At 42.0% G+C, this 72089-nt stretch overlaps 2 long non-coding RNA genes across 2 annotated transcripts; one reads left to right on the top strand and one right to left on the bottom strand.

Annotated features, from left to right (window-relative positions):
- Positions 1–18275: 18275 nt before the first annotated feature.
- On the bottom strand, positions 18276–23432 carry LOC138750037 (uncharacterized). Its single transcript, XR_011349030.1, has 3 exons — positions 23320–23432; positions 21555–21742; positions 18276–18363 (listed from the first exon to the last, which is right to left on the bottom strand). It is a non-coding gene; the product is annotated as an uncharacterized lncRNA (long non-coding RNA).
- Positions 23433–24054: 622 nt separating this feature from the next.
- Positions 24055–27333, top strand: LOC138749629 (uncharacterized). The gene is made up of 2 exons (XR_011348785.1): positions 24055–24136; positions 26658–27333. It is a non-coding gene; the product is annotated as an uncharacterized lncRNA (long non-coding RNA).
- The last annotated feature ends 44756 nt before the right edge of the window (positions 27334–72089 follow it).

The raw sequence follows: 72089 nt of genomic DNA, 5'->3' as shown, positions 1-72089 counted from the left end.
TTGGCAGATAGTCTCCCGGGAATCCACATCTGGCTTTTGTTCAGTCCCAAGAATGATTGTTTATATGAATGCAACTTCAAACAGAAGTATTACTCTTAAGCTTCATGGCTTTGAACCCTTGTAACTGACATACAGTTCAATTAGATTCATGTTAGTTGTCTGAGCTCACGATGAGAGCCACTCCACTGATAGGAATGGTGTAATTGAATGCCTTCAGAATGTCACTTCGTTGATAGGAGATGATGCACAAAAACATAGAATTAACAGCACTGAAATTTCAAGCCCTGTGTGTCACTGGCAGGGTCTGTTTCACAAGAACCTTCCCGTATCTTATGCTGAGACCACCTCCTATTCCCTTTTACCCTGCGCAATTATTTGACTTCTCTTTCAATGCACCAATGCTAATCACTTCAGGCGATTCACGTGACAGCGCCCTATATTTTTACCCCCGGCTCTTGGAAGGAAGTATGCCCTAAATTGGATCACACTGAAAAATGTAACCTAGAATCATGATCTTTTAGGGACATGCGTCAAAGACTCCACACATGTCTCTTGATAAGGGCTGCGTGACTCAGGCAGAGCCAATTCGGTGAATGTGCTCATTAATGCATATTTACTTCATGCAATTTCAGTAATCCTTTACACCAGCTAAATGTAACAGCTGGCGTTGGAAGTCATGTCTGTAAAAATTTAAAGAAGTGCTCTTTGACTGCAGTTACCAATGGAAGATATTGCACAACTTTTAAAAGTTTTACAGCAGGACGGAGTCACGTGATGGAGTAGTGGCCAGTAGGAAAATCCCAGCCCTCTCCAGAAAAGAAGGAAAAAAGTAAAGAAAAAGCAAAGCCCCAGAAACACAAACCACAACAAATAAAAAAATAAAGGTGTGGAGGAAATGGCACCAAAGACAGAAAAGCCAAAAATGGGAAGAAAAGAAAGAAAGACGCCGGAAGAGAAAGGTGAAGGCCTTACCTGTACGAAGAAGCAGGGACCCACCGTGGAAAGAGGAGCCCACTCCCTGAGGTCAGTGGAAACCCCGCAGGGTCGCGACCCACTGAACGCAGGATGACAAAGATGGCTCACGGAGCCAAACAGTGGTGCGCATCACGCAAGTCAAAGACAACACCAATGAGGGGGGGGACCAGCTGTGGAGTTAGACCCGACAGCAGGGCTCCCAGCGGGAAGATATAGAAAATAATGGGAACGGGAGGGAGGAGAATGAAAAAAGGAAATCAGAGACACAGCAGATGACCAGCACAGAGGAAGAGGACCAACATCAAGACACCATTAATAAAAAAAACACCCAGCAAACTGAGATAAACAGCCCAACAAGAAAGTCAGAAGAAACAGAGATACAAGGAAGAGAGGTAAAGGACACAGGTCCTAGAGCGGACACAGGGGAAGAAAAGGGAGAACATCAAGCTCTGCACAGAGAAATAGAAGATAAAGGGAATGGACTGTATATAGATAAAAATAATTTTTGAAGAATATATGGAAGACACGAGAATTTAATGAAATAAAAAGAAGAATAAAAGGTACAGAAGAAAAAGTGAGTAGATTAGAGGTGGTCATGGCAGAAATAGGGAAAAGAGTAGACAAGGTGGAGGATCGAGAAACAGCTGTAGAAATGGAAGTGGACGACTTAAAAAGGAAATTGGAAGAATCTGATAAAAAAGTTGAAGAAACACAGGAGTTGTTAGCTCAGAAGATGGAAAACTATAAAAGGAGAAACAATATAAAGATAGTGGGCCTTAAGGAAGATGAAGAAGGCAAAGATATGAAAGAATTTATAAAATAATGGATCCCCAGGGTCCTAGGAATGCCAGAAATACAGGAAGGAATGGAAATAGAAAGGGCACACAGAACATTAGCCCCAAAACCACAGCCACAACAAAATCCAAGATCCATTCTAGTAAAATTCCTGAGATATACGACAAGAGAAAATATATTGGAGAAGGCAAAGAAAAAAGTGAGAGAAGACAAAAAGCCACTGGAATACAAAGGTCAAAATTTTTTTTTCTACCCAGACATAAGTTTTGAGCTCCTGAAGAAGAGGAAGGAGTTTAACGCAGCAAAATCAATCAGGGACTTTATTGCTCCAGGATTAAATGTTATGAGGATCCTATGAAAGAAAGGCTATAAATTTATGTTAAGATATCCAGCAGTGCTTAAAAGAGTTATCCTGGGGCAGCAAAGCAGACTGTTCTCGGATCCGGAGAAAGCAAGAGAATTTGCAGAATGCCTGTAAAACAGAGAGAGATGAAGAGATGAAACAAGAACAAGAATGACGATAAACTTCATATAAAGAAGAAAAATAATGTATAAGTAAGAACTAAGAAGGGGAAGAAAGGAAGTAAGGGGGGAATTAAGAGGGTGAGCTTTGTTATATGTGAAGATAAAAGTCTTTTCTGGAGGGGGTGGGTGGGAGAGCATAACAGTCACTGCGAAATCAATTGACGCTTGCGAGTGGGTTCGCAATCCAAATGGAGAGGGGAGTTGTGGTTGCCCGACAAGGGGCAACTCAGAGAGGGGTGGGGACATTTGGGGTTAAGGGAATTTTAGATGTGGGAATAGTGGAAATATTTTATGTTTTAGAAGTGTTGTCTCACAGTGTGTTCAAAAAAGGAAAACAGAAATGGATAAGAAGGAAAGGTGGTGATGAGGAAGCGGAAAGGAAAGGTAAACAAAGTATGAAATGGCCATGTTGAACTATATGTCTATATAGTTGACTATATATATATATGACTATATATATGACTATATAGACTATATGACTATACATAACCAAATTAAAAGGAAGAGGCTATTAAATTTACTGAAGAAAAAATTGATATAGCATTCGTGCAGGAAACACATCTAACTGAAGTGGAACACAAGAAATTAAGGGGAGACTGGGTAGGGCACGTAACGGCAGCATCATATAATTCAAAAGCCAGAGAAGTAGCTATATTAATCAATAAAAATGTACCAATCAAAATCAGTACCTGATAAAGTGTCAGATATATTCAGAATTTTGGAATTTGGTCAATATATATGCACCTAATGAAGAAGATCAAAAATTTATGCAAGATATTTTTTTGAAGATTGCAGGGGAATATATTGATAGGAGGGGACATTAACCTTAATTTGGACTCAAAGATGGATAAAATTGGAAAAAAGACTAGCAGAAAGAACAAAGTAACTAAATTTATGGTCAAATCAATGCAGGAAATGCAACTTTTGGATATATGGAGGAGACAACACCCAAAAGAGAAGGAATACTCATATTATTCGAGTAAACATAAAACATACTCAAGGATTGACCTGTTCCTGTTGTCAGCCCACATCCAAGGGAGAGTTAGGAAAATGGAATATAAAGCTAGATTGTTATCGGATCACTCACCCCTGTTATTAGCAATAGAGTTGGAGGACATCCCACCGAGAACGTATAGATGGAGATTAAACTCCATGCTACTTAAAAGATAGGATTTTAAAGAATTAATTGAGCGACAAATTAAAATGTACTTTGAAATAAATACGGAATCAGTGAAAAATAAATTTATACTATGGGATGCAATGAAAGCCTTCATCAGAGGGCAGATAATAAGTTATGTAACTAAGATGAAGAAGGACTACAATCGGGAAATAGAACAGCTGGAAAGGGAAATAGTAAATACAAAAAAAGAACTAACAATAAAGGAAGATACAACAAAAATAAGAGAATTGGCGGACAAAAAAATAAAATATGAAACACTACAAACATACAAGGTGGAGAAGAACATAATGAAGACAAAACAGAAGTATTATGAGCTAGGAGAAAAAACGCACAAAATACTAGCTTGGCAGCTTAAGACAGAACAAACTAAAAGAATGGTATTGGCATCAAGGAAAAAGGACAAACAAATTACATATAACCCAATGGAGATCAATGAAAACTTCAAGGAATTCTACGTGTAACTATATCGAACTGAGAACGAGGGAAAGAAGACAAAACAGATGAGTTTCTAGCTAAAATTGAACTACCGAAATTGCAAGAAGAGCAAAATAAATTAATAAAATCATTTGAAATAGAGGAAATACAGGATATATTAAAAAAAACTACCGAACAATAAAATGCCAGGAGAGGACGGACTCCCAATAGAATTCTATAAAACATTTAAAGACTTATTAATTCCTCCTCTCCTGGAAGTAATGAACCAGATTGAAGAAACACAAAGCATGCCAGATTCATGCAAAACAGCAATAATTACAGTAATACCAAAGACAGGGAAAGATCCACTAACACCAGCATTGTACAGACCAATATCTCTACTCAACACAGATTATAAGATAATAGCTAAACTATTAGCAAACAGATTGGCCGACTGTGTACCAAAAATAGTAAAACTCGATCAAACTGGATTTATTAAGAAAAGACGAACAACGGACAATATCTGTAAGTTCATTAACTTAATCCATGCAGTACAAGGAAACAAGATGCCAAGAGAGTAGAATGGAACTATTTATTCAAAGTATTACAGAGGTTCAACCTACCAGAGAAATATATCAATTGGATTAAAGCATTATATAAGGGGCCATTGGCGAAGGTGACAGTAAATGGATATATATCAAACCAATTTAAATTAAGCAGATCAACTAGGCAGGGATGTCCACTATCTCCCTCACTGTTCGAGTTAGCTATAGAACCAGTGGCAAAACCGATAATAACAGAAAATAAAATAAGAGGGATAAAAATAAAAGAGAAGGAATATGAAGTCAGTCTATAACAGAACCAGAAATATCAATAAAAGAATTACATAAGAAATTGAAGGAATATGGAGAAATATCAGGGTACAAGATCAACACAAATAAAAGTGAAGTGATGCCAATGAGTAATGCGGATTTCACAAAGTTTAAGAAAGAATCACCATTTAGATGGCAAACACAAGCAATCCGATACCTAGGTATTCAACTAGATAATAATCTAGGCCATCTATTCAAACTAAATTATCAGCCATTAATGAAGAAATTACAAGACGACTTAGAACATTGGAAAGATTTACCACTAACACTGATAGGAAGGGTAAATTGCATTAAAATGAATATCTTCCCAAGGATACAATACCTATTCCAATCGTTACCAATTCATCTAACAGAGAAATTCTTCAAGGAGCTAAAGAAAATAATAAGGCAATTCTTATGGAAAGGGGGGAAACCGAGGATAGCGCTAGATAAATTAACAGAATGGTACAAACAAGGGGGTTTACAGCTACCAAACTTTAAGAATTATTATAGAGCAGCACAATTAAGATACCTATCATATTTTTATCAAACAAGGGAAAAGCAAATTGGACCAGATTAGAGCTAGATAAAATAGGGGAGAAGATACCTGAACATATACTATATAAGTGGGATGAAAAGCTGATGCAACATGGGAATTCACCAGTACTGCACCATCTGCTCAATATTTGGAAGAAGATTCACGTAGAAAGGAATTAAACAAATTATCAACTACCAAAATTAATATTGACGCAAAATCAACTAATCCCTTTCACAATAGATAACCTTTCCTTTAGAGAATGGGAGAGAAAAGAGATCAAAAGAATAGAAAATTGTTTTTCGTGAAATAAATTATTATCTTTTGAACAAATGAAGGACAAATATGGTATAACTCATGGTACAATGTTTGCATACCACCAACTGAAAACCTACTTGAAGGACAAATTGGGAGGCAGGCTGAGGTTACCAGAAGGAAGCAATTTTGAATATGTGATTACAGACACAATGATAATTAAAAGATTTATAACAAACATGTACATCAAACTGCAAGAGAAAGAGAACGAGGAAACAAGCTGTAAACCCAAACAAAAATGGGAACAAGATCTAAACATAAAGATAAAGAATGAAACATGGGAAAAGCTATGCTCTGGAATTATAAGAAATACAATAAACACGAGGTTACACATGATACAATATAATTGGTTACACAGGCCCCAAAAGTTAAATAAATGGGACCCAACAGTATCAGATAGATGTTTTCGCTGTAAGATGGAAACGGGAACAACAGTACATGCAATTTGGGCATGTGAGAAAGTGGAAAAATTTTGGGAAGATCTAAACCAGGTATTAAATAAAATCACAAAAAGCAACATACCAAAAAACCCAGAGATCTTTCTTCTAAGTAATATAAGAAGTAAAGAATTTGGATTTGATTTGGATGGAGCACAAAAAAGATTTATTATGATAGCCTTAGCTGAAGCAAAAAAATGTATTATGTCAACCTGGACATTAGCCTGAGAATACAGCAATGGTACATAGAAATGAATAAATGTATTCCATTGGAAAAAATAACATATAATTTAAAAAATAACATCACAGTATTCAAACAAATTTGGGAACCATACACGGAACACAACAGAGAAGTCCCTCCGCGGACCTCCACCCCCTAAAATGACAGAAGGAGAAGAAGACAAAATGAACTGACCCAGTGTGTAAAAGTGGATGACACAAATTTCTTGTTTATTTTCATTGTGTGATGACATTGTTTAATGGGTTTAATGTATCATATAGGTTGAACGTTGAGTGGGTGGGGAGGGGGGGTGAAGGAGGGAGGGGGGGTGAAGGAGGGAGGGAAGGGAGGGGGGAAAAGGGGAAAAAATGACACTATATATTCAAGAGGGAAATGTTTGTGTGTATCTTGGTCAGTATGGTTCATAGTGTGAAAAATAAAAAAAAATTTAAAAAAGCTTTACAGCAGTCACTCCCATCTGAGTTTGGGATGAGGCACCCTGATTTTCACATATCGCTGTCCTTGTGTGTGTTAAAATGGTGGAGAAGCGGTAAGAATCCAGGAGCCAAGGGCATTGGAAGATTTTCCCAGAATCCTGTGTGAAATGTTACGGAGGACTGGGGAATTCTGACCTTGTAAAAGATGACATTGACCACTTTTTACTAACTCATAAGTGGTGGTCACTGCTCAAGTACACAGACCCAAAGAGGTGCCGTGGATGTGAGTTTGCAGTGCAGATGGAGACTCAGACTGCTGCCATCATGTTTCTGGATTCTGTATTCAAAGAGCGTGGAATGTCAAGAAAATATGATCCCTTGTCTACATTCATAAAGAACTTAAACTTGATTTGAAAATCTCATGAATCCCAACATCTGGATATTGGAATTTTGCTTTATGATAGGACTTCCTGATCAAACTTCTTCTCCCTAACATATTTGACCTGGTATTGTCTAGTTCTGAAGAAGGTCCAGAAGTATGTTAATGAAGGCTTTGACTAATTTTTGAAAAAATAATATAACCATATAACCATTACAGTACGGAAACAGGCCATCTCGGCCCCTCTAGTCCGCACTGATTTAAGAGAACTCCACTACTCCCACCTACCCGCTCCATGTCCATAACCCTCCAATCCCCTCACATCCATGCACTCATCCAACCTGCTCTTAAATATCGGCCCCTCTAGTCCACACCGATTTAAGTGAACTCCACTAGTCCCACCTACCCACGCCCTGTCCATAACCCTCCAGTCCCCTCACATCCATGCACTCACCCAACCTTCTCTTAAATGACAAAATTGACCCTGCTGCAACCACCTCTTCCGGAAGGTCATTCCACTCAGCCACCACTCTCTGAGTGAAGAAGTTTCCCCTCATGTTACTTTTAAACTTCTGCCCCCAAACCCTTAACTTATGATCCCACGTTCCAATCTCACCTACCCTCAAGGGGAAGAGCCTATTCACATCTACTCTGTCTATCCCCCTCATAATTTTATATACCTCTATCAAATTCCTCCCTCAAACTTCTACGCACCAATGAATAATGCCAACCTTTAATCTAGGCTTCAGTATTTTTACCTCAGGTCTAGTTTTCAACCCCACGGACCACAACAAACTCTCTTCTTGGTTCTGAGTTTGTGCTGCTTAGACCAAAACTCCTTGGAATTGTTCATAAAAGGTGCAAACATGCTGTCTTGTTTGACTAGGCAGATGTTAATTCAGTATGACAGTACAAATCACTGCATGTTTCTGGAATGTGCAGAACTGTTCGATTCAACTTAACAACTGGAATAAAGTCCTATGATGCAATTGTCAACTCCCCCAATTATAACCTATTGTTCCAGAGATGATGGTTTCCCTTACTTGTAAAGGCACAGAAGGAAGCCACTTAACTCATCGAATCCATGGCACCTCTCAGTAGAGCCATTCCATTTATCCACTCAAATGTCTGTCAACTTTCCTTTGGATCTTTCTCACATTTATCTCCACCTATCTGTGACAGAATATAGATATGTTTTTGGGAGATACATTGGGAAAGGTTTTTTTTTAGTGTAGGTCACATACAAACACTTTTAAACAGATCTTATTTAAAATACTGGAGCTCTGCTCATGCTAGACATGTCAGGGCCAACAGTCTTTGCAAAAGCTTTGGAGAGTGCCCAAGATAGCTCAGCCTGGTCAAAGCCCTTGTGGTTCATGCAAGAGGAGATGACTGGCTGTCTAATGTTTCATTTGAAATAAGAGAAACAAAAAGGAACTTGGTGGTGACCTGAAAGAAAGAGGTTATCTTCTGGAGAACCTTGAGGGGGCAGGTTTCTTCAGCAAGCCACTGAAGTGGCTGGTTATAAGGAATCAGTTGTGGATGTCAGCGTACAATGAATCTCTCTCTGAAAACCGACAAGAACCTTCCTGAGCGGTAACCATTTACCTTTCAAGCACCAAAGCTTGGTGAACTTTATAAATGTTAAATTGTGTGCACAGTATAAGAATTGCCTGCAATCAGCAAACTTGGAGGAATGAGAAGTGAGATTGGACTGTGAATCAAAGAATTTTTCTGAACCTATATCTTTGGCTTGGCTTCGCGGACGAAGATTTATGGAGGGGGTAAAAAAGTCCACGTCAGCTGCAGGCTCGTTTGTGGCTGACCAGTCCGATGCGGGACAGGCAGACACGATTGCAGCGGTTGCAAGGGAAAATTGGTTGGTTGGGGTTGGGTGTTGGGTTTTTCCTCCTTTGCCTTTTGTCAGTGAGGTGGGCTCTGCGGTCTTCTTCAAAGGAGGCTGCTGCCCGCCAAACTGTGAGGCGCCAAGATGCACGGTTTGAGGCATTATCAGCCCACTGGCGGTGGTCAATGTGGCAGGCACCAAGAGATTTCTTTAGGCAGTCCTTGTACCTTTTCTTTGGTGCACCTCTGTCACGGTGGCCAGTGGAGAGCTCGCCATATAATACGATCTTGGGAAGGCGATGGTCCTCCATTCTGGAGACGTGACCCATCCAGCGCAGCTGGATCTTCAGCAGCGTGGACTCGATGCTGTCGACCTCTGCCATCTCGAGTACCTCGACGTTAGGGGTGTGAGCGCTCCAATGGATGTTGAGGATGGAGCGGAGACAACGCTGGTGGAAGCGTTCTAGGAGCCGTAGGTGGTGCCGGTAGAGGACCTATATACACACATTACATACATACTTAGAATTAGAAGGGGGTTAAGTAAGGTTAGTTAAGTCAATAATGAAAAGTTATTCTGTTTTCATGTTTAAAGATAATTAAAAGCAACTTTTGTTTAAGTAACTTGTCTTGGTGAACATCTATTGCTGCTGGGTTTTGTTTTTCTGGTGGGCTACTATATATTTGTGGGTCTGTGTTAAGGATTCCGTCCCACCCCACAAGTGGAATCACATTTATGTCTATATTAAACCCTTAAACAATTCTAAAGGGCTTTTCATTAGCTTTTTTCTTTCCAAAAGTAACTTAGAATTGCACTTCTACATTTGGAGAATGATCCTTAGTAACTTTTATATCAATTTAAAACAAGCTTTAAATTATATTAAACATTGGCTCTACCTCCTTGGTGACAAAGTGTGCTAAGGATGGAAGATTGACTAGCACAAATAATAAGGTTGTATTAAAAAAAAAGTGCAGGGAATCCAGACCAGCTGAGTTGAGTACGGCAGAATGTTTAGTCATTTCTCGCAGCAATCCCAAATTTCATATCACTCCTTATATAATCCATTGTTAACTTAAAACAAAATAAATCAGGTTCTGAAATGCTTCCTTAGTATCCAATGATCTTAACATTAGTCCGCTGACATCTCCTTCACTACCTGTCTGTTCTCTCTGTGTACCACTGTTGGATGACTGACACCTTGTTCAACAATGCACTGTTATCTCGGTTGATTGACAACGGCTCGGTGGAACTGAGAGAGAGAGAGAGAGAGAGAAAAAAAGTGATGGACTGCAACAGTCTTTAATGTTTTCCAAGAGATCAATGTGTTCTGACAAGGTGTCTATATAGAGAACATAGACCTCCTTTCATTTTCTCAGGTCCTGCAAATTTCTCGCACTTTTGGATTCCCAGCATTTGCTGCATATTTTTGATCTATGGCTTTATCAAAGGGTTCGGATTCTGCTGTTTGCATCAACTTAAGTGAAGTATGAAATAAAAAATTAAAAAAATTTAAAAAAAACTTAAGTGAAGTATGCTTAAAGTTTCAGGGCATTATATTACAGCGATGAGAAGGGGGTAAACAGCAGGGCAAGTACTTCATCCATTCTGACCAAAGTGTTCCTGTTTAAAAAAGATAACTCCTTTGATTAGAATGGTATTGAAAGTTTACTTCATGCTACAATGAATATTTATAAACACTGCATCCATTCACACTTCTGTGCTTTCAATTATCGCTCACAATGCCACACCTTCATTCAATCCCCAGAATCTTCACCCCATAACCAAAACCCCGTTATCATTAACATCCCAAAAACACCAACATCAAAACCATCCTCCCATGGTCAACAGCCCATGATCACCAACCCTCCTAACCAGCAGCCTCCATAATTATCAACAAGCCTCATATTAATCAAAGCCCCTCAATCATCAATCAGCTTAATCAACACCCCCATAATTATAAAAAAATACACATTTTCATCAACATCCTCTCACACCACTCACCCGTTCCTTTGTCCCTTTGCAGCCAAAACTACTTTCAGCCAACCTAAAGGTGTAATGCACTGTGATTCAAGGAGATGGTGGAAATCAGAGTTAAAAAGTCACTGAACCTGGGGGTGAACTAACACCAAGACTTTCTGATAGGGCATGACAAGTTGGATACAGAGAGTATATTTCCTCAAGACGAGGAATCTAATCTCGTAATAAGGGATAGACCATCTAGGACGGACGTAAAAATAAATCTCTTCAAATTTTTCAGAGTTTCTAGATGCAGTAAAACCCCTGTTATCTGGAATTCAAACAACCAGCAGTCTCAAGCAACTGGCAAAAAAAAAAGCAATATTGAAGTGTAAAATATGACACGTCTTTCCATTAGATTAACAATCGCGCAACGCACAACCTCAAGTAAAATGAAAATCCACTTATCTGGCATCTGCCAATCACCGTCGGATATTGGGGGTCCTACTATATTGAAGAAATGAAGGGATATGTGGAGAGTAAAGGAAAATCAACCACGATCTTGAGGTGCGAATGGTGGAACTGGTTCGAAATCCCAAGTGTAAGTGAAGGAGAGAAATGTAAACAAAGAAAGAAATGTAAAGGAGCTGTGCAAGGCAGAAGAAAAAAATATTCTGTAATCAATAACGTGCAAAGTAAGAGCCATTAAATGAGTCTGTTGTTTATGAAACTGATGGTGGAGGGGATAACCAATGTTCCTGAACCTGGTGGTGCGAGTCTTGTGGTACCTAAACCTCTTTTCTGATGGCAGCAGTGAGAACAGAGCACGTCCTTGGTGGTGTGGATCCTTGCTGATTGCTGCTGCTCTCTGATGATAGTCTCATTTGTACAAAACAATGTTTATTTACTTATTCTTGTAGCTAAAATACTTGTCCTGAATACGTATTGTTTGTCTGTATGTCTGGTTGTTTTTCTACGTGTTTTGCCCTGAGGATCGGCAAATGCTGTTTCGTCGGGTTGTACTTGTGGAATCAGATGACAATAAACTTGACAGTGTTCCACATGGAGTTTCTTGATGGTGGGGAGAGTTTTGGATGTGATATTCTGGGCTGTGTCCACCACCTTCACAGGGCTTTCTGCTCAGAGGTATTGATTCCTCCATAACTGGGAGTGGAACAGCCAGTTAACAAACTTTCCACCACACATCTGTAAAAATTTGCCAGTGTTTCCAATGTCATATTGAACCTCCGCAAACTCCTTAGGATGTAGAGGTGCTTTCTTTGCAATGACTTTAGAATGTTGGGTTCAGGAAAGGGGTCCACTAAGATAGTGACTCTTAGGCATTTAAATTTGCTCACCCTCTTCACTGGATTGTCGACCATTGGCTCTCCTTTCCTAAAGTCTACAATCAACTCCTTGGATTTGGTGACATCGAGTTATTGTTAGTACACCATTCAGCTCATATTTCCATCAAAACCCAAGATCCTAGCAGTTACCTACACACTAGGGGTTAAGTTAACCTGGAGACCCACACATCTTTGAGTCTTAAAGAAGGGATGTTGAACCTAAATGTTCACTGCCAATTTCTCTCCACAGGTGCCGCCTGACCCGCTGAGTTCTTCCAGCAGTAGGGTTCGCGCTCCAGATTTGAGTATCTGCAAGGCCCTTGTGCCTGCAGTGAACCTGGATTGCTAGTGGTATGAGGCAGTGTTCTATGAGCCACTCCACTGCGCTGCCAACATCTTTTGTTAATGAGAGTGTCTATTTGGTTGTTGGTGTGTGTGCTTCTGTAGATGGCATTACATGGTAGAACAAGATAGCAGGCAGGCAGCTCATTAAATCACTTTTTTTTTCATTTATGTTTTGCTGAACACTCTGCTCTTGTTAGAAGCTCACATTTCACTACCCTTGCCTCTTATGTCTATGAATACCAACACACAGTAATATGATCAGAGACTCATTGTCAATGGGCAGATGATGGAGCAAAATAGAAAACAAATCAATGCCTTCAGATTATAACTGTTCAGGAATATCATTATACAGCAAATGCCCAGTAGTCATCACCTTATTTCATGATTTCTATTTCCACAGATGAAACCACCATACGTCAAAATTCAACAAGCTATCATTTTGAATCGCCAGTAATGGAAATTTGAAGACAAAGCTGGTTCTTTTTTTCCTCTTGCCTTTGCCTTTATAACTTGAATAAATGATTTATGGGACATGGTTATATCCACTGATTTTTTTTTATTCTTTGCCCATAGATACCACTGGTGTTTGTTACTCAATCTCAGCCTGAGATGTTGGAATGTACATCTTCTTTAAGCAAGGTAAAGATCGACTGCCTGGAAGTTCATCCCTGGCCAGTTAGTTGACAGCAAGTCAGAGAAAGTAGGAAGAGGCACTTTGGGAAGAGTATACAAAGACACGGCTAAAGAAGAACAGTGGCGAGGAGAGATTTAAAAAGACAAACGGGCTTTGCAGTTTACGAGTGGTAGGATTGTATCTCTCGTACAATAATATGATAAAGGAAACATATCAATGGGGTTTACATTAGAATGGATGAAAGTAGAAGCTGACAAAACGGCGTTCTCTGGTCCTCAGTGCCAAACATGCAGACACTCAATCAGACCTTTGACCGAAAATGTTAACTCTTCACAGATGCCATCAGGGCCTGCTGAGTGCATCGTGCAAACTTTCATTTCTTCTGTGATTTCCTATGCAAGTTGGTTCTTTGGCCTTTTTCTACTTTCACTATCAATCTATCTCCTCTGCCTCAGTAGTTCTGGGAGGTGGAGTGACCTCCAAAGTGTTGCAAAAAAGTCATTTTTCTGAGTTGTAGTTTTGATTGCCAGATCTTTATATTCAGACATAAGTTTAAAGTAATTTAATTTTCCATTTCCATTCTAACTCTAATTCAATTCCCTGCTGCAAATATATTCCTGATATTGCTACAGAAAAAAGAGTAAACATATTTAAGCATTACCGTCTAATTCAGTGGTTCTCAACCTTTTTTCTTTCCACTCACAGACCACTTTAAGTATTCCCTATGCCATCGGTGCTCTGTGATTTGTAAGGGATTGCTTAAAGTGGTATGTGGGTGGGGAAAAAACGATTTGAAAACCACTGTTTTAGTCGTAGCTAATTGACTCGTTATGTGCACCGTTTCATAACTCCAAAGGAAATGGGCCAATGACAAGTTTTCTCAAGCAAAATATTTCAGTAACAATTGGGCCTAGAGCAGTGATTCTCAGCCTTCCCTTCCCACTCACACACCACCTTAAGCAATCCCTTACTAATCACAGAGCACCTATGGCATAGGGATTACTTAAAGTGGGATGTGAGTGGAAAGAGAAAGGTTGAGAACCACTGGTCTAATTGGTTCAGGCTACATTTGACATTTTGTACATATTTACAATCTCCAATACTTTGGTAATGCATTTCTAGGTTTGAGAAATGACTGTTCTAAATGCAGCGAGATTATCTAAAGACGAGGTTGCCTAAAAAAAAGAATGATATCAATTTGGAGATTCTTTGAAAGAAGAGAGGACCCATCTGAAAGAAAGAGGCAAACAGTCTGAAATGTCTAAGAGATAGTTTAAATTGTTGGAGATTCCCACAGCAGTAAGAAATTAAAAACACATCTCTAAATCGAGAAAGATATTTGCAGATGATTAGTTGAGTTCATAGACTTGCAGTTATTATAATGCAGTAGATAATAGATTGCCTGCTGCAGAATGCTGCACTAATCATTTCCTGTTTTCCTTATTCAACCTTTAATAAATATATTTGTTTAATGGATTGGAACTGGAAATGAGCTTTGAAGCTGAAATGTTGATTTGCTAATTGAATTTGAGAAAAATCCCTTGATCAGCAGAAGGCTTTGTTCTCTGTGTGTGTTATCAAACATTTACCAACATCTCAAGCCTATAATTGATCACGTTAAATGTATCGGTGTAGGGATGAGCGCAAATTACAAGAACCAATATAGAATCAGAACTACAATTCATTGTCATGAACATGTCATGAAGTTCGTTGTTTTGTAGCAGCGTCACAGTGCAAACAATTATTTCTATAAAGCCATATTTATTATTTATATAAAGCCATATTTATTATTTATATAAAGCCATATTTATTATTTCTATAAAGCCATATTTATTATTTCTATACATTGGCACCTCCAAGCCAGACAGTGATGTAACCAGACAGAAGGCACTCCATGGTACACTGTAAAAGTTTTCGAGACTACAGATCACAGAAAGAGTCTATGAAAGGCAGAAAAGGCTCAGTAACTTAAAAGAGAAGCTAGATGAGGTTGGGTGTGGAAATTATCAGCATGCAAGCCAACCATTTTAAATGTTTAAATTACTAGAACAGCAATCCAGAGGCTTGTTTCAAAGTTATTGAGATGTGGGTTCAAATCTTACCAAGGCACGTGGGGAAATGAAATTCATTTTCTGAAGTGGCCAAGTAAATAAAGCCAGTCTCAGTAATGGTGACCTCAAAAACCATTAGATTCATGTAAATATTTCTAATTCACTCAAGTCTTTTGCAGAGAAAAATGAACACTCTTTCCTGGCCTGGCCTACGTGCAACTCCAGCCCCACACAGAAACGTCATCGTCTGCGAATAGCAATCTGGAATGATCCAACGAGCCACACATTTGACCACATTGTAATTAAAATAAACACAGGACAGCAGAAGTCCCAGAAGTTGGCTCATCACCTTCTCAGATTCATTTCCATAAGGACAATGAGTTGGATCCTTGCCAGAACTGCCTATCGTCCATCGATAATGAGTCCATGCAGCAAAATTCTTACTTGCTGCAGCCAAACAGGAAATGCACATTAAGAAAAACTACAAACCAACTATAATAATATAGTTAATTGAACTGAAAGAAATAATAAATAAAGAAATAGATAAATTTCCTTGTGGAAAAAGAATGACTTAACAACAGTTCTGACAGCCTTTTACATTGATTAATAGAATTGGAAAAATCTATAATGTAGATTTTTTGGGGGCCTCGAGTATTATCTATGTCCACATTATTTCTGGTTCGATAATCAGACACACACTTCTAGCTCAGTGGCTATAGCTGTTCAACATCTCTGTGTGAAAAAGATGCACCTCAGATCCTTTTAAACCCATCTCATTTCACCTGAAATCTCATTTTAGACTAGTCTACCCTGAGAAAAAAGTTTATAACTTGACCTTAGCGAGGCCCACGATTTTATACACCTCACCAAGGTCATCCTTCGGCCTCCCATGCTCCAGGGAGAAAAGTCCCAGCCTACCGAGCCTCTTCTTATAGGTCAGGCCCTCCAGTCCTGGCAACGTCCCTGTGAATTTTCCCTGCCCATTGACATCACTTTGTTATACCATGCTACTCGACCAGTAGGCAGCGTGGTTTGCTTAGCAGTCAGTGCAACACTTTCACAATGCCAGCAATCGGGACCCGGGGTTCGAATCCCACGCTGAGTCTGTATTCTCCCCGTGCCTGCGTGGGTTTACTCCCACCGTTCACAACGTACCAGGGGTTGTAGGTCAATTGGGTGTAATTGGGCAGTACAGGCTCGTGGGCCAAAATGCCGTATGTCTAAATCTAAATAAAATCTAAATTATCATCTGCATTCTTGAGAAGGAGTAGAACATTCCCACTCTTTGCTTTTTGTCTCTTACTGCCAACCCCATTGCTCTGACACTGTTGGCCAACTTCCAGTGTGAGAAGACCTTCTGGAAATCCAAATGCACCTCATCCATTGGATCACTCTTATTAATTCCAAATAATTATAACTTCAAAGAATTCCATTAGATCAGTCAAACATAATTTTACTTTTATAAATTTGTCAAGGACATTGCAAATTCCCAAATTTTTCCTACCACTGAGTCTAGGTGAACAGTTCAATAGTTCTCTACTTTCTCTCTTAAATGGTGGGATCATTGTTTAGTTGCTTTTAGTGCACAGGAACCATTTCAGAATTTATGGAATTTTGAAAGATTACACAAACTAAGGTGACAGTCCTTGTAAATTGCAAGATTAAGTGATTGAAGTTTTTTACGATCACATTGTGTCAACAAAGTAATTATTACCAAGGAGTGTAGCCTGAATGATTAAGGCCAAACCTTGCAGGCATATTGAGAAATGCTCCAATAGGCCACCAGCAGCATAAATTTTGGACTTTCGCTGGAGGAGGTGTAAACATGGGGGAGATGAATAAGAACAGAGAAACCACTGCATCTGCTGGAAATCAAAAATATAAGAGTAGTGTGTATAGCAGGAGGAAGGAGACATGGTGGTGCAAGGTCACAAGATCACTGATTGGACATCTGGGGAGGGAGGTATCAATGTGACAAATTCGAGATGTACTGTGAACTGACCCTGAGCCCTAAACAGATAAGGATATTCTGCTACGAACCAATATCCTAATGATTACAGAACTTGGTGCTTGAAGGGTTAAAGTGATTTTGGAACAGAGTCAGCAAGAATTTGAAAAACTTAAGGAAACAAGTGCATGTGTGGAAAAGGAGTTGACATGGCCATGCAATATTAAAACAATGTAGGGAGTTCATGCAAAAAAAAAAGTATGAAAATATGTCTTGCAGAATGAACATGAGGATCAATTCCAGAGAATAACTATTACAGAATATCACGAGTCAGGTATTTGGAGAAAAACTCAAGTCGAACCCCAGTTAGGTTCACTGTATAAAATTCAAATACAAGTAGTGAGTTATGGAAGTTCAGAAACGAACTAGAATTGTGCAACCAAAGAGTTAATGAGGTGAAACACGAACGCCTGCAGATGCTGTGATTGTAGTAAAAAACAAACAGAAATGCTGGAGCAACTCAGCTGCTCTCTCAGCATCCACAGCAGGTAAAGATACATAACCGATGTTTCAGGCTCGAGTCCTTCCTCAGGGTATAAACAAAGAACAGGAAGGTATCAGGATAAAGACTGAAGGCTGGCAGGCGGAGGAGTCCAGACAAACAAGAGTTGTTAATAGGATATGATAAGAGGAGAGGTGAGATTTGATTTGGCTCTGTGAAAGGAAACAGAGGGAAAGGGAGAGAGAGAGAGAGAGAGAGAGAGAGACGGTGCTGGGGGAAAGGTGACAGGGGAAGAGGGTGGGTGGTGGGTGTTTAATGGAAACTGGAGAAGATGACATTAATGCCATCTGGTGATTAAATTTAGTACATCTTGTTTGAAACTTCACAGTGAATCTTTGCATTGTCTGAACTCATCATATTCAATAAAGTACAGTTATTGGCAAAGATATTGTATGGTGTGTTTTGTCAGGTGCTGAGTATAATCTGTCAGCAAGAGAATGCTGGAATGCTCAGCAGGTCAGGTGGCATCTGTGGAGTGAGAAAAACTGAATGAAATGATTTCTGAACTGGCCTTTACCTTCCTCCTTGAACCGAGGTCCAACAAGTTCTTCTCCATCTCCTGGCTCAGCTCATTCTACCTCTTGGTAGTGTCTTCTCAAATATGTTTTCTTCTTCCTGCGGGCAAATCAGAATGACCGCTTATTGGCAGTGCAAAAAACTGCACTCAATGTACACATGTAAGTAAATAAAGAAATGTAAACAAACTGAATATGCAATACAGAGAGGGGAAAAAAAAAAATAAAATGCAAAAGCAAGAGACCCTAAATAAGTCCCTGATTGAGTTTGTCATTGAGGAGTCTGTCTGATGGTGGAAATGTAGCACTGTTTTGAACTTTGTAAGCCATGCCTTGCGACACCTGTACCTCTTTCCTAATGGCAGCAGTGAGAACAGAGACGATTGCTACTGCTCTCTGATAGCAGCATTCCCTGTAGTTGTTCTCAATGGCGGGGAGTGTTTTGCCTGTGATTCCCTGGGCTGTGTCCACTACCTTTCCCAGGGCTTTACGCTCAGGAGTGTTGTTATTCCCCAGACGAGACTGCGAAGCGTGGTGGAAAAAATTTGCCAGGGTTTCTGGTGTCGCACCCAAACTCCGCCAACTCCTGAGGAGACAAGTGCAGTCAAAAGTGAATAATCCCTGTGATATAATATCAGCTTTCCTTTGCTGGTTAGCGAGGATTTGACACCAACTTGACCATTCTTCAGAGGAGATGAGTTTGGCAAAAAAGATAGACAATAAGAGAAATTCCTAGTCTTTTAGTACAGCACAGCACAGTGTTTGGACTCTTTGGGCACAATGTTGTGTCGACCTATATAAACCTACTCCTGACCTTTTGCTTCCTTGCAACTCATAGCCCTCCATATTGTTAAGCTTCACTCAATCACTGTTCATACCATTTGATATAAAGAAATAAAAGCAGGTACTGGATACACCAAAAGCTATGAGACCTGATAACATTCCATTGATGGATTTGCATCTGCAATCAATCTGATCTGGTACAACTACAACCACTTGGCGCTCAACCCATAGCCTGGAGAACTGTCCACGTAAGTCCTGGCTGCAGAAACCACAGCAAATGCAGTTCGACCATTCACCCAATGTTCAATCAACAGCAATGATAACCTTGAACTCAATGTCACCAAAACCAAGGAGCTGATTGTTGACTTCAGGAACGGAAAACCAGAGGGGCACGATCCAGTGATCATTGGGAGATCAGAGAGGGGAAGCAAATTTAAGTTCTTGGGGGGGGGGAGGATCTTTCCTGGACCCAACACACTAATGGCATCGTGAAGAAAGCACGTCAGCGCCTCTACTTCTTCAGGAGTTTGCGAAAGTTTGGTATATCGGAAACCCTGGTAAATTTCCAGATTGTGCAGAAGCCTGTTAAACATGGTAAGGCACAATTACGATAATGCAGGGCATCGTAAAAGCAGCGGTACAGCAAGTATAATCAGCATAATGGACGGAATGGAGCCAGAAAAACTGGGAGAATGAGTGACGTTATTGCAGGAAGCAGTTTGGGAAGGTGTCGTCAAGATAGGTGTGATAAGTTGTGAGCTTGCAACGATAGTTCACCTATCCCATGAGATCTAAGTCTAAAAGGCAGGAAGCTAAAGGGAAGAATGATCATGGGAGAAATTGCGTGGAAGTTGTCAGCAATGAATACACTCTTGAAAGAGGCAATGAATGGGCCTGAGTAAGACAGAATCAAGAACTGTTCCATGTATCCCATGGATATGGATGAGCTTCCAGACCCAGTGTTGTATGTGATGCCATGTATGTACTCTGTCAATAAATCTGAAATCTGGCTGCACCAACTTTAACACCAATAAGTTAATCCAAGTTTCAAGATTAATGTTACCGCTGTGAACTGTTGGATTCAATTTATTGTGATGTGATCATTTTCTACCTAGCTCCAATGTTCACGCTCCACAGCATGGGAAGATACCAAAAGAAATAAAAAATAAATGCTTGAAAGAACAAATGGCACTGATGAATATTGCAGCTCCATGTCGCTTGGTTATTGTTAACAGGGTGAGCAGTGCCACAGGGAGAATGGAAAAAAATTGTTTGCATGTTCAGTCATTTCTCCACCAGCTCCTTCATGTGGCTGAAGATGTCTTGGTTCATTTCAGTTTAGAGAGTGAAGAAGTGTCCCAGAGGATTTCTCAATCTATTTAGATGCGAGAAATGTCCAGCTACCTGAACAGACATCACTGAAGCCAGCGGGCACCTTCCTCTGTCCAATATATCAGCATCGTCTGCATTCCAATTCTAATCACAGCTGGTTCAGTCACTCAACATTTACAACATGACAAATTGCCTTTATATAATACCCTTTATAGACTATAATGGACTAACCTGTTTCACAGGAAGAATTATTGCAGTCATGTTACATAGAAAGTTTTATGTTTGTCCTGGAGAACCTGTGACCTCTTGTAAATTAAGGAATGCGCAGAAAAGGGGAACAGAATGTAGATTCTCCAGGACAAACATAAAGCTTTCAATGTTTAATTTAACCACCATGGACCTGTATACATTGTTCTTTTCCAGGAAGGTGGAGGAAATACTTCTCTCTTCTAAAAGCTTGCTCCATCCTGTCATTTTGTTCGGATGCCTGTCGACATTTTTTCATTCCTTGATGAGGGGCTCAAGCCCGAAATGCTGGTAAATTTATAAAGGACACTGCTTGACCTGCTGAGTTTCTCCAGCGTGGTGTTTTTACTTCAGCCATCGTGACTGCAGTCTTCCGTGTTTTACTCGATCCAGCCAGTTTTAATCTCTGCTCTGGCAAGATGTGGGAAAAGCCCAGCACCATATGGACCAATAAAAAGTTATCCCCAGAGTTTTTCCCTCTCCCCCCACCAATCCCACCCAACACTGTCCACAAAGCTTTTAATCCGTTAAAAATAAATAACCATCTCTGGAACCCGAGAGGGAATCTGGTTGCAATTTATTCAGAGGGATTGGATAACATCGTAAGCCATGAGAATGTTGTTTGAGCTGTGTCAATGGAATCTACAGTTTAAATTATAGCCTTCCATGAACTTTCTGTGATCCATAATTCTTTTAATAATATATATTATAAGCCTCGATACAGTGAAGCCTCACCAGTGACAAGTAGATCTGGAATTGCAATGACTTGAAAAGTGATTAAACAGTCATCATAGTGAAATAAAATGGCTATGTGTTCAGAATATATAGGTGTTTAGAGTCTGTGGTATATATTTAACTGGAATAAGGCAGTGGATTCAGTGCATTTATAGCCCGTTATTCCATTGACGGAAAAAATTTACATTCTCTTACGTCCACATCTCTGCAGTTTTCATGTCCATCAAAGCATGAAGCAGTTTCTTGGATCAGCTCCACGTAGGACACTGTAAAGGGTTTCTGTGTTTAACAATTAAGATGGACAACTTGGCACAATTTGTTTTCCGCCCTTGCTCATTCTTGTTGTCGTACTTCAATATACTCCTGCACTGTAGTGCCATGTCCTGTACAAAGAGAAAATTAAATTATTCACATTCTTCTAAAAGTCATTGCAGTAATGCAGAGTTAATTAACTGCTTTCATATCAAATTTCTCCACCCTTCAATCTTAATTATTTTGTCAAATGGTCACTTATCTCAAGGCTGCTTGTGAATCTCGCCATGCACAGTTTGGCTGCTGCCTTGTCCCATCTCAATGGCCCCACTCTGTGGAAAACAGGCCTTCTTCTCCAGTCACTCCTCAAAACTGAAGCGCTCCATCTCAAGGCAATATCCTGGTGAATCTCCACCTATGCCACCCACCCCCCGCCCCGCCAGTGCAATCAGCGATTGTGACTGCTTGCGGTCCTCAAGATGAGGACTGACCAATGCCCCAACCATGCACCACCTCTCTTAGCACTTACCAATGGAGAAAATGCAGCACGTGCCCTTTTACCTCCACCCTCCCCACCATTCCCAAACACTCCCTCCCCTTGGAAGTCTTTTTGCAATTGACTATTCTTTATTCACTGATTTTTGACATTACAGTGGCCATATGGCAATTGGTTAATTTCTCTGATTAATAATGTAGTCTGCAAGCCTGATTCAGAATTTCCGATAGTCTGTATCTTTAGTTTGCCATCCCATTCCCATTCTGACTTCTCAGACTGTTCTGTTGAAGCCGAATAGGATAACACTTTGTCCTTCAATTGGGCAATTTTACAGACTTCCTCATCACTGATTTCATCCATTTCAGCCTGGAGGATCAGGAAATCGTGGGACAGCTCTGTATTGAAGGGCATTCAGGCCAACAACTCTGTGGCTGATCTTTCACAGGATTACCCAGTTAGTCCTCGTTCCTGTTCCTTCGCCATATCCCTGAGATTGTTTCTGTAATTGGCCACTATTGAATCTGTATCCGCCATCTTACCTGGCCATTGACAGCTTAAAAATGTTTCACTTCCTATCACCTCCAGTTCTTTAGTCAATTATCTACAATTATTGACCCTACAGCTACAAGGCAATTCCATTATATCCCATACATGCTTAAGATATGCATCACCTACCCTTTGACTGCTTCCCTTCCCACCAAATACAGATTGACCGAACACTTTGTGAAGCATGTGTTCACGTCCCATTGGCAAGCCTGAGCTTCCAGCTGGCTGCCACCTTAATTCTCCTTCCGACTTCCAATTTGACCCGATTGCCCACTGCTACGAAGAGGTCCAACACGGGTTTGAGGAACAACAATTCATCTTCCGGCTGGGCACGTGCCAGCATTCTGGACTCAATATCAGGCTCACCAACTTTGGGTAGATCACCCTTTCTCTGACCGTGCGGCAGGCTATTTCTGACAGTTACCCACCTGTATTGTTCGGCTTGGTTCTTCTCTCACTGGTCTTGCCCATCGCCCGGCTTTCAGCAATTGATAATGCAGATAAAGAAGCATAATCTGCTTCTAACTGCTGCATTAAATCATTTGGTCTCACTCTATCAGAAATCATTCCACCCACTCCTCCTCCACCTTCTGTGTAACTGAGAATTAATTTATCTTCTCTCTTTCGGAGTTTCAAAGTTTTTTCTTTCCTTGGGTACAGGCTCACCTGTTAATTCTCTGATAGCAAATCTTTTCCTCATCACTGGCCTCAGGAGAATGGTACCTGCTTCTTTATCATTTACTTCATCCTGGATCCATTGTTTCAAATCAATTCCTTGGAGAGCTCTTCAAAATGCACACAAAATAATAGTAGATTTGAGTTAATGTTTCACTTAGACATATGCTTTTTTAATTTCTTTGCGCTATGTTCTTAAAGCCCTGGATTCCCTTTAATTTATTAGCAACCTTAATAACATGTCAGGTTACCTTCAAAGATGTCTTTACGTGCACCCCTGAACTTGCTACAATTGCCTTTCATATTAATGCTAACCTACACTTTATTTCTTCTCCCTTTTGTTCTTTATCCACCCTCTCATCGTCTGCTTCTGAACTGCATTACATTGGCAATGATTTCCATTTCTACCAGGTTATCACTCTAAAATTTTGTCGTTTTTTTCTTCTCCACTGGGCTTTAGGTCAGCTTTCACTTTCGACAGTCAGTAGCAAGATCAAGTAGAGGGTTCATGAGAAAGAGCTTTATTTGCCCAAATTGCAGTTCAAGAGCAGGGAGGTTCAAGGAAGGAGATGCAGTTTGCCAAAGACTGTCAAAAGGAAGCATGATATAAGATGTAGTTAGTGCTGGGTGGTCAAATTGGGAGCACAGCTGGCCAAGAAGATATACTCAGCTGACAAGGAGATATAGTTAGAAGGTCAGTGCTTCTGAAGATTTTGTAGTGAAGCTCAAAAGTCTGTGGATGCTGAGAATCTGGTCAAAACACGCAGAACTGCTGGAGGTACAACCAGTCTCGCAGCGTCCGTAGGAGGTAAAGATACTGTATATTGCTGATGTTTCAGGTCTGAGCCCTTTTTCAAAGTGTAAGCAAAAAGCAGGCAGGCACCTTAATTAAAGACGAGAGAGAAAGGGGAAGGATGGAAGTGGGAGGAGAACGGACCAACTGCCAAAAGGTGTTAATTGGGTGTGATAAACGGAAAGATGAGAATTGATTTTGGGTCTGTGAAAGGAGGAGGGAAAAGGGAAGAGAGAGAGAGAGAGAGAGAGAGAGAAAACTAGAGGGGGAAGAAAAAGTAGTGGGGTGGGTGGGATAACAGAAAACAGAGAAGTCGATGTTAATGCCATCCCATTCGAGAGTGCCCAGATGGAAGATGAGGTGTTCCTCCTCCAATTTGTGGGTCTTCTCAGTCTGGCAGTGCATGAGACCATGGACAGACATGTTAGCAAGGGAATGGGACTTTGTCTCTGCCAGTAGAATTTTGAATAACCAAGCAATTGTACAAAGGTTCTGATGCAAATCATTTATGTTACCATCTGTTACAATTTGTCCAGTAATGATTATTCTTCTGCGAGAGAGAAAGAAAATTAAGCTAGCATGTCTGTACTTTGATAAATAGGACATTGTTATCTGGTGGTAAGTGAATTAAAGGCAGGAAAATGATGATCTGTTCCTGGTAATGTCCTACTGATTGATTAAGCGCTGTAGCTGTCCTTTAATAAGGTTTTTAAGAGACCAAGATTCTACTGCATGAAAGGTCACCCATAGTTACAAGATGCTTCAAAGGTAATTAGTGTGCTTTGCTTTTTATCTGAGATATAGACCTCTTAACTTCTCACTGAAAAGGCCATATGGAAATGCAATAGAAAAATGAGCAAGTCTGAAAAATGTAATTTAATTATGTGTTTGCTTTCTTGTTAGAGGAGTTTTTCATTTTATGAATTCTGGGAACAATTATGGGCAAGGGTTTTTTTTAAATTACATTCCTTAGACTGTTAAAATATGTGTACTCAAAAATAATTATGCAACATTCATTGAAATATTTAAAAGTGTAGAAATATTGATCTTTGGTAAATGAACATAATTTAAAATGCTTCACAAAGAATTGAAATAAATGACACTGCACCATCATATGGGCTAACTGCACAAATGAATGAGTAATCATGGCTCTCCAGAAGAGTAATCTTTTTGAAATTCATGGTGGTGCACAACTAATAACTCTGGTAATCAGCTTCCAGCTCCATTTGGAGGACACGGCACAGTGGATTATTTTAACTCAGATGGGAAACCACTATTCTTGGACAGTACACCTTTAAGTGTAGTTGATGCAAGGTTCGGGGGGAAGGTTGCATATTATAGTTTGGTTAATTACAAGTTTTTGCATCAGTGATATTTAACCCCTGAAAAATTGAAAAAATATGGATTTAGTTCATCAGACTTGTGTTTTCGATGTGGTGAACACACAGGTACTTTTTTTCATTCAGTATGGGAATGTACAAAAGTCAGACCTTTTTGGGGAAAATTATTAATTTTTTGCGAGATTTATTCAAGATAGATCTATATGTTGAGCCATGGGTATGTTTATTGGGGTATATGAATACATTAACGACAGTTTTGCGATTGGAGAAACCTCAAATTGCATTTATGCGTTTAGGGCTGGTAGTAGCCAGAAAATATACAGCTGTCACTTGGGAAAACGATGTTTAACTGAGTGTACAAAGATGGCATAACGAAATTCAATCGTGTATTGACCTGGAAAAGATAACTTACAATTTGCGGAACAATTATTCTTTGTTTGTTAAAATGTGGAGTCTGTATTTTGAGTGTATGGGTTTGAAGTTAAGTAAAGATTTTTTTTTAAATGATGTAAAAAGATGACACACCACACAGCAACCTGTCAAAACCTGATATCTGTGATTTTTTTGGGGAATAAAGCTCTGGGGGGGGTTGTTAGGGGTGGATTAGTTGGGAGGGGGAGGAGGTGGGGGAGGAGGTGGGGGAGGAGGTGGGGTAGGAGGGGGCATTAAAAAATATGAGTATATTGTATATGTTTATTTTGTAAAATTCTTAAATAAAATTTTCAAAAAAAAAGGTTGCATATTGAGGAAAACATCCAGAGAGAAAGGGGCAGTTACAGGTGTGGGACTTAGCGAGTTCGCCCCTTTGGCACATCAAGTCTGTGCTATCGTGCACCCATTTTTGCTAATCCTATACTTTTGTTTTCCCATTTTGTTCATGACATTGGAGTAGAGGGAGCAAGTAATTAACCTGAGGTTCCATGACCCAACACAAATAGCCATGTAAGCGACCCAGGACATAATGAATTGAACACACTTTAGGACGGGGGGGGGAATGGTGGGTGCGATATTCATATTTGAGATCTCACTTTGATCTTCTCACTTGCTGTTTGGTAAAGCATATATCTGCTTAGCTCTGAATGTTCGAGGATGGATTGAGCTTGAGTGAGGATGGTGGAAGTTTTTTTATGTAAACTTTATTCACAAGAAATACTTCGCCCACTTTTCCTTCCTGTCTGTGTTCATTTTTACAACAGGTTTCTAAAGATCCCCCGGCTGTTGTCAGGAATCACCTATCACCAATGTGATGTCCTTGTTCAATATGAACAAAAAAGAGTTAAACAACAAACTGGGGTTGCAATGAAATGCTCAAAAGTGCTGGAGAGGGTTGATGTTGACGCTATCAAGAAGAAGGCCCGCCAGTGGATATTCGGTACATCACCAAAATCTCTTAAAAACTTCTACAGGTGTACCATGGAGAGCATTCTGGCTGATGGTATCACTGCCTGGTACGCAAATCTCAGGACATGAATAAACTCCAGAGGGTTGTTAACTCGGCCTGCGACATCAAAGGCACCAGACTCCACTCCCTTGAGGACATCGACATGAGGCAGTGTCTTAAAAAAAAAAGCAGCCTCTATCCTCAGAGACCCCCTGCCACCCAGGACGTGCCCTCTTCACTCTGCTACCATCGGGAAAAAGGCACAGGAGCCTAAAGACGAGCACTCAATGGCACAAGGACAGCTTCTTCCCTACTGCCATCAGATTCCTGTATAATTCATGAACCGATGATACATCTCGTGCACATTTTAAAAATATATATTATTGTTGTAAGATGGTTCACAATATGAATGTTTGCCCTATGATGTTGCCACAAAATGCTGAATTTCGTGACTTGTTCGTGACAATAAATCCTGATTCTGATTCTGAGAAGTTTAGTAGGTCACACAGTTTCTATAGGAAGTGTCAAGGTGTGAGCAGAAAGCAGGCAGGTACTTGAAGAAAAAGGAGGGGATGAGGTCATTTCAGTGTTATTTGTTTAAGGTTTTTCCTGCAAGAAAACTCCTGCAGTGATTCTAAAACAATAAACAGAAATGCCATTTTAATGCATTTCAATCCTACTGTGCAATATATTATATTCAAATTTTGACCAAATAGAAACCTTTCATATTTTTTTCGAAAGGCAGCTGCCTAATAGTGTACAACTATCATTTATCTTTATTGCGAATAGTTTAGACTGATTTAAGGAAATTACTTTCTATACCTACATCGAACTCCATCTTCAGTATTATGCATTACACTTAATTTTTTGATGAGCTTGTTAAGCAGAAGTGAACAGTTTCCTTTTCAGTCGCTGTCCTGAAGTGAAAACAACTCATTACACTCAATGTGAATACAGCACAGTGAACACAAATTCAGCAACTGAAGTCCAAACACTTTGGCTTTTGACCAATGAATGTTACATTTCTCCACAGTAAGGAATTCTAAGACTCATCACATCCTGCTTATTGATTACGAGAAACAATGTGCTATCCATAAACCAACTAAGGAGCAATGAAAATCCAATTACTTGTTGCCAGAAGAAGTATTGCTAATTATACAACCAAAGTGGAAAGTTACTGATCTACAGCTGAGTGGTTACACCTAAAAACAGATCCCTCCGGAACATACATAATCTGAAATAAAAACAGCAAGTCCTGGAAATACTCGACAGGTCAAGTATAAGAGAGAGAAAGAGAATTAATATTTCTAGCGTTTTGCCGGGAAGATCAGAGATATTTCCAAAATACTCTCTATTTCTTATTTTTTTAAATTTGTTGTTTGTTTCATTATCCCTACATTTTTATCAATCCACCTTGATTCTGCCATTTACCTGTACATTTGGGGAAATTTACTGTTACCGATTAACTTGCTAACCCCCTGCATGTCTTTGAGATATGGGAGGAAAGTCTTGTGGTCAGAGGGAAAACTCCATATAGGTCGCTCCAGAGGTCAGGACTGAACTTGGGTCACTGGAGCTGTGCGATTCCTGTGCCACCCAAGCATTCCAAGATTCTTGGAAGGTGGAAATCTATTGAGCTGTGGTGAATGCGACATTTGGTACACTTGCCTTCTTCGTTCAGGGCATTGAGCACAGGAGCAGGTAATATCTGTCCTGAACCTTGGTGAAACTGAACTTGGAGTATTGCGTGCAATTAGGGTCTCCCAGCTGCAGGAAAGATATTGTTTATCTCAAAAGGGGGCAGATAAGATTCACAAAAATGTTGCCAGGACTGGGAGGCTTGATCTTTAAAGAAAAGCTGAATAGGATGGGATCTTCCTGAGGCTAATAAAATGACGAGCATAGACAAAATGGTTGTGGGTTTTTACCCAGGATAGGGGAATTTAAGAGCGGTCAAACATTTGAGGTGGCTGAGGTAAGATTTAAAAGGTAACTGAGAGGCAGGCTATTCACAGCAAGGGTGAAGGAACTGCTGGACAAAGTGGTAGAAGCGGGGACAATTCCAGAAGGTACAAGGATATGTATGATTTGGTGGGATATGAGCTGAAGCTGGAAAAAGAGGACTAATTTAATCTGCATGGAGTATTTTCCACGCTGAAAACGGAACCAGAGAATGGAGTGTCTCAATAGGAATATTTGTTTAGATTTATGACAAAGTTCAAAGTTCAGATTTATTATCACAGTACATACATGATATCACAAACAACCCTGAGATTCTTTTTCCTGCCAGGCAGATAGTCTCATGCTTCACCTGTGAGCAACAGTGTGGAATTAGGAATTTAAATGCAGGCACATCTAACTTCCCACTGCTCCCCAAGGTTTAGCACTGCCCCTCAGTTTTATGCCAGTATTAACAGGCACACGCTGTGTGATCTATTCATTTGATGACTTATTAATTGATGTTAACATGTTACAAAAGAATGTTTTAAGTAAAAGGCATTACTGTACTTCAAAAATATTTTAATGTCTTCACCCTCTTCTAAATGTGTTTGAGCAAAGGAGACAAAAGAGGACAGGGAGGATCTCAGATCCAATGTCACTAGGATTCAAAAGGGACTTGAAGTGAGGGTTCACATTCAAACATAATGGTAGATGGGTGGAAATTGAGGGAAGAGATAATTTTTCAATGATTAATGCACTATCGCCCAGTAGCACGCATCTACTGCGATGAAATGTCATAGCCAGAATTATCTTGTACCGAAGTAAAGATCTGGACGCACTGCAATTTGCTGACCCTCACGATTGCTCCGCAGCAGATGCAGTATCTCTGGCTCTCCATTCAGCTCTGGATCACCTACCCGACACAACAACACATATATCAGGCTACTCTTCATTGTCTGCAGCTCAATGTTCAACTCCATCCTAACCTTAGTGCTGTTCTAACAAGTTCTAAAGCCTGGGCCTCTGCACCCCCTTCTGCAACTGGATCCTTTACTTCCTCGTTAGAAGTCCACAGTCTGTATGGATTGAAAACAACATCTCGTTCTCACTGACAATCAACACAGGTCCACCTCAGGGATGTGTGCTTAGCCCACTGTCTACACCCATGACTGTGTGGTTAGGTCCAATTTAAATCTCATCTTCAAGTTTGCCGATAACAAGACAGTGTTGGCAATGAGGAAGCGTACAGGAAAGAGGTAGACCAATGAGTTGAGTGGTGTAACACCAATGTTGCACCCATTGTTAGCAAAACGAAGGAGCTGATTGTGGATTTCAGGGAGAGGGAAATCAGCAGGACATTTGCTCATTGAGGGGTCAACAGTGGAAAGGGTTAAGGTCTTCAAATTCCTGGAAGTTGTAGCAGGTTGCACTGATCCGCAAGTGAACTGGGTCAGGGCAGTGCAGGCTCACGCGGGGGAGGGGGTGCAAAGTTTCATGGGGACCATGGTGATAAGCTCTCGGAGAGTTCCAGAAGAGAAAAATCAGTTGGTTGGTTCGGCTCACTCACAGCTTTCGTGCAGTTTTTCTTTCACTTGCTGCACGGCCCACCGACCAGAGTGCCAAGATTTCTGAAGACTTGTGCTGGGGACACCATGTCGATGGTTCATGAGGAGATTTTGTTAAGTCAGCTAAGACTCTTGCAAATTTCTACAGGTGGACCATGCTGTTTGGTTGCATCTCTGTCTGGTATGGAGGTGCCTCACAACAGCTTTACATTGCTTCACAATGTTGCATACAAACAAGACTGACATACATGAAATGATGTGATCAACGTATATTTGTAGAATGTTTTATCTATTCTGGAATTGTGCGCAGAATTCTGAGCAATGGGTCTGTGTAATCCAAAGTAACACAAAAAAAAACATTTATACAATATTCATTCCTCCCTGCTGTTTAGTATTGTTTAGGTCTGTTTCAGGCACTCAAAGTAATGAAACTCCTATTGAGCTCTCTAAATGAATACTTCCCCATAATTTCTGGCAGAGAAGGAGGTGCTGAACCTCTGGCAGCCTAAATAAATGATGGCAGCCCTGGGCTCGGTTTCAACCCCGGAGCAAGTTCAGCAGGCAGGATGTGATTTCTTTGGCATGAGGTCTGAGCCATTTTGAAGGTTGGACTTCATTAAGAGTTCACCGGAAAGCTGTGATCACTGTGTACAAGGCTGCTCTGTGGAGATGAGGTGAAAGTAATGAGCTGGCGGTGAGGCAATGATGAGCAGGGAACAGCAGCTGACAGGCGGTGAGCCAGGGCATTGAAACCTTCACAGGAAAGAACGTTATATTTCCCTGAGCATTCTTCATCTATCCCTTTATTTATGACTGGACTGTGCAGACTACACCTGGTGCCAGTGCACAGATGATACACAGTGTTCAGTGATACCAAAAGAGCAATGGCACCCATCTACTTGATATGACCTCTGTTTTCATGCTGAAAGTGGTGTGTGGCTTGGGGAGGACAAATGTTTGTTCTGTCTATTTGTAGATCCCAAAGAAAGTGGTAGATTCTTACTGAGAATGGGAGTGTGGTGGCAATAGGTTCAGTGATATTTTCAAAGAGTAACATCCTTCCTCCTGACAAATGTCCTCATCTATTGTTGGGACAAGGCTGCCTGTATACCTCTTTAAAACCTTCATTTATCTTGTCGCAACAGCGACTGCACTTCCTCAAACTGAAGCGGGGTAAGCCACCGGCCACCATTACATCAACCGTCTACAGGAGCTTAAGCTTCCTGGCTAGCTGCATCAGAGTGTGGTACGGTTCCTCATGAGAGATAGATCACAGGTCAACTATATATCCATACATCTGGCAGAGAGGAGAGGATAACTAGAGTATCCCCTCCCCCCCCCCCCCACCGACCCCGTCGATGTGATCATTGTCGAAAAGAGCATGCAAAATCATCGAGGACCCCTTCAACCCTGTTCACGGCATCTTTCAGTTGCTCCTGTCAGGAAAGAGATACAGGAGTATCAGAGCAAGCTCCACCAGGCTTAGAAACCGCTTCTTCCCACGGGCAGTGAGGATGTTGAACGGCCAAAGGAGCTGCTCACACTCACCGTCCGAGACTCTCAAATTCACAAAGCAATATTTATTTATTTGTAGATCTAAATACTTATCCTGCATGTGTATTGTTTGTCTGCATGTGTGTTATGTCCGGTTGTGTGACTGCATGTTTTGCACCAAGGATGCAGTTTTGTTGGGTTGTACTTGACCAATCGGATGACAATAAATGTGACTTGACGTGACCTCTTCCCACTTCCGTCAGGCAGAAAATACATGAGAGAATTCTGAAGATCTTCTCATTACAGTCCTGAATAAATGAAGTGCCCCTGATTTTGGAATCATGATTCCCCAGCCCAGGAAAAACACCCATGTGTGTGTGTGTGTGTGTGTGTGTGTGTGTGTGTGTGTGTGTGTGTGTGTGTGTGTGTGTGTGTGTGTGTGGGTGGGTGTGGGTGGGTGGGTGGGCTGATGCGTGTTGTGTGTGTTTGTGTGAACGAAGAAATACAGAGAGAAACAAAGTATCAGTACAAGAGAAAAGGAAGGGACCAAGTTCATCTTTAATGCTGGTCATCCGCTGCAGTCAGCATTACGAGCTTTAACTTTGCAACATCATTTATGACTGAAATAAAACACCTTGGATTTTCCAGTCACGGCAACTTAAACTGTGGAATACATTACTCTTGTTCCATGTAAACAATACATGGAATATTAGAATAAATTAATAATAGAGAGCCCTGCCATCTGTCAAAATATTAAATGCATTGCCTTTTTTACCTTTTTCACTGGTGTGACTTACTGCTTTGCTGGCTATAGAGTAATTGTTTTTGCTCTTGACAGTACATTAAATGAAATCGGGGAGGCAAACAATGGAAATGACATTGGCAACATGGATGGGTCAAACGGGTCCTGTTATTTCCCATCTGTCACCCTCGTTCCATTGGCATGGATTATTCCACAATGCACAAGTGGTTCCTGCTTTTGCTACAACTCGTCTCCTTGCTCCACTGCGCCATCCCCCACCTCTCCCCCGTTTCCCCCCCCCCACCCCCTCCATCAGAAGCCACAAGGGAGAGGGGCTTGGCTGATGCCCTTCAAATTTCTCTGGAAAACAAGTGCATTGTCATTCACCATCTCAAGAACTTGGCAACAACATCAGCTTTTTATTGACCAGAGCACTTTCAAAGTAATTACGGCATCCAGAGATGGCTCACAAGAGCAAATCGTCGACCAATCGCGATCAGGTGCTGGTCTGGGAAAATAAGCCCGATATCAATGATTCTATGACTACGCATGGTTCAATGACCATGGAACCTGGTCAGTTTATTTTTCCCAGATGGATTATGGTGAGAAGCCATTAATTAAAGGCTGATTCCCTCTAATACTTTTAAATTCCAGAGACTGCAGGCCCAGAGCCATCAAGTGCTCCTCATGCATTAACCCTTTCAGCCTCTGGATCATTCTAATAGACCCTCTCTGGCAGATCCTTCTTCAGAAATTCAGGCTGACAATCCTACAAATCGGGTCTGACCAATGCCTTATAAAACCTCGGCATTAAATCTTTTACATTCTTGACCTCTAAAAATTAATGCTAACTTTGTAATTGCCTTCCTTACTACTGACTCATCCTGCAAGAGGGGGCGGAGGGGGCCAGGGCAGATGTGCGGCTAATGGAAGCGCCAAGTTGATGGTGGTAGAGGGATAGCCACATTGTTTGAAGAAGGAGGACATCTCTGATGATCAGACATAGAAGTCCTTGTCCTGGGAGATGGAAGAATTGAGAGAATGGAATGGAATGGAACATTTACAGGGGACAGGCTGGGAAGAGGTATAGTCGAAGTAGCTGTGGGAGTTAGTGGGTTTGTGGAAGATGTCTGTTGAGAGTTTATCTTGTGAGATGGAGATGGAAAGATCAATGAAAAGGAGAGTGTTGCTAGAAATGGACCAAGTGAATTTGAGGTCGGGGTGGAAGATGGCAGCAAAACTGATGAAGTCAATGAAGTCATCTTGGGTGCATGAGGCAGCACCAAAATAGTCGTCAATGTAGTGGAGGAAGAGTTGAGGTGCCTTGCCTGTGTGGGCTTGTAGCATGGATTGCTCCACGTAGCCATCAAAAAGACAGGCAAAGCTGGGGCCCATGTCTACCTTTTTGACCTGGAGAAAGTGGGATGAGTAAAAGGAGGATGAGGACGAGTTCTGCCACCAGAAGGAGGGTGGTGGAAGCGAAGTCATTGGGTGTATTGAAGGCAGACATTGAAAGGTATTTGATGTCGGGGCATCAAGGGTTATGGGCAGAAAACCAGGGAGTGGGGCTGATCGGGAGGCTGGATCAGCTCATGATTAGAATGGCGGAGCAGACGCGATAGGGTGATGGGCCTACTTCTGCTCCAATATCTTGTGATCTCGAGAGGCCTGAGGCAGAAGCTGGTGAGTGATAGGTGGGTCCAGGTGAGGAAAGGTGATGGACAGATGGGAGCAAATGAGGGATGTAAGTTTGGAGATAGTGACAGGGTGACAAGGAGATGTGGAGACAACAACAGGCTTCAGATTGTACAATCTGATAAGAAAGACTAAATAAAAAGTATAGGATGAATATTAGGAAGCCTTACAGCTGTAATCATTAATGATTAAATTTTAAATGCAATCTGCAGATGCGATTCAAGCATTTTATTTTTTTTAACTTTTTACTTTGCTGTGAATAATCCACCAAGTACGGGTATTTTCTCGACAAAGAACAGTAAGATTTATTTGTTGCCTGGAGCTAGTCATTTTAAGTGGAAAACCAATCAAATGCAAGTCAAGGGAGCATACAGCAAGCAGAGCTACGCTTCAACTCAGAGGGACTGTCGCACACTCAAGGAAATAATTATAAATAGAAAAAGATTTGCAATATCCCATGATAAATGTTCTGGCTTCATTTTAGCACATTAATTGAGACTGGTCCACATTTTCCTTTCTTCTATTAAACAGAATAATCTCCACACAAGCCTTTATCCTTGAGATACTGTGGCTCCATTCCGTTTGCACTGCCGACTCCTGGTTGGTTACTATCAGATTGTAATAGTTGCAGAGTGATGAAACAGCAGAGTGTCTCAAGCCTGCCTTTTTTTTTGTTCAGTGAATAAATAGAATATTTGTTCCCTTATGTCACAACTTGGATCTGCCACGATTTCACATCCTGCTGGAAGAGAGCCCAACACCTTTTACTGGAATCGTTTAGTCTGGAGACTTGAACAAAGAAACCAACAAAAAAAAATTACAACCTCATGAAAAGAGCATCTGTGGAACATTGTATACTGAAGTACACTTGTGTCCATGGAGGAAGCTCAGTAATACAGTAGGTCTGCGCATATTGTTACATTATATCTGTTAACTCTGCACCAACACATGAACATTAACATGGTCTGTTTCTCACTTTGATACATGGAACTACATCTTTGTGTTTTTGCAAATGCTAGCCAGCTTTTTATCATGATCCTTGAGTGAGTCATCTGATTCATCATTAATTGAGTAGAGTGTCCATTCAATGGCAATCAAAAAGCCACTTCAGTTGTGAGCTACTGCATCACACACACACACACACACACACACACACACACACACACACACACACACACACACACACACACACACACACACACACACACACACACACACACACACTCACTGTGAATAACTTGCATTGAGAAAGAAACTAAGACACCTGAGTAGGATTGTAATGCCAACATTGAGAGGATTGAACCGGCAATCTCCTGGATCCAATACACTAATGTAATCATGAAGAAAACACGTCGAGGCCTCTACCTCCTCAGGAGTTTTTGGAAGTTTGGTATCACATTGGAAACCATGGCAAACTTCTACAGATGTGCAGTGGAACGTGTGCTGGCTGGCTGCATCATGGAATGGTATGGGGGCACGAATACCTCTGAGTGGAAAGCCCTGCAGGAGGTAGTGGACATACCCCAGGACATCACAGAGGCAAATCCCTTTCCAATGCAGGTCCTCCCCTCAGCCTCTCGCTCTCCATGGAGAAAGAAATATTCAAGCCTATCCCGGCTTCTGAGACTGAGGAAGATATGCCAGTAGGTCTTTCAAAAGGAGGAAAGGTGCTCAAAAGGGCAGTGTGTGTGAGGGAAGTGCAGGCAGAGGTCCCACGAAGCTAAGCAAAAGAAAGAAAAACAAGGGGTAATATGAAAAGAAGGTTCATGAGTTTGTGGTAGGTAATCTAATAGAAGCAGGAAAAAGAATAATTAATTCTAGCCATACTGGGAAGGGATTTCAGTGGTTCTGAGAAGATAGAAGTCTAATATAGGCAATGCTGTGGAGAGAGAGGAAAGCTGAGTTTGTCATGGAAATAATGTGAGTTATGAATCAAACACAACACTGAAACTGTACTTTGCTTGTGCCCAGCCTCTCACTCTGCTTGAGGCTAGTCTGATTTTAAATTTAGACATGCAGACCGGTAACAGGCCCTTTCAGTCCAATTACACCCCATTGTCCTACAACCCCTAATACATTTGGAACAGTGGGAGGAGACTGGAGCACTCGTGGAAAACCCACACAGACATAGAGAGAACATACAAACTCCTTACAGGGAGTGCGGGATTCAAACCCCAGTCGCTGGTGCTGTAACGGAATTGTGCTACCCACTACACACACTGTGCCACTTTGTAATTATCAAGTGATTTGGAATTGGGTCGGCTTTATTTGAAAAGATCGTCATCCTTGCCTTGCTTTGTGGGTTTAAGTTATTTTAACTGCACCCCCTTTTCTTAGCTGAAATCTCAACCCAAATTCTCTTTGCAAATTCATCAATGATTGCAATTTCACCGAGTTGGCTTGCTTCTATCCATGAAGGCACCAGTAAAAGCATCTGCATCACCTAGCGATCAACCTTTTGTCATTTGGCTTGCAAAAAAAAAATTAGGCACAATTTGGAACAAATGGTGCCTTAAAGTTCTTGTTAAAGTTTACATTTAGACATACAGCACTGTAACAGGCCAATTCGGCCCTATGAGTCCGTGCCGCCCAATTTATACCCCATTAAACTACATCCTGGTATGTTTTTGAAGGGTGGGTGGAAACCGGAGCCCCCGGGGAGAATGCACAATCTCCGCACAGGCAGCAAGGGATTCGAACCCCGCTTCCAAACACTGGTGCTGTAATGGCGTTGCACTAACCGCTACGCCAACCGTGGCGCCTTAAAAAGCGGAGTAAAACATTAATTGCCAACATAGATTCAGAGGTTCATTTCTCTGAATGGTTTTGATGTAAGAGGACAAAACGATTAAAACATATGAGCATGACTGGGCTAATTAGTCTGACAATCATTCAATGAGACCAGTGATAATCTTTACTTTATTTGTCACATTTTTTCAAATATTTGTGGATAAAAAATATATGCGAGCCAAATTTAAAATTAACCACCAATTGTTATTCATAATTGTACAAACCCTACCACCCTTTGTATGTTAGCTCGAGCAAATGGTATAAGAATTCTATTATTGAGGCATTCCACAGAATGCCTCCGGGAGTCCGAGACTTAATGAGCCAGTTGAGGCTTGGGGATCACCTGTCACTCAGGAAGGATTTTTTAAAATTTCCGGGTATGACCTTTTTATATTGAAAGCTATCAGCAATGAAATGTTGTCTCCTGTTTCTTGCTGTGGACTGATGGATTTCTTGCTCTACCTCTTCCCCCTGATGCATATCATGGAATTTCCTCTCTCTCCTTCATCATTGTCCTGTTCGGCTTTAGGAATCAGGGGCACTCTCCGTGTCGTGTTCTGAAAACATTTGTAATGCTAGGTGTTCTTGCTGATCTCTGCCAGATATGTCCTGGTAACGGGAAAGATCATTGCTGCCTGATTAATAAAACTAAGGTCGCTGTATCAAGATCGTGTTATATGGCGAGCTCTCCACTGGCCACCGTGACAGAGGTGCACCAAAGAAAAGGTACAAGGACTGCCTAAAGAAATCTCTTGGTGCCTGCCACATTGACCACCGCCAGTGGGCTGATATCGCCTCAAACCGTGCATCTTGACGCCTCACAGTTTGGCGGGCAGCAATCTTCTTTGAAGAAGACCGCAGAGCCCACCTCACTGACAAAAGGCAAAGGAGGAAAACCCAACACCCAACCCCAACCAACCAATTTTCTCCTGCAACCGCTGCAACCGCGTCTGCCTGTCCCGCATCGGACTTGTCAGCCACAAACGAGCCTGCAGCTGACGTGGACATTTACCCCCTCCATAAATCTTCGTCCGCGAAGCCAAGCCAAAGATTCAATGTAAGACAATGAGCTCACGCCCTGATCTATTGTGACAAATAAAACAGTTCAGATGTTCCAGCACATAGGTTCCAAAATTGTGGTATGTACATCCTAGACAAAGTGAGGCATCTCTGGGGACAGGTAGATGGGAAAATATGTGTAAAGCCTGTCATATTGGAGAGATATATTTGTGATTTCAGGCCTGTAACCAATGTTGTTATACAAGGATCTGCTGTTTGTGAATCTTTGTAAATGATCTGGATTGAAACGTAGGTGATCTGATTGGTAAATGTGCAGATAACGCCAAAGTTGTTGATATTGTGGAAGATTGTCAATGGGTATAACTAGCAACGACCCCCACCCTCCAGGACATACCCTGTTCCCGCTGCTGCCATCAGGAAAGAGGTACAGGTGCCACAAGACTCATGCCACCAAGTTCAAGAACAGTTCCTGTTCCTACCCCTCCACCATCAGACTACAAAACAACAAACTCAATCAGAGACTCATTTAAGAACTCTTCCTTTGCACTTTATTACTGAATATTTAATGTCTGTATTGCATTGTTTGCACTTGATTCTTGTTTACTCTTCTCTGTATCTTTTCTCGAGTACAGTTTATTTTGCACAACTGATAAGTAGAAATTGTAACTGTTCCACAGGAAAAAAGAAATCTCAGGGTTGCACGATGTCATGTATAGTAAAAGTCCATCAAAAACTCTCAAACTTTTTCAATTTAGCAGGCTTTAGTGTGCGTGTGTTACAAACTGACACACGGAAATAAACAAATAATTTTTTTGTGTACTTTGTATTTTATATGAAAAGTTATTTTGTTAATAAACTATCAAAATTTACTTGTTCATCTCTTCTTTATTCTTGTTAAAAATGAATTTTAAAAGTGCTATCTGAAAATCCAGAAATCTGAAAATCTGCACCAGTTCAATCCCTGAGCACCCTGGATTTTAGGACTCTTGCTATAACCTGAACCTTGAAATTTAAACTAGATGTAGATCAATTGGGATTAAGAGCTGACAAATGCCATATCGGGTTCAATCCAGACAAGGGTGAAATGTTGTACTTTGGAAGTAAGGGGAAGGTGCAGAGACTTTGATGGAAGGATCTTTAGGTGCAAGTCCAAAGATCCCTGAAAGTGGCAACACAAGTAGGTGCTATAGAAAGTGTGCAATACAATTGCCTCGTAGATCGGGGTTCTGAGTGTGTTAACCGTGAAGCCATGTCGCACCTATATAAAACTTTGGTGAGGCCACATTTGGAGTATTTTGTGCAGGTCTGGATGCCAAACTACATGAAGGATATCAGTAAGATTGAAAGAGTGCAGAGAAGATTTACTAGGATGTTGCCGGGTCTTTAGCAGTTGAGTTGCAGGGAAAGATTAAACAGGTGAGGACTTTATTCCTTGGAGTGTAGAAGAATGAAGGGAGATTTGAAAGAGGTTTACAAAATTATGAGGGGTATAGACAGAGTAAATGCAAGTAGGCTCTTGCCGCTTAGATAAGGAGAGATAAATATGAGAGAACATGGCTTGAGGGTGAAAGGGGAAAGATTTAGAGGGAACATTTTCACTCAGAGAGTGGTGGGAATGTGGAATGAGCTGCCATCTGACATGGGAAATGCGGGTTCACTCTTAAGAATAAATCGGATTGATACATGGATGGGAGAGGTCTGAAGGGTTATGGAATGGATGTAGGAATGACTAGAAGGGCCTGTTTTATGTGCTGTAGTTTTTATGGCTCTGGCCGCTGCACTAAAGGAAGGTTGTGGGTGGCTTCTGATAAAGTTGAGAAGAGGTTCACCAGGATGTTGCCTAGAGTGCAGTACATGAGCTAGAAGGAGAGGTTGGGCAATCTTGGAATGTTCTCTCCAGAGCGGTGGCGGAGGCTGGGGATAACCTGACAAAAGTACTTATAGGTATAAAAGGATAGTCGGAGTCTTTTTCCCATGGTGGAAATATCAAATACTTCAGGGAGAGGGTTCAAGGTGAGAGGAGTTAAGTTAAAAGGGGATTTGCGAGATGTTTTTTACATAAAGAGTGGTGTGTCTGGACTATGCTGTCAGGGGAGGTCACAGAAGCAGATATGAATGCAATATTTAAGAGCCATTTACACAGGAAATAGGGAGAATTTCCTATCCATGCCAAGTGCAGGCTGATATGCAGTTTAAATTGGCATCATGGTCATCTCGGACACGATAGGTTGAAAGACTATATTGTTTTAGGTTCTAAGTCCTGGCTTGGCTAAAAGCATTATTGATGGGCGAACCTGATCATTAGTTTCTTCAACTTGACCTTGTAATCTGAATCAGTACTGTCCCTGGTCAAGATGAATACCTTCTTCCTATAGAAATAATTATGAAGACATTGCTTTTTGCAACATTCCATTGAGACTAGATTCATCTATCACTAGATCAGTGGCTCTCAACCTTTTTCTTTCCACTCACATCCCACTTTAAGTAATCCCTATGCCATCGGTGCTCTGTGATTAGTAAGGGATTGCTTAAGGTGGGATGTGGGTGGAAAGATAAAGTTTGAAAATCACCGTTTTAACAGTACCTCATTGACTCGTTATGTGCCCGGTTTCAGAACTCCAAAGGAAACAGGCCAACGACAATTTTACTCAAGCAAAATATTTCAGTAACAATCGGGCCTAGAGCAGTGATTCTCAACCTTCCCTTCCCACTCAAGTCCCACCTTAAGCAATCCCTTACTCATCACAGAGCACCAATAGCATAGGGAATACATAAAGTGGGAGGTGAGTGGAAAGAAAAAGGTTGAGAACCACAGGACTAGATGGCCTGAGGAGGATTGGTGGTCTCTAAACTTAACACTCAGGTAAACCTCACAGTGATAAGAACCGCTGGGCCTTTTAGAAGTTGTTGATAGGGCAGCTCATTTACAGTCTCTCCTTTGGAGCAGAGACGGTAAAGAGTCGGTCTCTGTTGACATACCCAAGAGGTTGTCAAGTTCTCGAACAGCTGCTCCTGGAGTAATAACAGGTGCAGACTGAATGCCTCGGGGGGCTTACATATCTGCAACTGTTGATCCCTTATGAACTCATCTTCCTCAACACTGGGCCCTAGAGAAACTGTCGAAGGAAATATATTTGCTGCAGGTTCAGTGGAGCAGCAATGATCTGAGGCGCGGTGACGCTTGCTGAATAAGCAATGTACGTGTGCAGAATTGCCTGAAGAATCCAATGTAGGGATCACAATGGAGGGGGATGTTATGTAGGACTAGATGTTACTATCCCTTATTGCACTCCTGAGACTTGCTGCCTAGACTCTGCGGGGTAGCCAAGTGAGTGGTGACATCTTCTGGGTTATCAAGTGGGTGCCCTCCTTCCTCAGTGTTTCATCGATAGACACACGACACTTCCAGAGGGTTCAGCGGTGAATTCCGGCTCACTCTCTAGATGCCATTCTTGGGTGTCCAGGTGGAATCCTTTCTCCTCATCCAGAGTCACTAAGTCCCCTTTTCAGCAGCTCCGGGGAGATCTTTCACTGCTTGTCGGTGTATCTTTCCTCGTGCTCCCAACTCCTGGAGTAGCCTTGATGTTGAAGTCGCTACAAATCCTCTGCAGCCGACTTCAACCGGTCGGACCCTTGCCTTTCAGCCACGTGGCTGCTCAGCATACCTCCGTTTCTTGCGCTCATGGGCCTCCTCCACTGCATCCTCCCAGGGCGCGATTATTTGAACAAGATGGAGTGAGGCCGACGACAGCACAAGGCCTGGTCTGAGGTCAGGTTTCCGTGATTTCATTTGGAAAGCAGAGCCTCTGGCCTCTGGCCTAAGTCTGCCACCGCCTTTCAATCATGTGCCTCGCCTAACCACCCAGAATCTGGTGTGGCGATTCCAGCTTGACCTAAATGCTGTTAACGTTAACAAATGCTGTTAACGGGCATCAGGATGAAGGGGAGGTTGAGCATTAATATTCACTTGTCAATTATCCACCACTGCTGCAAGACACCATAGCACCTGGTAGTGACGCCTGAATGAGGATGGTCTTGCAGCCCACCATAAGATGTTTTAGCATTGCTGAAGTCAGGCAGAGGGTGCACATGGGGTCCTCTCCATACCACTGTCTGAGATTCATGGCAGAACGCAAGACATTGTATGCAGCCCTGATGATGAAACTCACTCTGAATGTCTCCATTATGTCTCTTGATATAAAAAGGTTCATCATCCACTTGAAAAGAGAAGGCTCAGAGGTGACCTCTTGTGATTAAAGGATTTGAAAGAGTGAGATCTTTTCTCATATAGTTTTATCAAAGGGACATTGGAAGATAAATCATTGCTCTCTTCCAATGCAATGAGTGTTAGAAATGGGGAATCTTTATCCTGAGATAGTTATTTTAGTTTATTTTAGGGAAATAGCAATTATTTTTATTAATTGGTGAGATCTGGATATCACTGTGCATGTTCTTCAAACAAGGACGACCCAACATTAATTTGATTCAGAATGCTGAACTGATCCATTGGTCCAGTGATGGAGTTTCATCTTGCCATGCACAATCAGTGAGGGAGACGGTCATCCTCTGATCCTCTGATCCCCCCACCCCCATCGATGTGATCTACCGGCATTGTCGTCTGAAGTGGGCGTGCAAAATCAATGAGGACCCCACGCACACCACCTTTCAGCTGCTCCTGTTGGGGAAGAGATGCAGGAGTATCAGGGCCAATGCCACCAGGCTGAGGAATAGCTTCTTCCCACGGGGAGTGAAAATGCTGAATGATCACAGTAACTGCTCGCACTAACCGTCCGAGACGCTCACATTCACGGAACAATACTCCTTTATTTATTTCTATAGATGAATACTCATCCCGCGTGTGTTTTGTTTGTCTGTATGTGTGTTTTGTCTGGTTGTGTGTCTGTGTTTCTTGCACCGAGGACCAGAGAATGCTGTTTCGTTGGGTTGCACTTGAGCAATCGGCTGACAAAACATTTGACTTGACTTGCAATCGGCTAACAAAACATTTGACTTGACTTGCCTAAAACGATTTCTGTTTCGTTAAATCCTTTTAATTACTTGTTTGTGCAATTATGTGTTTAAAAATAATTTAAAATTTTTGTTATGTTTAAGATTTAAATTCTTATCAGTTCATTTATTTTATTTTAGTACAAGGTATTTCTTAATGTCTGAACGCCTGAGCCATTTATAATGCAATGAAACAAACCTCATAGTTTTTCCAGTTTACTGAGAGAGTTTTCATTAGTATGTTGGGGATCAGGCTTCCTCGGTGCAGCATAGTCAATGGAGCACAGGATACTTGGGACAGTAATTCAAGCCTGCTACATTCACACCAGATAACATTGAGGATTAGGAGACCACCTCTCAGCAATTCGATGGGGTAGGTGGGCTTTTTGCTGGCAAGATTCACCCCTTTCCTGCACCTGCCACTTAATTATGGATTTGAACAGACTCAGGCATAACATTCAGAAAGCAAATTCTGAGTGGAAATTGGGTGGTCCAAAACTATTTTCCTGACTCGTTTGACTGGCTGGTGCTGATCAGAGAATCACCAGACGCTTGTTAAAAGCTCCTGCTCGAAACAGAGCAGCCAAGACTTCTTTTTTATTAGTTGCGCATTTCCATTTTTTTCCTCTCCAAAAATGTCTTGCTGCTGCTCCATGCCTCCTTCTCAGTTTACAGTGTGTGATTGCTAATTTATTGCAGATGTTTATTTAAAATATGTATAGAGGGCAGGTCCCAAATCAGTATGTCAGAACTGCACAGGGCATCAATCAGTGGGACAACTCCACTTAGCACAAAATAATTGTTTACAATGAGGCCCTGCGGTGAGGAACCAGCTGTATCGTGGAGAATTTATGAATTTAATGGTGTGGATTTGATTAGCAATCCTAGCTGCAAGGATCTCTGCACCATTGTGAAACCTGCACTCTACCCTGCACTGCTCTGTCTGGTTCGCATTCTTTGCAGCACTGCTGACACGTCTGCAGAGACCCTCACTCCTCTCTGCTCTACTAAGCGAGAACCTCGCACTGAGATCCTGTGGAAACTTCATTTCAGACAACTGTACCCCTGTGCAAGACCCTCACTCCACTCTGTGTTTGTGAGAGCTTCTCTCCAGACAGCTCTCCTTGTGAGACCCTCACCGCGCATCGCTGCATTGAGTCCCTTGCTTCACACTGCACTGCTGTGTGAGTCCAGTGGAATCCCTATTATCCGGCACCTACGGGGATCGCAGATGCCGCATATGTGAATTTTACAGTTTGTTGAAAACACTGTTACAATGCCTAACTAATACACAAGCATTAAGAATACCCCATTTAAATAAGTGGTTCTCAACCTTTCTCTTTCCACTCACATCCCACGTTAAGTAATCCTTATGCCATCGGTGCTCTGTGATCAGTAAGGGATTGCTTAAGGTGGGATGTGAGTGGGAAGGGAAGGTTGAAAATCACTGCTCTAGACCCAATTGTTAGTGAACTATTTTGTTTGAGAAAAATTGTCACTGGCCCATTTCCTTTGGAGCTATGAAACCATGTGCATAACGAGTCAATGAGGTTCGATTAAAACAGTGGTTTTCAAACTTTATCTTTCCACCCACATACACCTCAGGCAATCCCTTACTAATCACAGAGCACCCATCTTGGACTCCTGTCGTAGACCTCACCATGCCACTGGATCCAGGAAGGGATGTCGAGAAGGTGTGTCTGGTCCTGCGCAACCCCTACTTGCCTAAATCCCTTTACTAATCACAGAGCACCTATGTCATAGGGATTACTTAAAGTGTATGTGAGTGAAGAGGAAAAGGTTGAGAACCACTGGGTTAGAGGATACTCTTTAACTTCTCTATTAGGTACTCCTCTCCCCTTTGCATTATCTAAAGAATATAAACAAGATTTTAATCCAATTCTCAGACATACATTAAGGATTTGTTTTCAATTTTGTAAGTTTTATTGATTTAAGTACTTGAAACAAAAAATCAAAAATCAAAAAAAAACAAGTATTTAACTCTCTCTAGTAAAATTTATTGCAATTATTTTTTAAGATATCATCTAACCAAACTTTTGCCCTATGGAAAGATAAAAGAAGAATAACCTTTCTTGATATGTTTGAAGTTAATTCTTTAATGTCATTTGATCAATTAGCGGAAAAGTTCCATTTGCCTAAGATACGTCTTCTTCGATATTTTCAAATTAGTTTTCTACACTCTTTTCTGCCAAATTTTCATTTTGCCTTTTCAACTAATTTGATTGATTCTCTTTTTCTATTAAATCCTTCCCGAAAAAGGATTGATTGCTAATATTTATAACAGCTTACTTAATTTACGTCCTATACCCAATGATAAAATTAAAGATGCTTGGGGACTGGAAATTTGAGCAGCTACTTTCTGATGATTTATGGGAAATAATTCTTTGACTTGTCAATACTTCTTCATTATGTACCCGTCACTCTTTGATTCAGTTCCAGGTAGTGCAAAGGGCACATATGTCTAAGAAGAGATTGGCCCATCCTTTTCCTAATTTAAGTCTTGTTTGTGCTAGGTGTAAATCCAAAGAGGCCACTTTGACTTGTTTCGGTCCTGTACAAAGTTAGATCATTTTTGGCAAGGTGCTTCTAAAACTTTAGCTAAAGTGTTGGACCTAGATTTACAGCCAGACTTACTCACAGTATTTTTGGGATCACAGTATTGCACCTGCTTTAGCCCAAGGGATAGTAGCCTTTTCAACGTTGATGGCAAGGAGAGCTAGATGACTCAAATGGAAAGATTGCAATCTGCTGTTACTTAAATGGCTTTCCTCCATTATGTCATGCTTAGATTTAGAAAAAATTGGAAGCTGGACATTTGATACGACCTTTAACTTTGAAAAAAAAACCTGGCGACCATTTATTCAATATTTTCATACGTATTTTCATACGACTCAAACTAATAAACAAAATTTAACCACTTCTAGTTTGTTTTTTTCTCTCTCTCTCCAAGGCCATTGTGTTCACTCAGGAAGAATCATTTTTCTGCTTATTTTGAAATTATTCGCAGAATGGATTGACCAGTTGTTTTTGTTTATCGTGTTTTTTTATTAATCTCTTTTTTCCCTTAGAGTTGGATGTGTTTTTTTGTTGTTTTGTGTATTAACACTTTATTTCTGGACTTTACATAACTGTCAATATATGGAAACATTGAATTAATTTGAAAGTACTTGATTGTTAGATTCAAGAACATTGTATATTACTTATTCAAATTTTCTGTATTAATGAAAAGAAAGAAGATGGTGAGGGGGAATTGACCTGAAATGTTAATTTCTCAGTCTCCACCTCAGGAGATATACTGTAGTGGGCTGCACTGATCCGCAAGTGAACCAGGCCACGGACGTGCAGGCTTGCACTTGCTGCCGTCACAATAGTCCCAATGGGAGGGGCCACAAAGGATAATGAGGGTCATACTGATAAACTGTCGGACAGTTCCAATAAAGTCAATTGGTTGGTTCAACTCATTCACAGCTTCTGTGTAGTATTTTTTCTTTCATTCTCTGAACAGCACACCAACCCAACGGTGACCCCCATGGTCCAGAATGGCATTTTGGACCCGACAATGAATGACACGAGCCCACAGAATGCAGTCCTGCTGAAGCTGTCGACCTTTTGGACCTCACAGCCACTAGTCTGGTTCGAACAGGCTGAGGCCCAGTTTCAGGTCAGGCAGATCACCGCAGACTCCACAAAATATTACTATGTGGTCAGTTCGCTTGACCAGGAGACTGCTGGATGAATCATCGACTACTTACATCAGCCATCAACAGGTATGAGACAATTAAGGTGCTCCTTATCTGCACCATCGGCCTTTCCTACCATGAATGAGTGGCACGGCTGCTCCACATGGACAGCCTGGACGACCACATGCTGTCAGCCTTTATCAATGATATGGTGGTGTTAAAGGATGGCCACATGCCGACACACATACGATTTGAGCACGTCCACGTGGACATTGTCAGGCTGCTGCTGGTTTCCAGTGGTGTCAAGTACCTGTTCACGATGGTGGACAGGTTCACTAGATGGCTGGAAGCTGTCCCGCTCTCATACACTTCCATTACATCCTGTGCCTGGGCCCTCATCACCAACTGGATAACCTGTTTCGGCTTTCGTCCTAAAATTAAGTCAGACAGGATGGCATAGTTCACATTCAGCTTATGAGCAGCGCTGACACAGCTCCTAGGGACTGTGGCTTAACATCCACAGTCTAACGGCCTGGTGGAAAGGTCCCATCGGCATTGAAAACGGCCTTCATGGCATGGCTCCAAGGCCCAGATTGGGTGGACAAGCTGCCTTGTGTGATCTTTAGCACCCCCACAGTGCCGAAGGAGGATTTGGCCACACCCTCCACTGAGCTCATCCATGGGGGCCTGGAGGCTGACAGTCCCCAGAGGGTTTCCTCCCCATAGGAGGAAACACCTATGGCCCTGCTTACACGACTTTGTGAGAAGGTAGGCACCCTGGCCCCTGTACCAACCTCACGCCATGGTCCATCTCCATTCTATGTCCCGAAAGAGCTTGAAGACTGTGAATACATCTTCATAAGGAGAGGCGTGCACTGGACACTCCTTCAGCACCCATACAAGGGCCCATACAAGGTGTTATGATACAACAGGACTACTTGCCTTTTGGACATTGTGGGAGGCAGGAAACATTCATGGTCGACTACCTCAAATCGGCACATCTTGGCCTCGACCAACCAGTAACTGTTCCAGCTCCACGGTGGAGAGGTCGACCTCCCAAATTTACAAACTGTTTACAAACTGTGGACTCAACACCTCCAAACACCGGTTTGGGAAGGGAGGGTTGGGGGTCATGTAGCACTGATCCACAAGCGAACCATGTCTCAGAGGTACAGGCTCGCACTGGGCTGACGTCACAATGGTCCCGGTGGAGTGGGGGGGAGGTCTGCAAAGGATCATGGGGTCATATTGATAAGCTATCAGAGAGTTCCAGTAAAATCAGTTGGTTGGTTCAGCTCACTCACAGCTTCAGTGTGGTGTTTTTTTCTTTTGTTCATTGCACAGCCCACTGAACACAACATAAAATGAACCAGAATTTTCTGATAGGTGTTTTAGGTGTGGTATAGATGTTGGTACCGTTTTACATTCCACCTGGCTATGCATGAAATTAAGTCTCTTTTGGATAGAACTAGGGGAAGTGTTGACAAAAATTGTGGGGGTGAATTTCCCTCTCGACCTGGAATTGTTTCTTCTGGGAAATTTGGCAGTTCTAAAAGTTAACTTTTCCAGAAATAAATCTAAATTTATTAAAATTGTGTTGTCAATAGCCAGGAAATGTATAGCGGTAACATGGAAATCCGATTCCCTACTTCACACTGATTGTCGGAACATGGAAATATTCCCCTTGAGAAGATTACTTATAGCCTTAGGAATAGATATAGTATACTTGTTGAAATTTGGCAACCTTAATTTCATTACTTAAAAGTCCTGATTGTATAATTTATTTTGATATTTGTCAATTCGTAAATTAGAAATTTAATACTTTTAAAATAATGTGACTCTGAGATGTTGAACCTTGCTCCTGTTGCTTTATCTCTTCTATTTTCTTTCTTTTTATCTCCCTCTATTCCCTCTCTCTGTCAAATCTGGGGAGGGGGCGCAGGGAGAAGAGGGGCTCTCCTTTTTTTTTTCAGACTTTATGAATTTTTATATGAATTTATATTCAATATATTATTGTTATTATATTAATTGAGTCCTATATTCTGTATTTTCTTAAAACTTAAATATTCCAAAAAAAATTCTCAGTCTCCAGGTGTTGTGTGGCCTGCTCAATATTTCCCACATTTTCTGTTATTTTTTTAAACTTTGGTCCTCCTTCATGTTGTCAGTGCAGTATTAAGCATAGCATTGGTCTGGAAGCAACAATATCCCAGAAAAGGCAATTAATAAGAGAGCAGATAATTGGTTTTTGTGGTGTTGCTTCAGGGGTAAATATTGAGATGGTGAGAGAATCTCCCTTTTTGAGGACCGTCGATGAAGGTTGTCACCAATAATATATTTTCTCCCGCAAATGTTGCTTGACACGCTTAGTTCATCCAGCAGAATGTGTCGTCCGTGTCCCCCCCTCCCCCCCAGTTTCTGGCATCAGCATGGTCTTGTGTCTGGAGAGACTCTTTAGAAGCAGTGCTATCGTACTCCATTGATAGTGGCAGACTGGAGAATGTGTGGCAGATTCCAAAAGAGAAGCTTGAACCATGGTCTCGTGCCTCAGTGGCCAGAATAGTGCCAGTAAATGAACACAGAGACCTCAGAATGTAGCCACCCCTTCTCATTGTTCCTCATCTACTTAACTATTAAAAGTCAGCACATTATTTGCTACTGTACACATCAGATGCATGGGACACACAAATGAAGATAAGTGTCCAACATAGAAGCAATGTGATAATCACCTTGTATAGTGAACTTAATTTAATTTAATTTAGATATACAGCACGGTAACAGGCCATTTTGGCCCACGAGTCTGTGCCATCCAATTTATACCCCATTGACATACACCACCGGTACGTTTTGAAGGGTGGGAGGAAATCAGAGCCTGCGGGGAAAACCCACGCAGACACAGGGAGGATGTACAAATTCCTTACAGACGTCGCGGGATTCAAATTCTGGTCATTGGCGCTGTAAAGGTGTTGCGCTGACAGCTACATCAACTGTGCCTCCCTACCTACTCCAGATGACAAAGCTTTCAGCTGGCTTCCCAATGAGTTGTCAGAAGATTTTTTGCAGGTGACATTGCCAAGTCTACAGATATGTGGGGGTGGTTGACCTCTTTAATACGCCATTTTTCGTCTCCCATTGAATCATCTTGACATTTTTTGTTTATGAGGTGGTCCATGAAAACAAAGAGCTTATGTCTTGAACTACTCTAAAATATTCTTTTGGCTTGGCTTCGCGGACGAAGATTTATGGAGGGGGTAAAAAGTCCACGTCAGCTGCAGGCTCGTTTGTGGCTGACAAGTCCGATGCGGGACAGGCAGACACGATTGCAGCGGTTGCAAGGGAAAATTTGTTGGTTGGGGTTGGGTGTTGGGTTTTTCCTCCTTTGCCTTTTGTCAGTGAGGTGGGCTCTGCGGTCTTCTTCAAAGGAGGTTGCTGCCCGCCAAACTGTGAGGCGCCAAGATGCACGGTTTGAGGCGTTATCAGCCCACTGGCGGTGGTCAATGTGGCAGGCACCAAGAGATTTCTTTAGGCAGTCCTTGTACCTTTTCTTTGGTGCACCTCTGCCACGGTGGCCAGTGGAGAGCTCGCCATATAACACGATCTTGGGAAGGCGATGGTCCTCCATTCTGGAGACGTGACCCATCCAGCGCAGCTGGATCTTCAGCAGCGTGGACTCGATGCTGTCGACCTCTGCCATCTCGAGTACTTTGACGTTAGGGGTGTAAGCGCTCCAATGGATGTTGAGGATGGAGCGGAGACAACGCTGGTGGAAGCGTTCTAGGAGCCGTAGGTGGTGCCGGTAGAGGACCCATGATTCGGAGCCGAACAGGAGTGTGGGTATGACAACGGCTCTGTATACGCTTATCTTTGTGAGGTTTTTCAGTTGGTTGTTTTTCCAGACTCTTTTGTGTAGTCTTCCAAAGGCGCTATTTGCCTTGGCGAGTCTGTTGTCTATCTCATTGTCGATCCTTGCATCTGATGAAATGGTGCAGCCGAGATAGGTAAACTGGTTGACCGTTTTGAGTTTTGTGTGCCCGATGGAGATGTGGGGAGGCTGGTAGTCATGGTGGGGAGCTGGCTGATGGAGGACCTCCGTTTTCTTCAGGCTGACTTCCAGGCCAAATATTTTGGCAGTTTCCGCAAAGCAGGACGTCAAGCGCTGAAGAGCTGGCTCTGAATGGGCAACTAAAGCGGCATCATCTGCAAAGAGTAGTTCACGGACAAGTTTCTCTTGTGTCTTGGTGTGAGCTTGCAGGCGCCTCAGATTGAAGAGACTGCCATCCGTGTGGTACCGGATGTAAACAGCGTCTTCATTGTTGGGGTCTTTCATGTCTTGGTTCAGCATCATGCTGAAGAAGATTGAAAAGAGGGTTGGTGTGAGAACACAGCCTTGCTTCACGCCATTATTGTAATGCATAGAAATAGACATTATTTTAAAAGTTATTATCGGAAAAATTAAAAGTGTGTTAAGAGCCACTAACTGCATGAATACATGGGAAATAAAAGTGAAAAGCAACAGTTATTCAGGCATTTCATTACTGATTAAATAACATCTGGGTGTTCGGGCACCTACATCGCAGGGTAAATGAAAGGATGTTCTGCTGCAAATCCAAAGGGACATGGTGCAGATCTAATTCTTCAGCTTTAGTCTCATGGAGGTGTTCTTGCGCCTGCTGCTCCATTTGCCCAAGCCCATCGAACTGGTCCAATGGGTACATTGAAGAATAAAATCTAATTGTTACGTTGCATTCGGTTTGATCCGCTGCATCACCTGTTTGTATGGTTTACATCAGACACGCTTGATTGAGACAGTAAGCCATCATTTGTGTGATGGGTGAGTCAGTGCCTTCAGAGAGCTGTTCGGAGAGAGTATCTCTGCTGCCCAAGTGACAGTTCTGGAGGGGAAGCCCAGACGCAGGGTTGTTCTCCTCTCTTTATTTACATCAACAAATAAAGTTGGCAATGTATCCGTCTTCACATTTTCCTTCAGGAACCTGAATGCAAGTTACTTGCTTGTATATTTTAAATCTCTGAAGGTTGTAGATGCAGTTTTTGGATGAAAGCTTTCCATGGCACTTTCCAGCTGCTTTTCAGGATTAATTGGGTGTCAGTAATCAATTGGCATCTCATCCAATCAGCCTGTGTAAGAGTCAAGGATGAGCTGACAAGTAGCATATAACATCTATACCACACAAGTGCTGATCAATGATAATCTCCAACAAGGGAAAGTCTAACCACCTTCATTAGATGCTCAATGATCCCCCCAGCATTAACCTCCTGATGATCAACTATTCAGGGAATGAAAGTCATAATGGTTCCAATGGACTTCAGTGTCACAATCTAACCAATCTCTGTGACTAATTCCTCAGTCACAGTGTGAAAGGGTGAATATATAGTGCTCAGACCTATTATCGTTTTCTGACAGTATGTTTCTTTTCTCTCTATAATATATTCTGCTTGTGACATTGAGCTAACTTGGTCTTGGGACCAATGCGATGTACGTCCATCCGTGTATACGACCAAAAAATGTCTTTAAAATATAAAGAAAAAATATAAAATTTACACAGATTATCTTGTATTTGACAAACTATAACAGGGATACAGGGCATGTAAGAGCCAAAATGTGCATACTTTCCTTGTTAGACGGCATCTGTAGGCTGGGCGTGGCCACCACGATTCCTGTGCACATGTGCGAGTCAACGGTTGGCGCATAGGCAGTGAGTTTGAGTACTGAAGTTCAATCGGTGCATGCTTGAGTAGAGGGTACAATTCAATATCATTAGCGCGTTTAACTCTCATGCATGCACCAACCGAACTCCAATATGAAAACCACGCAGTGCCAACCAAAGACTTGCGCATGCACACAGATGGCCGCAACCAGCCTACGGATTCTGGGATGCCGACTTACACTAACTGTGTGGAAAGATTAGTCAAGGTTGATTGACAAATTCAGGAAGCTTTAAGTTCTTCTCATCAAATCTACGATGAAAAAAAGATTTGATTGAAAAGTTTGCTTTAAGACTTCGGTATTCCACATGCACAGGCAAAATTCTGACTTACGTCCATTTCAAGATACAACCGATTCTTCGGTGCCAATTACAGTCGTAAGTCGGGGAGTACCCGTACTGCTGCAGCACTGGCCAAGAAGCCTAATCAAGAAGCCAAGAAGTTTGCTTTAAGCCTGACCAAGAAGCTTGCTTTAAGATTTCTGTACTCCATGCATGTGGGCAAAATTCTGACATGTCCATTTTGAGATACGACTGATGCTTGCATGCCCATTAAGGTTGTAAGTCGGGGACCTTGTATTTTCTCTCCCTCCTTTCTTGAACAGTGAAGATATATTTGCTGCCTTTTGATTAGTGGAATCCACGAGAACTTCAGAACACGACAATCAATCTGTTCATTATCTCCATGGTAATCTTTTTCAAAGATGCAGTTTAGCAGAAGCTGGGCATTTTATCATTTTTTCAGCCCCACTAACCCTGACTTCTTTGACTTCCTCGAACATTGTAGACCAAAAGCTCTCTATTATCCTGATGTGACAGAGTATTTAGAGATGGTTTGGGAGGAATTGTTAGAGCAGCTTGTACACACACATGTTAAAACAGAATATTTGCAGGACATTTGCAGAATGCTTTTTGCAGGAGGCAACAAAGTATTGACAGCAACTTGCCTGGGAGAGCATGTGATCTGTGCAGGCCGAGGAGAACTGTTTTGCTCTCAAAGAGGGAGGGTGTGAAACAAAGAGAGAGGAGACAGAAGGACAAAGCTGGCAAACTTTTGGAAGACTGTCTGGTCAAAGGAGAAGGCTAGCTGTCTGAAAGGTGACCTGAAAGAAGGAGGATCATCTGGAGAACCCTGAATGGGGCAAGTTTCGTCAGCAAGACTGATTGAGAGGGAATCAGTTGCGTATGTCCTGAAAGAGAAATTCTCTCTCTGAAAACCAGCAAGAACCCTCCTGAGTGGATATAATTTGCCTGTTAAGCACAAAAGCCTGGTGAACTTGGTTAATGCTAACTTCTCTGCACAGAACAAGAATTGCCTGCAATTGGTGAGATTGGGCTGTGATCCAAAGAACTTTTCTAATCTTAAATACACATTGCACACACCTGCGCTTAGTATTAGAGGGGAGATTAAGTAGGTTAAGTAATAAGTTAAAGTTTAATTCTGTTTCCTTGTTCAAATATAATTAAAAACTACTTTTGTTTAAGTAATCCTTTGTTGTGGTGCATATCTCTAGGCACTTTCAGGTGGCCAATTGCCCTGCAAGTAAAGCGCGTGTTTAGGCAATATGCGGCTGTTTTGAGGCCACCTGAATGTGCAGGAGGCGCTCTTGAGGCGAGCCGAGAGGGATAATCAGCTCAGCTCAGTGGCTTCCCCAGCCACCTGAATGCAGCTGGCTGAAAGCGGATGTGAAAGGGTCAGGCTGCTGATCCCAGCTGACTCTGGGCAGGAGCCGGAGTGGGTTCAGAGCCGCATCCTGTGCTGCTGTGTCCTTCAGGTGGCCAGCGTTGCGCTTTAAATGCTGCCACCTGAAGGGCAATTTAAAGGGCCGCTTCTGCTTCTTCAGACACATTCTTAGCGTAGAATGCACCTGAAAAAGCCTTATTACTGCTGGTTTTTGGGGTCCTCTGGACTCCGTAACACTGAGGAGAGGAAATGCAGAATCGACAATCTGCAGCAGTCCCTTTGGTTAAGCCTCTAAGCTATAGTAAGACAAGTTCAAGGAACATGTGAGATGTTGCAATAGTGGCCTTGGAGTCCATTATGGAACATATTTTTTTCCCCCTCAGACCTCAACAAGGTTGGATGGGAAAAACCATTGAGAGAATGACTGACAGATCCTTTTATCCTTAAGGGACTTGCAAGAAGTTATTTGGGACTTGAGATGAGGCAATTGCATTCATTATAACCCTAGCTGTGACTCAGTTGGCAGTACTTCTGACACTTGGTCAGAAGTTTCTGTTTTCTCACGCCGGAGCAATCCCAGGAAAAGATCTAGACTGACACTACAAGTGAGTGCTGCACTGTCAGAGATGTTGTCGCCTGGAGATGTTAAGCCAAGGACCAGTCTGCGGTCAGAGTAAGAGGTCCCATAGCATGACAATGATGTCAAGCAAAGAAGCGAATGACCAAAGAAATGTTGGCTGCACTTGAAAGTGATGTCATTGGTGGAGGGGCTTTGTGAAAAGTGCTCTATGAAATACGAGTCTTTCCTTCTTCCATTAGAAGCAAATGTGCTTCCTTTTGAAACTCCAAGATTTGAATTGCAGCAGATGAATAATGCTGAAATTACAAATTCAAATGTAACATCAATCTTCTTCTTTGGCTTGGCTTCGCGGATGAAGATTTATGGAGGGGGTAAATGTCCACGTCAGCTGCAGGCTCGTTTGTGGCTGACAAGTCCGATGCGGGACAGGCAGACACAGTTGCAGTGGTTGCAAGGGAAAATTGGTTGGTTGGGGTTGGGTGTTGGGTTTTTCCTCCTTTGCCTTTTGTCAGTGAGGAGGGCTCTGCGGTCTTCTTCAAAGGAGGATGCTGCCCGCCGAACTGTGAGGCGCCAAGATGTATGGTTTGAGGTGATATCAGCCCACTGGCGGTGGTCAGTGAGAGATTTCTTTAGGCAGTCCTTGTACCTCTTCTTTGGTGCACCTCTGTCACAGTGGCCAGTGGAGAGCTCGCCATATAACACGATCTTGGGAAGGCGATGGTCCTCCATTCTGGAGACGTGACCCAGCGCAGCTGGATCTTCAGCAGCATGGACTCGATGCTGTCGACCTCTGCCATCTCGAGTACTTCGATGTTAGGGATGAAAGCGCTCCAATGAATGTTGAGGATGGAGCGGAGACAACGCTGGTGGAAACGTACTAGGATGTAACATCAATACAATGTAGCCAAACACCTAAAAACACAGGAAACACCCTTTCGGCTAGCTTGGAGATATACATGGGCATTAGTTTACCCATAGTCCAAACATCTTGTGTCAGCAAGCTGAAATCGGACATTCACCTTTGGTGACTTTTTGGCTTTAGGCCATCAGCTGGACGCACTGCCCTTTGAAAATGTTTGCCAGATATTCAACAGAGTGGTTTCCTGACCATTACTTTGAAATGATGGAAAGTTTGGAAATGGTGGGCAGCATTGGCTGGACTTCCTGTTATGTTCAATACCCCCCCACGATCTAAACTGACCCCTGCAGTGCACTAAAAGTGCTGGAGAAACTCAGCAGGTCATACAACATCCATGGAAATTTATCTGCAGCCTGCAGGGGATCTCTCAGCTGATAAAATTGCTGATGAATTAACCCCCCCCCACCCAGCCATCAATGAGGATAAATGAAGATTTAACCCCCCCAGCCATCAATGAGGATAAATGAAGATTTAACCCCCCCAGCCATCAATGAGGATAAATGAAGATTTAACCCCCCCAGCCATCAATGAGGATAAATGATGATTTAACCCCCCCAGCCATCAATGAGGATAAATGAAGATTTAACCCCCCCGCCATCAATGAGGATAAATGAAGATTTAACCCCCCCCAGCCATCAATGAGAATAAATGATTTAACCCCCCCAGCCATCAATGAGGATAAATGATTTAACCCCCCAGCCATCAATGAGGATAAATGATGATTTAACCCCCCCAGCCATCAATGAGGATAAATGATTTAACCCCCCCCAGCCATCAATGAGGATAAATGAATGCACCAGAATTTGATTACAGCAAATGCCTCGGGTACATTCCAAAACTATGGAAATGCTATAATACAGTTTTAATTTTTAGTGGCAATGTATTTTCAAGCTCATTATATCCTTTGTGCATGTTCCAGGTGACTGGGTTACAAATTCTGAAGATCACACCTCTTGTTTTGCATGACCATTGTAAAGATGGAAACAATTTTTTTGTGTGATTTATTTATATAAAGTGCACTGACAGACAAGCATGAAAGCAGCGCAAGTTTGATAAATCAACCATGAAAATTTTAATCAACCACCAGCGTATTTGATTTAAACTTGATTAATGGAATAATCATTTGTATTGCTGGTCTCCTCGCAAGCTGAATAAACTGTAGGTGCCTTTACCTTAGGTTACAGAACTTGCACATTCAGCAAGAGCCCAGTGGAGTTTACACTAAATCAAAAGCTGGAAGGGAACCATTATTAAGCATTAAATGTTAACAGCATGCCCAATGGACTGCGGAGACTGTGTGTAAGCTTTGTCTACTCACAAACAGCTGGGCTAATGAAGGCAGGCATGCTTCGCCGCACTGGGCAAACAGCACAAGAACAGAGCAGAGTTGATGCCAAATGAGCACAGTTGTCTTGGAGTTGAAGCAGGCATTCTCATTTGAACACTGAAGAAATTGTACCCGCTTGGGATTAGCCCCCCCCTCCCCCATCGTCTGCGCACATTTCTCAGAGATGTACAGCGCCACTGTGCTGGGATTCACGGCACCACAGGACAGAACCACTCCAAAGGCGAAGTAAGTATTCCTGCCGCACAAGGGAAAAGAAGCTGAGCTGGGGCAGAGTGAGGCATCATGCAAAATAGGCACGAGCGGGGTGGGGGGGGGAGCCACCTTATTGAAGAGGGAGGACACCTTGGATATTCTGGAACAGAAGATCTTATGTTGAGAGCAGATGTGACAAAAGTGGATGAATTGAGAGCGGGAAATAGAATCCTTACAGGAGGAAGGATGTGAAGAAGTGTAGTCAAGGGAACAGTGGGAGTTGGTAGGTTTGCAGAAAATATCTTTAGTTTTGTTCTTGCCTGAAGTTTCTTGTTTGGCCTATTCTGCTCATCCTTGGCGATGTAACTCAGGGATCAGTCAACGCAAAGAAATTTACTGCAGTCATTCATGTCCTCAGCCAATGAGTACATCCAAGGTATAGCTGGATGATGAGTGAACTATGGCAGCCGATCTGGGTCCCTGATACCTCGCTTCATGGGCGGGACGCATTCCCCGAGATGCAAGCACTCATGGGGTCAGTGCTCGAAGGGGTCTATGTAGGATTAGATAGATAGATAGAGAGAGAGAGAGAGAGAGAGAGAGAGAGAGAGAGAGAGAGAGAGAGAGAGAGAGAGAGAGAGAGAGAGAGAGAGAGAGATGGCGCAGTGCCCTGGTTAAGCTGGTAAGGCTGATTGCCTCTCAGCTCCAGTGATCTGGGTTCAATCCTAATACCTGGTGCTATCTGTTTGCATGGTTTTTGTGGGGTTGTGTGGGATTTTTCCAGGTGTTCCAACTTCTTTCCACATCCTAAAACATGTGGGTTGCTAATATACATTAGCTACTCTTTGCCAGATTTCAGATTTATTGCCAGAGTACATATATAACATTGCATACAATTCTGAAATTCTTTTTCCTGCGGGAGAGACAGAATTACCACTTATAGATAGTGCAAAGAAAAATGCACTCATGTAAGCAAACTGTGAGCAATGCAGAGAGAAAATAAAATCAAGTGCAAAAGAGTCTTTCAATGAGTCCCTGATTGAGTTGGTTGTTGAGGACTCTGATGGTGGAGGGGTAGCAGCCGTTCCTGAACCTGGTGGTGCGAGTCGTGTGGCACCTTCCTCGACCTCTTTCCTGATGGCACCAGTGAGAACAGAGCATGTGCTGGGTCATGTGGATCCTTGATGATCGCTGCTGCTCCCTGATGGCCACGCTCCCTGCAGATGTTCTTGATGGTGGTGAGGATTTTGCCTGTGACGTCCACTCTCTTTTGCAGGGGTATTGCGTCTCCAGACCAGACCATGATGCAGCCAGTCAGCACACGTTTTACCACACATCTGTAGAAATTCGCCAGGGCTTCCGATGTCATACCAAACCTCCGCAAACTCCTGAGGAAGAGAAAGCGCTGATGTGCTTTCTTCATGATGCCATTGGTGTGTTGGGTCCAAGAAAGATCCTCCGAGATCGTGACTCCCAAAAACTTTATGCTAATTATAGAATGGTTGAATTGGAGGGGGGTGGGGGTGAAGGAAGCAATTATGGGAATGTGAGTGAATAAAATAGCTTGGAGATAGATTAGTATAGAAAAGGTATGCAAAGATTTGTGTAGACAGTGCATAGAAGGATCTGTTTCAAGTCTATAGCATTCTTGTTTTATGTGTTATTAACCGCTGCAACCGTGTCTGCCTGTCCCGCATCGGATTTGTCAGCCACAAACGAGCCTGCAGCTGACGTGGACTTTTACCCCCTCCATAAATCTTAGTCCGCGAAGCCAAGCCAAAGAAGAAGAGTTCTGCAATGCAGGGAATCGCGCACGAACTCTTGCTCCCTGTTCTTCACAGATTGAAAAGATTTCATGGCATGATTTGAGAGGGAAGGATACTCTTTCTGGTGGGTGTTGCAGCATTAAGACAATGTTGTTTAAAAATAAGACGGCTTGGCCATTGTTTGTTTGTATAACCTTGCTGTTCCAGGTTCCTGAGTGGATGGATGTCTCCGAAGCATGGCAGGGGACGTAGCCGCGTGTGTTCCAACTACAACATCAAGAGTGCTGTAATGAATAAGCACTCTGTGGGCCACCACAAAGCGGGGTCCCAATGCACTACAAGAGTCTACAAATAAACAATATCATCTTTGATATATGCATTTCTGTTTAAGTTTTTCCAGTGGACCGGAGATTCCCTCTAAAACAGTGCCCTGAAATCTTTTGCATCCACCTGGGAAGGCAGACACTTCCAAGGTGAATTGCCTCATCTGATATGGCACTTGCAACATTAAAGGGTCTGACAGTTTCGGGTCTATCAGATCCTGTGCCCAACATTCACAATGGGACTTGAGAGGATTTACCGGAGGTTTGTTTCCTACAAGCCTTCTGTGATTTCAAATACTGCCATGAGTGACCAGGGCTCGATTTGGAAGGGAACATTTTGCAAAGGAAAACAAATCCAAGTGGTAGTCGAATGATTTACTGGAAACTGGCAAGCCAAAGAACATCATGTTCTTCTGGCTGAAGCATGATACACTATTTGTTTGAAGATAACTTCCTCAGTGTTGTAATAGCCTAAATCTTTGGCGCAAAAAAGAAAATCAAAAATCTGCAGATCCCGGAAATCTGAACCAAAAAACCCAGAAAATGCTGGAAACTTCCAGCAATTTATTAAGAAAGTCTGCAGACACTATGATTGTAGATCAATACACAAAAGTGCTGGAGAAAACCAGCAGATCATGCAGGCGTTCTTTATGGAGCAAAGACTGCCTGCTTTTTGCTCATACCTTGACCAAGGGGTTCAGGGCCAAAATGCTGGTTATATATCTTTGCTGCATTAAGAATGCTGCGTAACCTGCTGAATTTTTCCAGTACTGCTATCGAAGAAAATAAAATTAATTAATTCAAACAAAACTTTACTACAGAAGTGAAACATCAAAGTCCACAGATACCGTGGTTGAAGTAAAAACACAATGTTAGAAAAACTCAGCCGGATAAACAGCGTCCTTTATAGAGCAAAGATAAAAATTCATAACCGATGTATCGGGCTTGAGCCCTTCGTCAAGAGATGGGAAAATGTCAGCAGGCATCCGGGGTGGGGGGAATGGTAGCTAAGGCAGGACTTAGCAGGTGGAGAAGGAAGAGAGGGCACAGCAATAAGCAAGGGAAGGAGGGATGGCTGGAGGAATAGAGAGGGAAGGGGGTAGAGAGCTGAGGGAAAGGAAGGGAGGGGTGAAAGGGAGAGCAGGTTAGCTGAAACCAGAAAAGTCAATGTTAATGCTATCCTGCCGGAGAGTGCCCAGACAGAAAATCAGGTGTTGTTCCTCCAATTTACAGGTGGTCTCGGTGAGATAGTACATGAGGCCATGCATCGATTTTTGAGTATGGGAGTGGAATGCAAAGCTGAAATGGTTGGCCAAAGGGAGATCCCTGTCACTGGCACAGACAGATGTTCGCTCCATCTACATCAGTGACAGGGATCTGTGACAGATTATGCTATATTTTATATTGTATATAGATATGTTTTAAAGATAAATTGTGGGTTTTTTTGTGTAGGTCACAAACAAATACAAACACTGCAAAACAGATCTCATTTAAAATGCCAGAGCTCTGCTCAAGCCAGACAGTCCAGGCTCCTAGTGCCCTTGTAAAGACAATGGAAACTGCTTTGCTGAAGGACTTCACAAGTAGGTGTTAATTGGACATGCTGTGATTGGGCCCGGGGACGCAGTCTGTCTGAATGTAGCTTGCTGTTCTAGGAAGGTCACGTGGATTTGCAAGCAGAGAGAGCCAAACAGGTTTTTCTCTGAGTGTGACACACATAGACAGAGAGAGAGAGGGAGAGAGAAAGAGAAAGAGAGAGAGAGTGCTGGTTTTCTGCATTTGGAAGCTTGTTTGAAAACCCCATTTTGAAGACTGGTTATGAATTCTTAGTTCTGCCTGTTCAAAGCCCTTGTGGTCCATACAAGAGGAGATGGCTGGCTGTATAATGTTTCACCTGAGATAAAGGAAGCAGAAAAGGAACTCTGTGGTGATTTGAAAGAAAAAGGTTATCATTTCGAAAACCCTGATGGGGCAAGTCGGCAAAACACTGATGTGGCTGATCGGAAGTAATCAGTTTGTTTGTGTCCAACGAGCAACAACTCTTTCTCTGAAAACCGACAAGAACCTTCCTTTCACGCACCAAAGCCTGGTGAAGATTCATAAATGTTAAATTCTGTGCACAGTATAAGAATTGCCTGATACTGGTGAATGGAGGAGTGAGGTGAGATTGGACTGTGAATCAAGGAACTTTTCTGAACTTATACATACATTACATACACGTGCACTTAGAATTGGAAGGGGTTGTTAAGTTAATAGTCATAAGTTAAAATTTGGTCCTTTTTTATGTTTAAAGAAAATTAAAAGTTACTTTTGTTTAAATAAGCATTTGTCTTGGTGAATTTCTATTGCTGCTGGGTTTTGGGGTCCTCTGGGCCCGTTACAGATCTCCCATTGGCCAATCATTTCAGTTCTGCATTCCACTCCCATACTCACGTCTATCCATGGCCTCAGGTACTATCCCACCAAGATCACCTGTAAATTGGAAGAACACCTGATTTTCCATCTGGGCACTCTCCAGCCAGATGGCATTAACAATGACTTTTCCAGTTTCTGCTAACCTGCTCTCTCTTTCCCCCATTCTCTTCTCTTCTCTGTCTTCTTTCCCTCCGCTCTCCACCCCCTTCCCTCTCTATTCACCCACCCATCCCTCCTCCCCTTGCCTACTGCTGTGCCCTGCTCCCTTCTCCACCTGTTACCTCCTGCCTTTGTGACCACGCTCCTCCTACCTCACCTCCTCCTTACCTTTATATTAAGATAGCTGCCAAAATTTGTCCATACCTTAATGAAGAGATTAAGCCCGAAATGTCAATTATGTATTTTTATCTTTGCTATCCGCTTAATCTGCTGAATTTCTCAAACAATACTACAAGTTTTCTTCATATGAAACAGTCAACAAGACCAAACAAGTGGAAATGTAGCTTTGTTTCTCCTTCCACAGATGATAACATTTTTGACTCTTTTTAATTCTTCTTTGTTTCTTTTTTTGAACCTCCATTGTATCTGGATCTTCACCATTTAGAAAGAACATCTTTCTATCCATTTTAGTGATAAAATTCATTGATAGACATTTGAAACATTTTTACCAATTTATGGAAGGCACCAAGAGCCCAGTCAGTTGCAACAAGGGCTCGTATCTTTTCTTAGAAGAGCAAAGTTGATTAATTGCTGTTGAGGAATTAAAATTAATCAATTCAATTAAAATAATACTACAGGTCTTCTTCATTTTGGCATGTTTTCCTTTAGATGTTATTGATTTGGAAGGGCGTCCTTTTTGAATAATTTCACCAGCGAACGTTATCCTATTTGAACGAGTTTTTAAAAAAAATTCTGACATGGGATATGTTCATCAATCGCAATGTAGGCATTTATTATCCAAACTCAGAAGCACCTTATGTGAAGCCCCTTAATTTTTTTTGACAAATCAGTTAAATATCAAGAATCGGAACCAAGCACCAATGCAATGAAATAAGCTGTGCAAATGGGTGAAACAGCCATTCTCAATGGGGCCACAGCCCATTTTAGGGGGAGCCACGGACTGAAATCATAACATGATTTTTAAAAAAATGTTTTTTTTACATCATGGGAAGGAGTACAGAAGAAACATGTCTGCTTCACGGGGTAGGGGCCCATAAACCTTTGCACCAAGTCCTTAGGGGGCCAGAGCTTAAAAAAGGTTAAGAATGATGCTGAAGGAATCATGCAAGAGTACAGCACAGAGGGAAGCCATTCAGCCCATCCAACCTATGTTGTCTCAAAGCGCCACGATCCTTCTCCTTTCCTTCACCGAGTATTATCCTTACTCCTTTTCGAAGGAAACCTTCTCTGGGTCCATCACCTCATCAGGTAGCAGGAGGTAGGTATCAAATCCCCGTCATCGTCATGGAAAATAAAATAAAAGTGCCCACATGTCAGATACCTGGACTATTCTGTGAGATTCCACAAATTCTCACCTGCGGAGAATGGTCATTGCCTGACTAGTAACTGATTTAAATCAACGATTGTTGTTATTTCTGCCTTCCTCAAATCTGGAAAAGGGTTTTTTTTTAAAACTTTGCTTTAAATATTGAATGAAGAGAGTTGACTATTTATTGAGGAGTCTTTTGAGTCATTATTGTTCACTCAGGGTCATGCACATTAAGACAATTTTTTTAGTTCATCGGTTTAGTTCTACTTAATTTATTTTGATATTTGAAATACAGTATACAGCAATTAATTTTGATTATGGGCTTGATTTAAAAATCTGTTTGAAGGTAAAACCCAATTATTCTGCTTACCTCCCTACTATTGACATTATATTGAAGCTGCCTTTACACTTGTATGGTGTTTTAAAGGGAACATTTGTTTACTTTTGAAAGCAGCAAAAATATGCCATTGCGCTAATTTCCAGTGTGTTCAACATAGACTGAACATTTCAAGCCTTCAACCGAATGAACCAATATTATTTGCGTGAAGTATTTTGTTTGAATTATCCAAACAAAACCTTTGAAAAGATTTGAAGAAGGAGATGTTTAACATTTGTCAGTTTTCAATCCCACAATGGCCGAAAGGTAATTAAATCAGGTGATTATGGTGGCTCAGAGCACAGGAATTATGTAAGTTTGTTAAAGGCTTCATTCCCCTCACAAGCTTAAGTGGGCCAACTTAATGGTTACATTATAGTCTGCCTGTTAATAGTCACATAATGAACATTCAGCATGTTTTCTAATGTAATAGAGGATCCTGAGCTGATAAAGCACTTGACAGCACCTCAGGATTTAATCAGCTCTATACTCTATTCCAGAATAAAACACACTGAAATGTTAATTTTAATGAAAGTGATACACTAGGAAATTAAAAAGCAGGGCTTGATGGGAAAATGCTCACAGCTTGGTGCACTGTTATCCTATGATCTATGAACAGCGCATCTTCGATAAAGTACCAAATCCCAATCTTGTGTAAGCATTCAAAGAATAATTGTGGGGAAAAAAAAAATTATTTGCTGAAATGTTTCAGTTTCTTGGTGGGTGTTAAGGAACAATTAAGTGATAATTCAACATTCAGTTTTCACAGCACTCAGTTCAGTTGTGGGGCTAAGGTAAACAGAAAATGGGAAAAGTACTCAACAGGTCCAGTAACATTCTGTGGGACAAAAGATAGAGAAAATGTTTCAGGTTGAAGTTCCCTTGTCTTGAAGATGTGATGTGGCCTACTGAATATTTTCTGGTCTTATTCTACATTCCGTGCATCTGCCATTTTTTTTCTGGATTTTTCACTTTTGTGAAAACAGAACCATTTATTTTTATTTATTCCACTTTTGGGGATACAGCCAAGACCAATATTTATTGCCCCGAATAGATGCACCCTGGGTCACTTTCTTGAGTAGCTGGAATCCTGTCAGGAAAACTGGCACATGGGAACCCCTTCAAATCAACACCAATCTTATTTTGAATTACCTCATCATTTTTCCATCCATGCTAGATTTGAAGGTTGGAATTCCCCACACAAAACCATTGCAGAGACACAATAAAATCCCGTGGCCTATGGAAAGGTACAGTTATCTGGAATTCAAGCAACCGGCAAGAAAAAAATCAAGCAAGGTAAGTAGTTAAAAAAATATGGAAGCTTAAAAATGACATGCCTCACTTTTAGTTCACCAATCGTACGACACACAACCTCAAGCAACCAGAAAATTCACTTATCCGCCATCTACCAATTCCAACGGGTACCGGAAGCCACGGGATTTTACTGTGTCTCTGTAATGGTTTTGTGTGGGGAATTCCAACCTTCAAATCTAGCATGGATGGAAAAATGATGAGGTAATTCAAAGATGGTGCTGATTTGAAGGGGTTCCCATGCACCAGCTTTCTCCCCTCCTTAAGGATAAAGCTCTTGGGCTTTACAAAAGGCATGTGAATGGTGTCTGAGCATTTTATGGTTGATACACACTGTGCACAGGTGATGGAAGGAATGAATGTGTAGGGTGGTGATGTGGTACCAATGGGGTAGGCTGCTTTGTCTGGCTTGGTATGGAGGTCTTTGGAGTTGCAGATAATGCTTACATCAGATAAATAAACTCCTAAATTATGCCTTGAAAATGGAGAAAAGGGGTGAACCACGAACATTTGCAGACACCGTGACGGTAGGTAATGGTGGAGGATCTCACATGGTCCATAGCAAGGTAAAGATATATAACTGAAGATTCGGGCCTGAGCCCTTGTTCAAGGTATGAGTACAAAGCAGGCGGGACTAGGGAGAAAGAAATAAAGAACTAGGCCGGTGGTGGAGGGGAGAGCACAGACAAAAACGGCAAGGGGTGATAATTGGACATGGACAGGAGGGGATGTGAGAATCGATGGGGGAGGGGGTGGCTCTGTGAATGCAGAGCTGGGAGAAAGGAGTCAGAAAGAAAATGGTGAGAGAGAGCTAGAGGAAAGGAGTCATAGAGAGAGAAGGTGGTGGGGGGGGGGCTAACAGAACGGGTTTGGGGTGTCACTCATCAAACAGCACGGAAACAGGCCCTTTCGACCCACTCAATTGACCTGCAACACCCCTACACTTTGAAGGGTGTGAGGAAACCGGAGCAGCCGGGTAAAACCCACCAGACATGAGCAGAATGTACAAACTCCTTACAGACAGTGCGGGATTCGAACCCTGATGCTGATCGCTGGCACTGTAACAGTGTTGAGCTAACCGCTCCACTAACCGTGCCCCCATCCATCCTCTAATTCTCTTTTGACATTGCTGGTCCTGTATAGATGCAGATTGACCTCTGATTTATTTCTCTGCAGCAAACAGACCACACTGATGCAGCCAGCAACTTTAGAAGATTGACATAATGGTGGCCAGTAGCCTTGCCTGCTTCAATTTTCTGACAATGTGCAGTTGCTGCTGTACCTTCCTTCCTATTGGGTATAGGTCGCTAGTTAAGAGAACTCCAAGGAGCTTTGTGCTCTCCACTCTTTCTACTACAGAGTTGTTGATGTGTAGTGGAGGGTGGTCATTCCTGCTCCTCCTGAAGTCCACGATCATCTCCTTCGTCTTGTCAGGCTGTTACTCTCAAAATGTTCCACATCTTCTCCGTAGTGCGACTCATCATTGTTGCTGACGAGGCCAATTACTCTGTGTCAACTTGATGACACTGTTGGAACTGGGTCTAGTGATGCAGTCGTGGGTCAGAGGCATGAACAGGAGTGGGCTGAGCGCACAGCCCTAAGGTGAGCCAGTGTTCAGTGTGACCACGCTCAACATTCCGCTATCGACCCAGACAGTCTGCAGTTTATCTGCTTGGGTGGTGGGGGTCCAGAATCCAGTTACAGAGAGGAGTATTGAGATAGTGCAAGGACGGCTTCTCCACCAGCCTCTGGGGAAATGGCTGTTACCAGAGTGGGATGAATCCTTTAAAATGTTGGCAGCTTTCCCAACATGGCAGGAGTTTCCGACGGAGAGAAGATTCATCCGCCTGAGCTGTGTTTGCAACTCTCTGCAGTTTCTTATGGCCCTTGGGCAGAGCTGCTCCTAGCCCAAGCTAGGATACTTTCTCTGGATCATCTATAAAAATTGGCAAGAAGCGTCAAGGACATGCTGAATTTACTTCGGCTTCTGAGAAGATAGGTGAATGTATTTGGTTGTAGTGAATGCTTTACAAATGGAAAGAATGGAATAGTTTGGGTCATTGCCATGTGATGATAAATAACATTTGTCAGGTCATGAACTTATAGGCTGCAGTGTTACAGGTGGCGGGCATGGCGTTTTCTCCCAAGATATGTATATTTCTAGGTCACCACACTTTTGGATATTTTCTCAGGACTGACCCTTTAAATAGTACAGCATTTAGAAGGCACATGGTGCTTCCCACTAGTTACTGTGTCATGACTGGCTGCATCTGCCAAGATACAAGCATCCATATCCAGCAGCTATGACGAAACCACCTGGCATCCTTCTAAGCAGCTCCTTTTACAAATCAACAGGAAGGCAGAGAGCCAGCTTTGAGTCAACACGTCAGTGAGAGGAACAACCCGTGGTGACAGGAGGCGTATTGCTGTGAGGTCAGTGCAGTGGAAGGGCACCAAGACCCACCCCTCTCACCAGCACCACAACAGCCTCGCTGAAATAGGATCCGGGGGGGGGGTGGTTTGCCTGCAGATTTGTTTTAACCTTGGGTGCACGCTCCCTTGACTTCTCAATTCATTTAATAGTCCTACTTGGGCTGCTTTTTCCTATCATCCAAACACTGTGAGAATTTCTGACACTGAGGTTTTCCATTTCAGCACCGATCAACAGCTGAACAATCAAAGAACAGAATATTGCACAGCGCAACTTTAAAAGTCTGAATTTCGCCAATATCCATCCGAGCGCAAACTGTATTCCCACTAGAAAACCCAGGAGAAGCGTTTGGAACATGGAATACAGAAAAACATAGCACAGGTTCATGACGTCTGTGCTGAAAATGATACCCAACTTAACAAAATCTCTTCTGCCTACACATGATTCATACCTCTCCATCCCTGCATAGTCAACAGTCTATCTTGAAGCATTTGATATGTGATTATTGTATCTATTTCTCTACCACTATTCCCAGCCCCCGTTCCAGGCACCTCCCACTCTCTGTGTAAAAAAAACTTGCCCTGTAAATTTCCTTTAAATCTTCCCTCCTCCTCACCTTACATGCATGCCGTCTGGTATCTCAGACTTTTTTTTTTACACACAGTAAAACCCCTGGTATCCAGCACCTATAGCGATTGGTAGATGTCGGGTAAGTGTATTTTCAGGTTGCTTGAGATTGCGTGATCAGTGAACTAACGATGAATTTTAAACTTCCATATTTTTAACCTATTTACTTTCTGCGATTTTTTTTCCCCCCACAGTTGCTTAAAGTTGCCAGTTGCTTGAATTCGGGATAACAGGGGTTTTATTTTACTAGGTAAAAGATCCACTGTCTGCCCAATAACTGGCTGCATGCCTCTCATAAGGTTTTCCCCTCAACCTCTGACATTCCCGAGAAAAAGCATGTTCGATCAACCACTCCCCACAACTCTCTTCTGCATCAATTTCCAAAACTTCCACAACCCCTACATGTAATGTAAAAATGGCTCAGAGAACCCATGAGATGGGAGCGAAGTTCTTTTTCTTTGTTACCATTGCTAGGATGCAACCTGAGGTACATCATAATCACAAAAGGTTGATATTGTGAAACTATTAGGCTTCTATTAACTAAAGACAGGAAATAACATCAACCTCATTGACTGATCGAAGCAAAGAGAAAGGGGGACATGCAAGGGGCTATGGGTAGGATATGTCTCAGTAGGTGTGTCCAGGTTGGTGTTTTCTGGTGGCCAGGAGATGCCTGGCCTAGACCTCATTAGTCTTCCTGTGCTACTGGGCCTTGAGGGTTTTCATAGCTGCTTAGTACGTGCTGGCATCGCTGATCAACGGGAACACTTGGGGCGTGACACGCGAGAAGAGTAGTCTCAGTCGGTTTGTATTTGCCGCCAAGAAATGTTTGAAGGAGCATAGCCAAAGTTTGAATGTGTTCGGGACTGGGGGCTGATACTTTAATGAGCTTCTCAGGTTTCAGGTACTGTTCCATCCTTTTTTTGAAAAATTTAGTTAATAAAATATATTTGTAAAATATACCATCAATGATCACAAAAGGCTGATATTGTGAAACTATCAGGCTTTTATTAACTAAAGACAGGAACCTCATCGACTGATTGAAGCAAAGAGAAAGAGGCTATGGATAGGATCAGTCTCGAGAGGTGTGTCCAGCCAACAGCAGCCTATCATGGCACAACAGTGGTTTACCACACAACCAATGACAAATCCACGTCAGCATCCCTTTTCAGGCAATAAACCAACTGCTATGTGCAGATAAACAAGAAATCGACAGACGCTGGGCTTAGTGTTAATGGCAAAGAAAAATCCACTCATAATTGGAGGAATAACACATTAATGTCACTATTTTCTTGTTAGATCAAACTGGTAAAAATTATCCAGTCGATCATTCAGCATCTGTAGAATCAGAGATCAGAGAAGATTAATACATCTGCTATGCATTTTAATGCTAATACTTATTCAGATTTCTAGCATTTGTAATATTTCCTCTAATCTGTTGGATACACTGGATTATTCATCTACGACAATGCCCTGCAGCATTGTTCCTCTCCTTGCAGACAAACTCTTCATCACTACATAATATATTTTTTTGGCGATTGGTGTTTGGCATTTGCTGGTCATTGAGACTGAGACAATTGAAATTACAGCCATGACAGCAGGAAATGAATAACTAAGGGAGAATATTGTGAAATGCATCAGGCTCCAACATTTGAAATGTAATTTCATATTCCCAAAGTACTTAACAAAATTTTTAAAAAGTACATAAAGTGAAACGTTGCCCTGAATAAACAGTTTGTTTCTGTCTTTCATGACACTCAGCCAAGGGCAGAGGGCATGAAAATATCAAAACACATCAACAATTATAGGTGTCAGGTAAAATTACCCTGCATCTCAAAGCACTAATCATTTCTTCCCTTCTGTGACAACATGGCATAATGACACAACATTTAAAAAGTGCAGTGATTTGGAACTGGCCTCATAACCCAAAGGCCTGGATTGACTCATGGTTTCAAACCCCACCATGGCAGCTATAGGACTTAAATGCAGATTAAAAGTCTGAAGCAGCCACTCTTAGTTATTAACAAATTGTGATTAAACCTGCTTTCATTCACTATTACTGCTTGAGGGAAGAGATCGCCAGCTTTTCCTTGTCTTGCCTTCGTGCGACTCCAAACTAACAATGTAATTGATGCCCTTCTGGAGCAATGAAGGACAAACAATAAATAGACGTCCAGCTAGTGATGCCCGAATCCTGGCAAGCTCAGAAATAACCCCAAACAAAATGCAGTGTACATGACCAAATGATGCAGTTTGTCTCTTGAAAGAGACTGCAACAGGGGCAACTTAATTAGCGTAGAAGTAAGCACAAGCCTTTTACAGCGCAACTGATCGGGACCAGGGTTAGAATCCCGCACTGTGTAAGGAGTTTGTACATTCTCCCTGTGTGGGTTTCCCCAGGGGCTCCGGTTCCCTCCCACTGTTTGAAACATACTGGGGGTGTTGGTTAATTGGGTGCCACAGACTCGTAGAGCCGAAATGGCCCATTACAGTGCTGTATGTCTAAATTAATTTTTTTTTCAATCCCAAAGATGAGATCAACACATTATTTAGGGGCAAATGAAAATCAGAAGTACTTCTAATGCTGGAACTCTGAAATATCAAAAAGCAGAAATGGAGGAATCATAAAGCAGGTCAGGCAGCATCTGTGGATAGAGAAATAGAGTTAGCCCTTCAGGGCAATGACCTTTCTGATGAAAATGGGAGAAAGAAATCGAGTTTATGTTTCAGGTTGCTAATTTGATGAATAAAGGTGCCATTATTGTCATGTAATACTACATTTAGAATGTAACATGCATGGAATTTGTTAACTTTGTCTACCATAAGGAAGACAGTCACTCCTTTGTCCAGCACCCCTCACAGAAATGAGGCCCCAGTGACGAATGAACTCACACCCCCTGGCTTATTAAAGCAGTGCTCTAACCACTGAGGTACGGAGCCATTTTTGGGCCTTCAACCCAAAACATTATCTTTGTTTTTCACTCTACTGAAGCTGCGAGGCCTGCAGTATGTCGCCAGCTTTCATTGCTTTTGATTTCAGGATTATGACTTGCCTGATTTTAATGATCGATATACAGGTATACATCACTTTATGTAAATTTGCTTTTACAAAGAAACCTGTGTTTACTTTAATGAAATGATTTTCACTTTTATGAAAGCATCTCTTCCTCTCTGTCCTACATCCCAGGCTCCTGTACCTCCCATCACCCCAACCTCTCAAGACTCAGCTTAACTATACTGTACATACATTATTTCTACTTTATAGGCCGTGTCTTTATCATATCATTCCTGCTTTCAATCAACATTAGTGTTATTTGGTGGGTTATTTTTTTGGTTCTGGGACCGCTCATTGAAATCAATTGTAATCGCTTCTTTGCTTATTTCGGCCTACTTAAGGTTCTGTAGGAATGGTCTAGTTTCGTAAAGCGTGATATACCTGTAATTTCATTTCTATCCAAGAGCTTTCATAGATATCTCTCTAACCACTAGCCTTCACTGCACTTCTGTTCATGGCATTCTACGTCCCGTCGCAAGAAGACCTGAACATGGCGATTTGCTTTTATTTTATTCTCAGTTTCTGGAAGTCATTGACGAGTACCCACAGGTACTGTGCGTTCCTAACCACCCTCTGAATTGAGGGCTATGGGAGACTGGCACAAAGAGGAGCTGAGACCATGATTATATTGCCACAGACTTGCGAGACCAGGAGGCCCATCCCTGCTCCTTTTTCCGTGTGTTCACGGAATCTGCAAGGCCATTTGGTAGGGCAGTTGAATACCAACCACGCTGTTGGGAGTGGAGTCATTTGTGGCCAAAGGCCAAGAGGCAAGCTGGCTCCCCGAAGCACAATAATGATCCAGATGGATTTTTGCAAGTGTCCATGATTGAGAGTTACTTTTAAAAATTATCGTTATAATTTAAATTCATCCGTCACAATGATGGGATTTGAACATGCGCCTTCAAAGCCACAGACATTGCTTTAAGACATTAGCATTTTTAGAATATTAGTGCTTGAGGAATTTGATCTTCAGTGTATGTCCATGTATCAATAACTTGACAGTGAAAGGAGACAAAAGGAGGAAGGAATCATGTGAGCCTTGATCATTGG

Source organism: Narcine bancroftii, chromosome 14 (assembly GCF_036971445.1).
Source record: "Narcine bancroftii isolate sNarBan1 chromosome 14, sNarBan1.hap1, whole genome shotgun sequence".
NCBI classification, from domain to species: domain Eukaryota; kingdom Metazoa; phylum Chordata; class Chondrichthyes; order Torpediniformes; family Narcinidae; genus Narcine; species Narcine bancroftii.
Note: the sequence above shows the minus strand (reverse complement) of the source record. Positions and strands in the feature narration are given on the sequence as shown.